The sequence below is a fragment of the Lontra canadensis genome, unplaced genomic scaffold (assembly GCF_010015895.1).
Source record: "Lontra canadensis isolate GAN:19392208 unplaced genomic scaffold, GSC_riverotter_1.0 scaffold15, whole genome shotgun sequence".
NCBI classification, from domain to species: Eukaryota; Metazoa; Chordata; class Mammalia; order Carnivora; family Mustelidae; genus Lontra; species Lontra canadensis.
Window position 1 is genome coordinate 19,714,043 of NW_022631009.1, and position 71,499 is coordinate 19,785,541.

The window sequence follows — 71,499 nt, forward strand, 5'->3', positions numbered from 1 at the left end:
TTTTTTTAAGATTTTATTTATTTACTTGACAGAGAGAGATCACAAGTAGGCAGAGAGGCAGGCAGAGAGAGAGAGAGAGAGGGAAGCAGGCTCCCTGCTGAGCAGAGAGCCCGATGCGGGACTCGATCCCAGGACCCTGAGATCATGACCTGAGCCGAAGGCAGTGGCTTAACCCACTGAGCCACCCAGGCACCCTCTTTCCTGGATTCTTAAAGGAGCCTCAAAACTAATCTCCTTCTTCCACTCTTGTTCTGCCACAATCTGATCCCCAGAGCAACCAGAGTGATCCTTCCCAGAGATAAGTAAGGTGTCACTCCACTTAAAAATCTGTTGTCTAGCCACACATCATACCAATAATTTAGAATTCTCTTTATCATGATCTCAGAATGTCTTAAATAATCTGGCTTCCTCATACCTCTGTAACCCCATGTGGTATATTCCCTCTTACTCACTATGCTTCAGCCTCTAGCTACCTTGAACTTGGGAAGTTTGTCTTGCAAGGGCATTTGCACCTGCTGTTCCCTGTACCTTCCCCACCCCTTAACTTGTTTGCCTCCTTCTTGTCTTGTTGAACCCAGCTTAAATGTCAGAGGAGGTAGACTTTAGTTTGAGACTTTTAGTTTGAGGTAGACTTTAGTTTGAGACCTTAGTATAAACTAAGGTAATGGTCTCCCTGGTTTCTGTATGTCATGAAGGTAAATTTACTTCCTTTATTTGTTGTTTTTTTCTGCCTTTTCCAACTGTGCCACCCCACTCCCCTACACCATAAGCTCTATGAGACCGGATACAAGGGCTGTCTTTTTCATTGTTGTATTCCCAGTTTCTGGGAAACTCTAACCCCTTCCCCCTCACGCGCACACACACACACACACACACACACACACACACATACTAAGGCACTCAATTAATATTTATTGAATTGATTCTGAATGAATTAGAAGAGAGTAGGGAAAGAAAGGAGAATGCTGCCAAAAATCAAGGCACCTGGGGCCAATTATGCTCTTCCAGCAATCTGGTGAGAAATGATGAGGCCCTAGCAGTGGTTTTCAACCATGGCTATGCATTAGAATCACCTGGAGAGGGTTTTTGTTTTGTTTTGTTTTGTTTTTTGTTGATTTTTTGTTGTTGTTGTTGTTGTTGTTGTTTTGTTTGTTTTAAATTTTGAATCCTCAGAGATTCTGACTTGATTGATGGAGGCAGCCCGGGCATCAGATTTTTTTCAAAGCTCCTCAGGGGATCCTGATGTGCAAAGTGGGAATCACTGTCCGAAAGGCAGGAGGAAGGGGATATAAAAGAGAAAGTACAGGGATATTTAACAGAACTTAAGGTTGATTATGAATTGGAAGTGACTGAACCAGGGGTACTTGGGAAGAATCCTAGATTTCTGGCTTGGGCCTGGGTGAATGAGAGACACAAGTTTTGAGGAAAAGAGAAGTTGTGTCTTGGGCAGGCTGAGTTTGATGCACCTGTGGGAATCCAAGTGGAGATGTTCAACAGATATTTGTTGTTGTTGTTTTTAATAGATCTATGTTGCCTCAGTGAAGAATAGGAAATCCCTCTAGTTTTCAAGAGGACAGCAGGAAAAGGAATCTCTGGAAAAGATGACAATTGTACAGAGTACAAGACCCGTTTCCACTTCGCATAGCCTCTTTCCTCAAAACCTCCTTCCAAGCCAATGTCCCATCTGTTCTGCAATGTTCAACATGTTGAAATATTCTTAAGGATTATATTATGTATGAGCATGTTCCATAAATCCATTTAACTTATACTATTTTTGTACTATTTGTACAAAGTACCCCATTTATTAAATTGTAGGCAGCTTTCAAGTAGGATTTAAAGGAGTGCATAACAGCTTTAAAATTTCCAATAAAATGAAACTAAACATACCCATAATGATTTCCTTTAAGATTTGTGGTTAAAAAAACAAAACAAAAAAAGCAAAAAAACAAAACAAAACAAAAACAAAAAAACTTGGACCTAAACTGCTTAGCTTGTTTAGTTTTCTAATTGGTAAACATTTACTGGGTTACCAAAGATACCAAGTACTGTCTGGAAGACCATGGCTCCTTGGTTTGTTTCTAATTTAAATTAGACGCTCTAAAACAAGGATTGATAGGATGATATATTTAGTTAAGTAACAGATGGCAAATGGACATTCTGTCCAGCATCCATCACATTCCGTTTCTCAGTATTCCAGGGAAGAGTGACTCTAAATCTTGAAATCAACTATGAAGGGATTGACCCGGTCTGCACTGAATGTTTATTCCACTAAAAAGAACTGATACTAAACCAGACGCAGGTTAAAAAATTCAAAGGGGAGGTACGACTGGCTTAAAGGATAAGAGGGGCTGGAACACATAAAGCTGGATTCAAGTAATTCAGAATGTATCAGTAAGTACTAAAGTATGAATTCTGAATACTTAAGCGACTTTGTGAAATTAAGAGATGCGGAGAAAGAGAAGAGGCGAGGGGCAGATATTCTCTGCACGCTCACACAGGGTGTTAAACGGTGGTGAAGTGCTGCTGCTAGCAGCCCCTGCGGAAGAATGGGGTCTCTTAAAACTAAGACCGAAAGGGTGAGAGCGCCGTCACCCTGGGGGAAGACATTTCCACGCGGAGAGAAGAAACTCGCAGCAACATACCGGCTTTGCCCTCCCTGGGGATGCCAACCTAACAGGTGAACCGTGAGAACACAAAGAAACGAGTCATAAATGGTGTGCGGGATGCCAAGAGCCAGGGTCCTCAAGTCCAGCATCTACCACCACGTCCGGAGCAGCTCCGGCCACCCCACCCATTCTCGGAGGCGACACCTGCTCCACAGCCCCGACCGCTCGAGGCGAAGTGCTGCTTGCCGAGGGGCAGAAACGGCGGCTGACTTGACCGCGTAAGGGACGAGCGGGGCGCTGTCCTCCCACCCACCCGGTCGCAGGCGGGACACACCAAGACCTGCCAGGCCGAACGTGCGCGAGCGAACGACAGCGTCCCAGAGCCGCCCGCGGCGGACCCGCTGGGCGTGACGCCATGACGCACGGCACGCGGCGGCGCGCCGGGGCGGGGCGGGGCGGGCCGGGGGCGGGAGGAAGGAGTGGGAGGAGGAGGCGGAGACAGCGGGGGCTGAAGGAGGGGGAGAATGGCAGTTGGGGCGCTGGTTCCCGGGAACAGCCGTCAAGACAGAACTGCGGAGGAGGAGTTCGGGAAAGCGGCGGTCGGGACCCCTCCTCTGCGTTCCCCCCGCCCCAGCTGAGAGGCGTCTCGGCGGGTCTGAGGAGCCCTCCTCCGTACTTCCTTCGGCTTCTGCCGCCGCCGCCGAGAGATGGGTCTCCTCACCCGCACTCCGGCACCCGCCGCCGCTCTGAGGAGTTGAAGGTACGGTCGGCGCGGGTGGAGGTTGCGCCTGGGTGAGGGAGGACAGGGGCGGCTCCCGTTTCCGACTCGAGGCGCTCCGGCACGGCCGCTGCCCTCGCGCCCCTCCCCGGGACGGAAATGCATTCAGAAATCCCACGGGAAAGGCGCCCCCTCTCGGGCCGGGCCCTGGAGTAAAGGCCGGGGCGGGGGTCGGTCCTGGTCCTGGGGGTCAGGCCGCTGGCTGGTTCCGCGTCCACAGCCCGGACCCGGCGCTGGCGCCCCCTGGGCCGCTCAGGCTGAGCCTGAGCGTGGGATCCGCCCCGAGCTCTGCCCTCCCGGCCGGGGCAGTCTGTGGAGTCGGCGGCCAACCCAGCAGTGTTTTGACGGGCCGAGGCGGCGCTCCCCGGCAGCACTTCCCAGGCCGCCGAAGCAGCCGACACCGAGGGCGGCCGCCGCGGGGAGGCGGCGGGGGTGGAGCGCATTCCTGATGGGTGAAATCGGCTCTAACGGGACCGATTCCCGGGCCTCGCTGCAAATTCAGACCTGGAGCGAGAGCCCCATCCCCTGCTGCAGGGGGCTCTAGGGAATGGGTGGCATGCACCCGGGAAGATTCTTCGGGGAGAACTGCCATCCGCTTCAAAAGCAGAAATTAAACAGACGAAAAATGGTGTTGCTTTAGGGTTAAAGGGTGCTTTAATAGGGGTATACCCAGGATTGTCTCTCTTGCTAAACCTTCAGGGTGTTCCTAGCCTTCACCCAGCAAGAAACGCCACGATTTTTAATTTCGTTTTCCCTGTCATTTGGGTTTCCCTCTCTCGTTGCTCTTTCTCCCCATTGCCATTAATGGAAAAAAGAAAAAGAAGTTTAGGGTTCATTAGCCCCGCGACAAGGGCAATAAATAAAAGAGGGGAGAGAGGGGCGCCAAGGCTATATATGGGAGAAAAAAAGGTCTTAATTTTTTCCCATTGGTCCTTAAAGGTGGAAATACGCGAACGATGCTTTATTCTGGTTAATGTTTACTATTCAGAACGTTGCAGAATGTTCTGTTGGGTTTACGTTGGAAAAGACAATGTTTCCGTGCTATTTTCAAACCCAGGTGTTGACTAGAAATGCTAGTTTTAAATGTTAGTAAACAGTGGAGGCGTAAAGCAATCTTTCCCCATGGTTGCCTTAAAATGTTTGTGATCTTTTCTTTCCGTTCTACTTTTTTTTCTTTTTGTGAGAACATGGCTGTCTTATTCATTTTTTATTATTTTAACCTAGATTCCTTGACTCTTGGTTACACGAAGTATGACGGTATGCCTTGTTTTCATTTTCAGTTTTGCCATTAACCATCTTAATAGGCAGCCTTCCACGTCTGTTTACAATTCAAGCTATTACCGTATTTGCCTTTTTATGCTTCCTTAACACCCAACTGACTGGACTGAATTAAAATGTAAATACTTCTCTCTGTGTCGAAAATGGCGATGATCTATTGTTAACTCTTATTTTCAAATGTTCTTTTCTTGCTATTTGGAGTTCCATAGTAAAGATTTGGAATTAAGTCTTGGGACTTAATTACATTATGCAACAACAACAACAGCAAAAAGCCCTTTTTCTTTGTTTAATTTTCTTTTTTATTGTATACAATATAGCAAGTTTAAATTTCATGCCTCCATGGAAACTATTTTAATGTCACCACAAGGTGTCTTTCTGAGGGGGAAAAAATTACACTTAGCAACTAATGTTAAACTATTTTTTTCAATATTGTTGACTTCCAGGAGGAGTCCAGTAAGATTAACTTTTTTAAAAACTGCTGTGTGTTTTAAGAGTTGAAACACAACCCAAGTCTCCAGATAGTGGCTACTTAAAATATTGTTTCATTTTGGGGAGGGAGGGCCTCAGTTGATCATTAGCTTAAATAAAAAACAGTCCATTTTACTATCTAACCAGTGTTGAAATTTCTTTTTAAAATTTTCATGGCAATTTGTAGAATTTGGGGTGCCTTTTTACTTTACTAAATGAAACCATTTTTTTTTCCTACCTAATGTATGGAAGGTACTAGATTAGTATCTGTTTTTAAAGATACCTCAGCATCTTAGTGGAAAATAAATGCATTTCATAAATTTGAAGTAGGGAAGGTCATAAAGTAATATTTTTGCAGTTGTGAATGTAAGACCCTTGGAGCCCCCTCTCTTTAGTGAGATCAGATTGAAAGATACTATTTGTTCTCATAGGGTTATTAGATAGAATTAAATATAGGTAATTTGAAGCAAACTTTTTTAGCATGTGAAAGACTCTTGTATATTATGGCAGGTTCTGATTTTAACCTTAAACATTTAGGTTTATCACAGAAATGCTTTGGTTTGTAATCATCTCCCACCCTCCCAGCTTTGTTTGGCTTTTTTAATCTGAAGGGCACTGAGGATTGAAAAATGTAGTTTTCTGAATTTATCAAGGAGGGAGGGGGTTGGACAAATATTTGAGATAACATGTTAAAAGACCCTGGTCTAGTGCTGGGCACAGAGTAAGGGGGGGAGCAGATAAATTTTGTTACATTTACATCTGAATTGTCTCCTTATATTCTCTCTTCAGGTTATAAAGGAAATTTTAGGGAATTGTTATTTGTTTTCCTGATGCTACTAACAAGTGACAATCGATTATCAAATGCAGACTGATTTTGCACTAAGCTTTATGCTCTTTTGTTTGAGGCCCATATGAAAAATAGGCCATTTTGGGTTGAAGACCAAAGAAAAGTTGAATTTGTCAACTTATATTTAATTGCATTGTATTTGGCATGTTAGCACTAGTAGTTTAATGATTGAAAGGACCCATGATCCTGTATGAATTACTTTCATTTAAAGATTTTGGTTTGACTCCTTTTTAGCAAAATGCTAATTTGATTATTTATGGAAAATAGCTCTATTTTCCTTAGGCATTTTTTTCCCAATGAGTAATTATTATTTTCTTTAGCTTTTTTAAAAAAAGAAAAAGTCATAATAGTTTTTTGTTTGCTTGTAGAAGATGGGTAACATTGAAACAACTACGTATGTAACCACACCTGCACAGCAATAGACTGAGGGATAATAATTCCTTTGCTCACCACATCTGTATTTCAGATGGTGGTAGACTTCAACCAAAAAAGGCAGTGAGATCACTTTGGGTGTTTGAAACTTGGGTACTTCATTTGTTTGTCAATAGCTATCATATGTCCGTAACACTTTATTAAAGTGGGAAAAATTACCACCTTTTGATAAAGTAGGTTTGTTTTTCTTGCTTTCTTTGTAGCTGCCAATAAACTTGAACATTTAGTTTATTGGTAATAGTTTCTTGAAAGCAATGCCATTAGCCTTAAAAACATACATATTCTTGTCCTATTGTTGTTACCTAGTATTTTATTTTGAAAATCATTTGCTAGATAAAATATCATTAGTTAATTCATTTTAGAAGTCCTATTTGAAAAAGTTTTCTTATGTGAAAACCTCAGTGGGACAAAACTAATGAGTTGTTTTAGCTCTCAAGTAAATTTGTGCTTTTAATTATGAAGTAAAATCCTACAGAAATCACCCAAGTTTTAAAGCCAAAAGAAACTTCAGATCTCAGTCTTGGGTCCAAAAAACAGGAGTTGGCTGCCTAAAATTATGTATACTTTACATTTTCAACCTCTTTCCTTCTTTGTAGACCCCTGAAAGTATAAATAACCCTGCTGTAATATGAATAGCAGGCAGGTTGCCAGTTGAAGAGATAGTCTGGGAGAGGTGAGCCATAAAGAGGGAGCAAACTAGTTAGAGGGAATCATCAAGAAACTGGAAGAAGCCTTTGGAATGTGATAGTATTAGGCTTCCAGATAAACATTATATAGCATGTATCACAAAAATAGACAGCCATTAGTGTGAGTCTTCATGTTTTATATTCTGTCATTTCTAAGTCAAGTATTGGCATTTGCTCCCCCATATGGTAAAGTATTCTAAAATTAAATTATCCTTATGCATTATCACAAATGTGATAATATATGTGAGATGTGCATTAGAAGTGTAGTAGATAATTTAAAAATTATGGCAGGGACCATTTTCTTTGTTCGCTGTTAAGGTCTCAGCATTTAGCATAAAGCTTGACAATAATAGATGTTGAATAAATATGTACTAACTGAATATGTGTACTGTAAGGTATCTATTTCATAACTTTCTCTACAGCAGGGCTGTCATTATTAATAAAGTGTAATGTGAGTCATAAGTAATTTAAGATTTTTCTATTAGCTAAATTAAAAGTAAAAAGAAGCAGATGAAACTAATTTTCGTAATATATTTTATTTAACCTAGTGTATCCAAAATATTACCATTTCAACATATATTAAGTGATTATACATTCTTTTATTCATACTAAGTTTTTGATCCAGTACATATTTATACTGAACAGCATACATCTAGGGGCATTTTGCATGAAATGTTTGTTCCTTTCCACAGAAGTTCTATTAAATTAGATTCATTAGATATTTAACCATAGACTCCTAGGAAACATCAACCTAAAGACCAATTTGAAAAATCACTAATCAGAAGACAGAGGGCATCTCTTAAATTAATTATAGAGATACAAAGAGTGAAATGACAAGGTTACAAACATGGAATTGCTCTAGTTATGTTCAGGTGCATCTACTCAAATACTCATTTATTTTTTTCTTGGAATGTGGCACCAACTTGATTTGGCTGTGGAACTTACCCTAGTGATACTAGTGTTCTAATTTAACCTCTCCATTTTATAAGTGAGAGAACTATAGTGTAGAGCTACTCGGTCCAATGTATCATCACTAGCCACATGAGGCTATTTAAGTTTAAATTAGTTAACATTTTAAAAAATTTAAATTTCAGTTCCTCAGTTGTACCAGTCATGTCTCAGATACTCTATAGCCATATGCGGCTACTGGCTACCATATTGGACAGTGCAGGTCTAGAATATTTCTATCATTTCAGGAAGTGCTGTTGGATTGTGCTGGTCTAAAGATTTATCCACACAGCTAATGTGGTACAGCCAAAGTTTCAGACCACTTTCTCTTATCTTCCCAGACTGAAATTTCATTAATCACCTGGTTTCTGAATGATCACATAAGTCTTTTTGTTTACAAATCTTCATTTGCTTCTCACAGATAAATTTCAAATTGTCATGGTATTCAAAACCTTCCACAATCTAACCTTATTCTCTCACCATTCTTGGGGGGGGACCCCAACATTGAAGCCAGTTGATCTCTTTGGTAAATATGTTAATAAAACATCCATAGTTTCACCCCCATGACTTTTCATAGGCCTTTATCTCTGCCTGGAAAAACCTTTTCCATTTTCCCTACTTATCTAAGGTCCTGCTCTTTCAAGGCCTGACTCCTGTCTTATCTCCACAAATCATTCCAGGTTGGTGATTCTAAGTTAACTACTAAAAACTTTTCTGAGATATTATTAACAGGTTCCAGACATGAATGGGAACATATCTTTTGAGGACCACCAATCTACTACGTGGTGTCACAGGTTTTTGCTAAAGACATTAGTAAAGTATATTATGTTTATGTAAAAAGCCAAAGGATAGTCATCCATAATAAAAATTTTGTTTTGTTTTGTTTTTTGAATGGTATTGCTTGCCATAAGGAGACATCTGTTTGATTTGGCTGTGTGTAACTGCTTACCAGGTAACCTGATTTGGATGAAAGAATTAGTCGTTGTGCTATACATAATCTATCTTGTGATGATAGGCTTTTCTAAATGGTGGTTTTATTTCCCCCTTTCACACCCACTAATCAGTCCCTAACCCTCTTTCCGAAGGACTTTCACTATTTTAAGAATGCCTATTTAAGAGGTGTTGGTTATTCATATAAACAAAAACTGCAGGATAGATTAGTTTAGGCAATATTTATTAGATCAGAGATTTAAAATCTGGTGCTGCAGTGGACCTACTCACCTTTCCAGATTCTTCTTATTACAGTAGCATCTTGTATTGATTTATTCATTGTAACTGATTCCGGTGTGGGCGGTAACAGGACCTTCATATGCAGTAGTCTCATGGGAACTTCTTTCTTTTGTTTTTATACTTAGATTTGCTATGACAAGTTACCAATGGAAAAAAAATCTCTTGTCTGAGTTCAGGATGTTTCAAAAATATACTTTAATACTAATCCAGTGAAATAGATGATAGCACATTTTCCCTTATTTGATAGGGAAAAAGAGTGAAGCACAGTCATTCTGGGAGAGTTGTAAAGCCAAGAAAAGGCTTATATCCTGACTTTCAGTTCAACTTAGTAATTCCGGATCAGTGACATATGTGCTTCTGTATTTGGACTCAGAAGAAGACTACCAAAAAGGCAAAGATTATACTCATTCCACTGGATTTACAAAAGAGTATACTAACATTTTAGAGAATTTGGAGATTTTTTAAAACAAAATTATCTCAGAAAAATCTTAATTATCCACTTTTAACTCTAAAGTATGCTGTATATTAAAACTATGCATTTATAATTTGAATTTTAGTCTTTTTTTAAAGATTTTATTTATTTATTAGAGAATGAGAGCAAGTAAGCATGAGGGGGAAGGTCAGAGGGAGAAGCAGACCCCCTGCTCAGCAGGAAGCCTGATGCAGGACTTATCCGGGGACTCAAAGATTATGACCTGAGCTGAAGGCAGTCGCTCAACCAACTGAGCCAGCCAGACGCCCTGAATTTTAGTCTTTTAGAATTAAGGGACCTTTGACATCATCTGGTTCAGTCATTTCAACTTGTAAATAAGGAAACTGAAATTCAAAAAAGTAGATAGATGTGGCTAAGATTTCAGATGAGGTTAGTATAACCCTTCTGTTAATCTGTAGCAATAAATATTTTAACCAGTTCAAAAATTTTGGGCAACTAGATATCTTTTTTAAAACCTATTTAAAAACCTTTGAATGTCTCTAGGCATTCCATCATGTGTGGCATTTTGAATGTTTCTGTGTACTCTGTCATGCCCAGGATTTTGCATTATGCTTTCCTATTTACCTGTTGGTTTGCCCTTCTGAACAAAGAGGCCTGGCGTGAGGGAGCCAAAATGTTTTTAATCTTTCTCTTTTTGGAAAAATGGAATGAATAATGCTTTTACTTTCTGCAGCAGCTTTCTTTTTGTAATAGATTAAGTAAATAGTAGTTTTAATGAGTATTATTAAAACCACAAAGTACCATTCTGTTCTATATCCCAATCAAGAATAGGCTTCAGGAGGTAAATGTGGCAGGTATATGTTTGTGAGGCTGTTTAAGAACCCTCTTTGGAGAGGGTTATGGAATATGGGAATAGTATGCTCTGAACTTTGTTACTTTTTCTGTGAAACTGTAGAAACTATTTAAAGGACAGAGCTCAAAATAGTATATTTGAATCATTCTTAAAAACTTGCTGGATGGGGCACCTGGGTGGCTCAGTGGGTTAAGCCTCTGCCTTCGGCTCAGGTCATGATCTCAGGGTCCTCGGATCGAGTCCCGCATCGGGAGTCCCGCATCGGGAGTCCCGCATCGGGCTCTCTGCTTGGCAGGGAGCCTGCTTCCTCCTCTCTCTCCCTCTTTGCCTGCCTCTCTGCCTGCTTGGTCTATCTCTGTCAAATAAATAAATAAAATCTTAAAAAAAAAAAAAAAAAACTTGCTGGAAACTGATACTTGCCTATGCTAATGATCTGTTTGAATTACCCTCACCTCATACAGTTATAAGTAGTTGAATCAAAATTTTTAATCCATTTTTTTAAATATTTTATTTATTTATTTAACACAGAGAGATCACAAGTAGGCAGAGAGGCAGGCAGAGAGAGAGAGGGAAGCAGGCTCCCTGCTGAGCAGAGAGCGATACGGGGCTTGATCCCAGGATCCTGGGATCATGACCTGAGCCAAAGGCAGAGGCTTTAACCCACTGAGCCACCCAAGCGCCCCTAATCCATTTTTAATATTGGAAAGACCACGGGATGCCTGGGTGGCTCAGTCAGTTAAGTGTCTGCCTTTGGCTCAGGTCATGATCCGAGTCCTAGGATAGACTCCCGCATTGGGCTCCCTGCATGGGCTGCTTGCTTACAGGGAATTTGCTTCTCCAGCTGCCTGGTGGGCTTGTGCACGTGCACGCGCTCTGTCTCTCTGACAAATAAATAAATAAAATCTTTAAAATATATGTTAGACCACTTGAGGTAGGTTTGTAGCTGTATAAACATAAGACTAAAAACATTTATATTTACCTTAGAGAAATTAATGTACTATAATGATGTATTCCAAACTTCCACATGACTAATTTTTCTGATTACATTAGAAAAGCCCTCTCAGAACCAACAATTTGTTTTATTACTAACCTCAAATATGATAATCTTTCCAACAGTTTTATCCAGTAGGTGGTTTAGTTACATTTGTGCCATCTTCTTAGATATTTTTAATAGTTTGGCTAGTATTTGTAAAGTAGTTAATATGTGCCATACCCTATCCTGCATTCTTTGTATACTTTATTTCGCTTAATCCTAATAATAATCTGGTGGGCTGTAGATATTATTATTATTACTCCTATTTTGTAGTTGAAAAAACTGTATTATTAATTTAACTCAATGTCACATAGCATAGTAAGTGTCAGAGGCTGAGCTTGAACTCAGACTTGTGAGTCCAAAGTCCATGCCTTAGTTTCTGGATAAAAAGTTCTTGTCAGTACCCCACATATGTATAGTATTTAAAAATCCCTGACCCCCCCCATCCCCCAAGCTACTCTAAATTTTTTACCTCATTTTATTTCCCCCCACTAAGGTAGGTTAAGATAATTGTATCTGAAACAGAGAACCCCAAAATCTCACGGTGGAGCACAGTAAAAGTTTATTTCTCACATAGAGAACCATGTGTATGACTCCAGTATCCACATTCCTTCCATCTTGTGACTCAGTTGCCCCTGTGGCCTGCATGGAGTCAACACTAGGATTACTACATTCAACAAGCCAGTGATGGAAGAGTGAGAGCTCAAAGGATGTGTGAAAGAATGATTTAGGGACCAGTCCTGGAAGGAGCATACATCATTGCATTGGTCAGGACTAGATCCATGGCTGCATGTAGCAGCAAGTGGAATGGAAAATGTGGTCTTCCTATGTGCTTGGGAGAAAAATGAAACAGGTGAGTACATAACCTCATTACTGCTACAGTTGTGTATTCCCTGTTTTACAGGTGGTACAGAGAGGTGGTTACTGAACCAAAGCCACAAAACCACTTGGTAGCAATAAATAGAATCCAGATTTCCTTAGAGCTGCATATAATATGCTCATGTTTCTGAGGAGACATTCAAATAATTGAAAGGCATTTAGATTGTATTTCTAGCACTATTGCTGATTCTTTCTTATTGGACAGCAAATATTTTACCTCTGTGTCCATTACATTTTAAATAGAGATATTGTCATTGATTTACTTTACGAGGAATGATAAAAACAATTTCCAGTGGTAATTGCCATTTTAAGTGAAGAAGACATAGTAGCATTATAATACCTTTATATACATATTAATAATCAGTTGTCCTTTTATTTTACAATATTAATTAGCCTTTATTTGTATAATTTTATATAAAACATGGGATAGATTATTCTACGCCATATACATACCTCATGTTTATTCTTCTACTATGAACCTGAGACATTTGTTTTAGGGATGAGAGTTGTTTTTTAACCTTCCCCAAAACTTTTTTTTTTTTAGCGTTCTGAGATTCATTGTTTATGTACCACACCCAGTGCTCCATGCAATATGTGCTCTCCTTAATACCCAGATCACCCAAGCCCCCACTCCCTCCCCTCCAAAACCCTCAGCATGTTTTTCAGTGTTCACGGACTCTCATGGTTTGTCTCCCCCTCCAGTTTCCCCCAACTCACTCCTCCCTCTCCTTCTCCCAATATCCTTTGTGTTATTCCTTATGCTCCACAAGTAAGTGAAACCATATGATAATTGACTCTCTCTGCTTGACTTATGTCACTCAGCATAATCTCCTCTAGTCCCATCCATAATGATGCAAAAGGGGTATTCATCCTTTCTGATGCCTGAGTAATATTCCATTGTGTTTATGGACCACATATTCTTTATCCACTCATCTGTTGAACGGCATCTTGGCTCTTTCCACAGTTTGGCTATTGTGGACAGTGCTGCTATGAACACTGGGGTCATATGACCCTTCTTTTTACTACATCTGTATCTTTGGGATAAATACCCAGTAGTGCAATTGCCGGGTCATAGAGTAGTTCTATTTTTAATTTCCTAAGGAATATCCACACTGTTTTCCAAAGTGACTGCACCAACTTGCATTCCCACCAACAGTGTAAGAGGGTTCCCCTTTCTCCACATCTTCTCCTTTACGTGTTTACTGTCTTTTTGATTTTGGCCATTCTAACTGGTGTAAGGTGGTATCTCAACATGGTCTTGATTTGAAGCTCCCTGATGGCTAATGATGGTGAATATTTTTTCATGTGTTTGTTAGCCATTTGTGTGTCTTCTTTAGAGAAGTGTCTGTTCATGTCTCCTGCCCACTTTTTGACATGATTATCTGTTCTGTATGCATTGAGTTTGAGGAGTTCTTTATAGATCCTGGATATCAGCCCTTTGTCTGTAGTGTCATTTGTGAATATTTTCTCCCACTCCGTGGGTTGCCTCTTTGTTTTGTTGACTATTTCCTTTGCTGTGCAGAAGCTTTTAATCTTGATGAAGTCCCAAAAGTTCATTTTCTCTTTTGTTTCCTTTGCCTTTGGAGACATGTCTTGAAAGAAGTTGCTGTTAACCTTCTCCAAAACTTAACTCTTTTGGAAAGAACTGCAGCTTCAAACCTTAACGGGATACAAGTGCATTCTAACTGAGTTAACAATTAGTATAGATAAGAATATCATTCTGATACGCATTACTGAGAGCAGAAAATTTACAGAAACTGATGTTAACATCTACAGCAGTAGATGTTAAATTAAATTCCAACATCTCAGCAGTAACTGTTAACCTTTTGTTTAGACTCCTCGGAGAATCTCTTGAAAGTTATGGATTCTGTCCATAGAATGTACAGTTACGCACTATTTAGTATACCATTTTAGAGATTTCATGGATTTTTTTGAAGCTTGTCCCTGTATTAGCTGTTATTCTTAAGCATTTTTATTCTTCTCCAAAAATGTATTGTGGTGCCTATTACATTTTTACTTTAACACATAGTATAAAGAGATGTTTAATAATTCAGAGTTTTTATAAGCGTGTGCCTCAATATTATTTGGGCAGCAAGAATTAGGCCCAGAACCTGCACTGCTCTGATAGCTGAATTTGGCAGCTATATTGGGGGATAGATTTATTAGAGGAAAATATGGCATTTTCAAATTTGACATTGGCAAAGTGAGTGCCATAACTTAGAAAAAAAAACTTTAGACATTTAAATAATCTTTTTGAGTAACAGCAAATGTTGTTATAATGAACTTTAGTAGTTTATCTTTGTTTAGAGAAAGCCATATATGAAAATCCAAGAAAATTTAAATGCCTCAGACTTCTCTTAATGAGATGGTTCAGGTTTACAAAAGCACTGTTTACTTTGGGCCAAAATCAGCTTATGTATGGACACATTATTTTTAATACATCACTTCCAGTTGTGGTTCAATCAAAAGATGGCTTATGATAATTCTGGGTTTTTGTTTTTGTTTTTGTTTTTTAATTCTGGTTTTTGGTAGTCAGTTACTACATTAAATTGTACCTTGCCATGTTTAAATTTGATAGGTTGTTATTTGCAGCTCTCCCTGTAGGAGATAGTATGGAAAGATAGATACTTCTTTTCTCACTGCCTTAGGAGCCTTTATTTAACACTAGAGGAAGGGTAGAACCAAAGATAGGAGTCAAGTTTTGAAGATTTCCCCCACTATTTATTTATGGGTTATGGGTATGGGTTCCTGAAATTAGGCACAGTGATCTAAATGAATGTTCTCTATACTATGTTGTATGGTCAAATAACCAGTGATTCCTTTTTGTATAACTTAAATTGTCAGCTAATTATGGGGTCAGAAAACCATTGTTACGATGAAAAGCAGAGTTGCTGTCAGGGTATATGTAGTTTTTTAAAAGAAAGCTTCAAAATGGATTTTGATAAGTATTTGATAAGTAAATGGATTTTGATGAGTATTTATTTAGATTATGGGACTACCATATATGTCCAAATATAAAATCAATTTTTCTTTCAAAATTATGCATATAAAAAAGGGCATCACTTTATTATAATGTGGGTCCTGGCAAAATCACCCATATTATTGTTTGGGGAAGACATAGTCTGAAATGTCTTTTTTCAGTTTTTTGGATGCACTGGGATGAAAATTCCACAGAACAGAGGCCTTGCCTATTTCTATCTTGGTATTGTATATCTACCACCTAGGAGAATGTCTGGCACACAATAGACATTGGACATATTTATTGAAAGACTAAATGAATCAATACTTACACAGGTTACTTACAGTAAAAAGTCAAAAAGTTTAATAAATTCAGGTATTCCTTGAAGCCATTGCAATTGCAAGTATTATAAATGCAAGAACACCTTTTAAAGATCAGTTTTTAAAAGCTGTGCAGTATGAATTTATATTTTAGAGATAATGTATACTTAATGTTAGGCTAAGATTTCTTATGACAGCATCATATACAGGTTGAACAATACTGTATCTCAGAACCTAGTTGAAGATATACTTTGGAAAACTGCCAGATGTTTTAAAAAAAAAAATTTATACAGCTTTACTCTTGAGCAAAAGACCATGCAGCACAGGGCAGCTGGAAATCAGGCAGAAAGTCAGAGTCTTACTAGTTTTAGGTGTCAAGGAATGAAGTTTCAGAGTGCCAGAATTGCTGGAAATTGACGAATTCCAGAAAGGAGGGAGTTATAGTAGGATAGCCTTAAAATCTATGAATAACCCCCCCCACCCCAAGACTTAGGTGACCCCTGAATTGTGAATGGAAGATCCTGCTGAGCTCAATGGAAAACAACAGCTCTAAGACTGAAAATGCTGACTAGAGATATTGCAGCTATCCTCAGCAGGGGGGACAGAATTTGGTTTTTGATTCCCACCAAATTAAAGGGTCTTGGTAAACATGTTCTTAAGACCCATTCTTAAAAAAGTGTAAACCAGGCATCCACAAGTCTAACTTGATTAGCCATTGATTTAACTGCCAGGTATCATACAAATCCTCATTCTTCAGGAGATCATAAGAGACTCCTAAAGTCTCTACAACATATCTTCCACAATATCCAGCTTATAATACACTGTTACTAGAATCAGGAAAATATGACTTTATGCCAACATCATCTACCCCAAATGGTAGCAGACGCTAATATTAGCAGGATTAGCAGACTTTAAAAAGCAACTGTAGTATTTTCAATGACTTAAAGGGAGAAGCATGATAATGACTGAACAGATGGGTAATGTCAGTGGAGAAGTGGAAACTATAAAAAGGAATAGACATTCTGGAACTAAAAAGTCCCATGTCTGAGATGAAAATTTCACTGAATGGATTTAACAACAGGTTGGGGATGCCAGAGGTAGAATTGGTGAACTTGAAGATAAGTAAAAATTTGTCAATCTAAGAAATGCAGAAGCATTACAAAAAATGAACAGAGCCTCGATGGCCAATGGGACAGTATTAAACTGTCTAACATATGAATGGCAGAAGGAGAGATTAAACAGATAGGATAAAGGGGTGCCTGGGCTCCGTGGGTTAAGCCTCTGCCTTCGGCTCAGGTCATGATCTCAGGGTCCTGGGATCTAGCTCTGCATTGGGCTCTCTGCTCTTCAGGGAGCCTGCTTCACCCACCCCCTCTGCCTCTCTCTCTACCTACTTGTGATCTCTCTCTCTCGCTCTCGCTCTGTCAAATAAATAAAAATAAAAATCTTAAAAAAAAAATTTGAAGAAGTAATTGCCATCACTTACTCAGATTAAAATCAATCTCAAATCCAAGAAGTTAAGTGAATCCCAAGCAGGATAAACACAGGGAAAACCACATCTAGGCACATCTTAAACTACTGAATATCACAGGTTGAAAGAAAATATGGAATGTAGCCAAAGGGTGGAGGGCGGGGGGACACATTAGGAACATAGGAGTTAAAATATCAAAAAAGGATGACTTAACCAGGAATGATGGAGGTTAGAAGACAATGGAATGACCTGTTTAAAGTTCTAAAAGGATAAAGCTGTCAACCTGGAATTCTGAATTCAGCAAAAATATCCATAAAACATGAAGGTGAAATAAGGACATTTTTCAGATAAACAAAAGTTGAGAGAATTCGTTGCAAGGAGGCCTGCATACCAAAAAATGCTATAGGATGCTCTTCAGACTGAAAGGAAATGACCTCAGGTGAAACTTGAATCTTCGAGAAGGAATGATTACAAAATAATGGTAGTTGTATTGGTAAATAGATTCCATCCTCTGAGAAGATTTTATAAGCATATGAAACAAAGAATTTACAGAAGAGCTTGATAGATGTGACTAAATAAAAATTTTAAACACCTTCAAAGTGTTACACAATTAAAGGACAAATGTTAGGAAGTAAATATTGTATGTTTAAAATCAAAGAGCATTAAGGTTCCAGTGTAAAAATGGACAAAAAAAAAATCATGGTCCATTTGAACAAATAAATCATTGAAGAAATAAAGAAGATTGTTGAATTTGTTTAGTAATCAAATAAATGGAAATTGAAGTACTTTTTTGTCACTCTGAAAATGCTATTTAAAAAACATAGAATGGGGGCGCCTGGGTGGCTCAGTGGGTTAAAGCCTCTGCCTTCGGCTTGGGTCATGATCCCAGGGTCCTGGGATCGAGCCCCGCATTGGGCTCTCTGCTCAGCAGGGAGCCTGCTTCCTCCTCTCTCTCTGCCTGCCTCTCTGCCTACTTGTAATCTCTGTCTGTCAAATAAAATAAATAAAATCTTTAAAAAAAAATGGAATGTTAGTAAGAATTCAGGATCTAAGCACCTTTCTGACTGGTGGGAGTACAGATTGGAACAAAACAGTTTGGTAGTTTATTTCAAGAGCTTATTTTAGAAGTCCATACCACCTAGATAGCAAAAATTCATACTAAGATGTAGCTTATTAAATAGGTGGGAGTTGTGGATGAGAAAGAGGTTAACTGGCTAGCCATTTAGAAAACATCAAATTTTGATCTCACTTATTCCTAACATTTAAAATGAATTGAAGTGAATGAAAGATTTAAGCCAGAAGATAAGCTGTAGAAGTACCAGAAGGAAACATGAGAGCATTTTAAAAATACACTCTTGGAATAAGCCAAGACTTGTCCAAGACAGGTATAGAAGCCAAAAGTCATAAAGAGAAAGATATGTGAATTTGAAATACCTGCATTGGAAAATTGCCATAAAATCAAGTATAATTTAAAAAAAATTTTTTTGACACATAAAAGCAAGTGTTTTTTACATATAAATAAGTTTTACACATTAGTAAGGAAAAGTCCAATATTTGGATATGAGCATATGGTTAGGCCATACATAGCAAGTGAAATACAAATGACTTGTAAACACGTGAGAAATGCTATAGGTATCTTGCCCACCAAAGCAAATGTCTCTCTTTGTCTCCTGGTCTCACATATAATAGCAAATATATAGCCATTGAAATGAATAAGTATTTTATTCCTCATCTTCTCCCAACTTCGCAACACAAGTGTATATTGCTGAAGTTTAATAGCCTGTTATGCTTTTTAATACATAATACAACATCCAAAATAGAAAGTCTTGTTTATCCTCTTTCTTGATTCTTTCTCTTGAATATAAGAGCTCAGGCTTCACTAGTAACCAAAATTAGTGAGCTATATAAACTCTGGTGGGGATTTCTGTGCCTATTTCCTCCTCACTTAAAAACAAGAAAATGACTTTATACTTAGCTGTTCTCTTCAACAGTGCTAATAATGTTGTTCCATGCTAATAAATGTTATTCCTTCTTCTATGCAGGTTTTTAGAGGTGTAGAACATCTGGGTGTCAGACATCTAAAAAAATTGAAATTAGAAGTTGTAGGTACTTTTTGTTCTTATGCTCAATATTTAGACCATGAACACAAAATTTTTGGATTTTCTCTGTATTTTAACTTTTTCGAGAAGTAACAGAAGAAACCTAATTTTAGCTGAATAACAAGCAAAAACAGATCAAGAGTATAAAGGAATTTCCTCTCGGGAAGTGATTTATTGTCTGTAAACTTTTTTGCACAGCCCTCTACTTTCCAGAATACCTTCTCATTGGTTTTAAATAATTTGGCATGTGGGTAGCTATTAGATGCTATTGAAGTATTTATGATTAGGAGATGTTTCTTAGGAGAAATCCTAAATCTTTTTTTTTTCCCCAAAATTTATTTGACAGAGAGAGAGAGATCACAAGTAGGCAGAGAAGCAGGCAGAGAGAGGGGAAGAAGCCAGCTCCCCGCTGAGCAGAGAGCGAGATGCGGGGCTCGATCCCAGGACCCTGAGATCATGACCCGAGCCAAAGGCAGAGGCCCTAACCCACCGAGCCACCCAGGCGCCCCCTGAATCTATAATTCTTGAAGTGACATAGTGTCAAGATACTTAACATGTTTTATTTCTCCTGTAGCACTCTTGGGATAAAGTTTCTTATTTTTTCACAATGTAAAAAGCTGGATATAGTAAGATTGTATCCCTTGATAAGGATGGTACATTGATAGCAAACCAGAAGTAAAGATATGGATAGAATCCTCAGTTCCTCTTTCCACTTATGTGTATTTTGCATCATAATTTATTTAGCCAGAGTTTATTAGGCATCTGCTGTAAGTTACACATTGTGTTAGGCACTAGAGATACAAAGCTTGTGTTACATTTCATTTCAGCTAACATTTAGTATAATGACAGATTCTGTTAGGTACTTTCAGCACTGGTCAACCTCACTTTATTTGCCTCACATCTGTTTGAAGTGAGTGGCATCATTCATGTTTTGTAGTGGAGATCACAGACACGGTATTATACTTTACACATGGATTATATATCTAAAAGTAGCTAAATCAGGTCTTAACTCCCAAATTCTCTTTTATACATCCAGTACCGGATTTTTTTTTTTTTTTTAATTTGCCCCTCCAGATCCACTCTTAACCCATCTGTGCCTTGCTCTGTGTCCCAGAGGGAGTTGACTTCTAAGAACTGCCTCATGTGGACTCATTTGTTGGATTTAGCCAATGTGAGGCATTGGCAGGATATTGGAAAGCCACAGAGAGAAGCTGGGTATTATTCTTCCAATTACTATGGCACAGCTCCTCTTCAGTAATTGTTCCTCCTGCCTCTTCATTCCACAGGGTGGCAGTGGTTCCTGAGTGCTTTGCCATCCCTGTTTGGTTCCTTTAACCCTGCCCACACTTTCTTCAATGTGCCCTTCAGTTATCTCTTTGATAGTGCTTTGTGTTTTGCCAGGACCCTGAAAGCTTTTCTTAAACCATGGGCTACTATTTGTATGGATTTGAACCTTTTTTCCTGTTCTTGTCTATCCTGTGTTTATAAATTGAGTGTTTAAAATCTGGTACGTATTTTCATTTAAAAGAATATTTTAGGGGCGTGTGGGTGGCTCAGTGGGTTAAGCCTCTGCCTTTGGCTCAGGTCGTGATCTCAGGGTCCTGGGATCCAGCCTGGCATCAGGCTCTCTGCTCAGCGGGGAGCTTGCTTCCCCCTCTCTCTGCCTGCTGCTCTGCCTACTTGTGATCTCTCTCTCTCTCAAATAAATAAAAATCTCTCAAATAAAAATATTTAAAAAAACAATATTTTAATCGTTGATTAGATGCTTCAGTTGGAATGCTTGATTTCTGTAATGTTTACAAATATAAAAAATAGTGTGATTTCAAATTAGATGTATTTTATGAGTCAGTACAAAGTTATCAGCACTTTTACTAAATCTTAATTCTACAGAGTTTTGACACATGTTGGTAGAAATACCTTTGTTTTTGAATATTCCTATTTCATAATCCCTCACGTATTCTCAAGAGGAAAAAAGTAGGGGCACCGGTGGGGGCGGGGCTGAGTCATCTAAGCATCTGACGATTTTGGCTCAGGTGACGATCTCAGGGTTTTGAGACTGAGTCCGCGTGTTGGGTTCCGCATTGGGCTTTTGAAGACTGCTTTAAGATTCTTTCTCTCCTCTCCCTCTGCTCCTCCCCACCCACCCCGCAAAAGTAGAAAAAGGTAAGAATCAAGAGACCTTGACTTTAAAGGGGTATAAACCCTGAACGAGAGAAAGTTAGATGAGGAGGTACGGGTCTCTGTCCTTCTACATACCAGTCTTAGGTTCTGTTTTTCAGTTCAAGTCCATTAAAAAAAAAAAAAAAAAGGTCAGAAGTGGGGCCCTTCTGCCAGCAATAAAACTAATTCCCCAACCATTCTTTTTAAACATTTTATTTATTTGTGAGAGAGAAAGAGCGAGCACAAGCACAAGCAGGGGGAGCAGCAGGCAGAGGGAGAATCGGGCTCTCTGCTGAGCAAGGAGCCCAATGCAGGATTCAATCCTGGGATCATGACCTGAGTTGAAGGCAGATGCTTAACCAACTAAGCCACTGGGGTGTCCCTCTCCAGCCATTTTCTTTAGGAGCATGAGTGTGTAGCAGCAATTGGTAGTCTTGGTTACTTGTTGGAGTTACGCTATAGTGAGAACAAGGGAAAGGAGAGACCTTTCTCATAGTTTAATTAACAGGTGACTAGAATTCCTTGTGACATTGGTGTAACAATAATTAGGATTGTAGATACTTAGTTGAAAATGCATACTTTAGGATCTTTTTGTGTTTTATTATTCTTTTCTGTTTCAGTAACTAAACTCTTCTAATGTCTTTAATTAAAGATCCCTGCTTTTATTTTGGGTATTCCCACTAAGCCAATAACCGTATGGAGCCCAACTTGAGTTATCTTTTCCCCCCAACTATTTTATGTTATCAGTGCATTATAGCCTGACAAATCCTTGTGCTAGTACATCAATTTAAAGAGCTTCCAAGTTTGGGGATTTTTAGGAGTTGGGGGTATTTCAGATTATGTCATTAGTACATTTACTGCCTTTCATCATCTCCTGCTCTGAAGTTGTGTGAACTATTCTATTACACCATGCAAATGTTTATGTTTTTATATATAATTATTCTGTATTTAATATAGTAGACCTGATATTTCTCTTTGTAGACCTAGTATGAACTAATTGGACTATTTAAAAAAAAACAGAACAGGGGTGCCTGGGTGGCTCAGTGGGTTAAAGCCTCTGCCTTCGGCTTAGGTCAGGATCCCAGGGTCCTGAAATCAAGCCCCGCATCGGGCTCTCTGCTCGGCGGGGAGCCTGCTTCCCTTCCTCTCTCTCTGCCTACTTGTGATCTCTGTCTGTCAAATAAATAAGTAAATAAATAAATAAAATCTTAAAAAAAATAGAACACATATGTGCTTAGGAAGTGTGACAGTGAACTAACAGACTGATATTTTCTTCTGGTTATGGAATAGTATCATCACTTCAGTGACATTTTGTCATTTTAAGAAATACTCATTGGGCATTTGTTCATGATGTTTCTGTTTATGACACCATCTTGGCTCTGTTGTATTAAAGAAATCACAAATATTCAAGTTCTACTTTAACCTTATTAAAAATTTAAATATAATCAGGAAAAAAGTGGACAAAATGAAGTCATCGGAATTTTAAATAAAGTTGAGTACAGGGGTGCCTGGGTGGCTCAGTGGGTTAAGCCTCTGCCTTAGGCTGAGGTCATGATCTCAGGGTCCTGGGATTGAGCCCCACATCAAGCTCTCTGCTCAGCCTCTCGGCCTACTTGTGGTACTCTCTGTCAAATAAAATCTTAAAAAAAAAAAGTTGAGTACAGTTTGGTTAGGAGGAGAGAAAGAAAGTGACATTTCAGACAGGAGGAATGGTTTGAGTGAGACATGGAGTTTAAGGATCATTAAGATGAGCCCCAGATGATGTATAAGATGTAATTGTCTTTTATTTTCTGAGGTAATTTTTGATATCCTGGTAGTGACTAGAGAAGTTTTCATGAAGACAGCTGCAAGCAGATAATGGTACTGAGGGCGAGGTTATCAGAACACCTGAATTTCCCTTAACCCTATCCTTTACTTACCTTGCAGTATTTACTCTCTGAACTTCAGTTTTCCTGTCAAATAAGTTTAATAAAACTTTTCTTTCGAGCAATGAGGCTTGAATTAAGACACAGATAAAAAGGACTTTTAAACTCTATAATGGTATTATTATATACAACATAATTTCCCTTCTTTTTCCAACCTGCAACCCAGCCATTTGTTTTAGAACTCAAGTAATATTTTTGTCTTAATGGTGTGTGCATTTGAGAGGCAGAACATAATGCAGAATCATATAGTTGATAGTTACTTCAAAAAAAAATTGAGTTCAAAAAGAATAGTACTATATTAAATGACGCAAATAATAGGTTTTTATTTTTCACTGGAGAATGAAGTCAGCTTTTTCTAAAAATAAGTTCCTGAATCACTGAAAGTTTTTTTAATTTCACACATTTTGTTATGTTTACAAATTGGCAGAAGTTCTGTAGTGCTTTTTTTTTTTTCCTTAGTGGTTTAGGGTATAGTCTTAAAAATCCCAAGTTAGCCAAAGTTTCCTTGATTGAGGCATTCCCAATACTCTTCAGTTACATGCTTATAGACACTTCTATAGATTATTTCTGCAGAAAAATAGTAATTAAAGTATGTGGATTTTTAAATAAGTCTCATCATCTCTATGCCATAGGTTAAGGGGTACTTCACCATAACCCTTTTGACTGATGATGACTAATAAACTGGGTTGTTTGTTGTTGTTTTTGTTTGATTATTTATTTATGTATGTATTTGATAGAGCAAGCGTGCAAGCAGGGGGAGCTGCAGAGGAGAGGGAGAAGCTGGGGCTGGATCCAACGGGCTAGATTCCAGTACCTTGGGATCACAGCCTGAACTGAAGGTAGACCCTTAACTGACTGAGCCACGCAGGTGCCCCCTGAGTTGTTGTTTTTAACAGAACTTTTATTTTTTGTACCTGACGTAATGAAAAGCAAGGAACTTTGTTTCGGAGGCAAAGCCCATGGAGTTTTGTTTTTTAAGTGAGTGTTATAAGTCTCCTTAGTTTAGTGGTTCTTAATCAGAGTGTGCCACTAAATTATTGACCTAAATATAAAACACACAAACTCTGGACCCCATCCTTATTATTATTGGTTAGCTTAGGGAAATATAATTGTTACTGCTTGTGGGGTTCAGTTTTTTGTTTTTTGTTTTTTTTTTTAAACTCTGATAAGAGTTTTAAACTCTGCAGGAGGCAGAAAGTCAGTACTAGATTGCACTAAACCATAGTGAGATACCACGTCACATCAGTCAGAATGGCTAAAATTAACCAGTCAGGAAACGACAGGTGTGGGCGAGGATGCAGAGAAAAGGGAACCCTCCTACGTTTTTGCGAATGCAAGCTGATGCAGCCACTCTGGAAAACGGTTTGGGGGTTCCTTAAAAAGTTGAAAATAGAGCTACCCTGTGACCCAGCAATTGCACTGCTGGGTATTTACCCTAAAGATACAAATGTAGCGTCTGAAGGGGCATGTGCATCTGAGTGTTTATAGCAGCAATGTCTGCAATAGCTGGACTGTGGAAAGAGCATACATGTCCATCAACAGCTGAATGGATAAAGATGATGTGGTGTGTATATATACACAATGGAATACTATGCACCCATCAAAAAATAAAATCTTGCCATTTGCAACAACATGGATGGAACTAGAGGGTATTATGCTGAGTGAAATAAATCAATCAGAGAAAGGCAATTATCATATGATCTTTCTGATATGAGGAATTTGAGAGGCAGGGCAGGAGGTCATGAGGGGAAGGGAGGGCAAAATGAAACAAAATGGGACCGGGGAGGGGAACGATCCATGAGATACTCTTAACCTCAGGAAACAAACTGAGGGTTGCTGGAGAGGAGGAGGAGGGTGGTATAGGGTGGCTGGGTGATGGACATTGGGGAGGGTATGTCCTGTGTTGGGTGCTAAGAATTGTGTAAGACTGGTGATTCACAGACCTGTAGCCCTGAAACAAATAATACTTCTATGTTAATTAAAAAAATACTAGATTTTACTTCCCTTAGTAACTATTGTCAGTGGTTTCTTAATATTTTTCCAAAAATTGTATAAGTATATGTAAGTCTGTGTGGGTATGTTTTTTCCACAAATGCATTACTCATATTATACACACTATTTTGAAGTTATTTACTTAGCATTATATAGAGAGTGCTTTCCATATCGTTGCACATAAATCGTGGCTGGTTCATTTATTTTTATCAATCCCCTGTCAGACACATAAGTTACTTTCAGGTTTTATGTGGTTTTTTGTTTGTTTGTTTGTTTGTTTGTTTTGTCTTGTTTTGTTTGTTTCTATCAACTAGGCTACAGTGAATTTCCTTGCACATTATCTTTGCACATCTGTGTCCTTACATTTTCTGAAGGATAAATTTTACATGTGGGATTGCTGGTCAAAGAATACTTCCATTTTGACGTTTAATAGATAAGGCTAAATTGGTTTCCCCAAATTGTGCTGATTTGCACTCCTCCCAGCAGTATATGAGTTTGTTTGGGTTTTTTTTTTTTAAGATTTTATTTATTTATTTGACGGAGAGACAGTGAGAAAGGGAACACAAGCAGGGGGAATGGGAGAGGGAGAAGCAGGCTTCCCACTGAGCAGGGAGCCCCATGTGGGGTTTGATCCCAGGACCCTGGGATCATGACCTGAGCCGAAGGCAGACACTTAACAACTAAGCCACCCAGGTGCCCCAGTATATGAGACGTTAACAGTACATGCTTACCAACTTTTTACAACTTTTGTCAATCTAATGTGCACAAAGAGGGTATCTAAGGTTTGAATTTTTGCTGCTTTAGTTTTGGTTATTATTAAAAACTGTGTCCAATCTTTCTAATTTTTAGAATTCTTCAAACATCCTCCTTGTATCTTTGTTATCAGGTTGTACATCTTTTTCTCATTAATGTGTAAAAGCTGTTTGTATAGTAGGGAAATTTTTTCATTGTTATACACATTTTTCTAATTTATCGCTGTCTTTCTGCATTATAACATTTTTTACCATGTAGAAATATTAAAGTTTTAGTATTCAGATTTATTTATTTTTCCTTTGAGCCATATTTGTGTATTTGCATAATATTTTAGGATTTCCTAAATAGGATGAACACATGTTCTAATTTGCTTATTATCCTAGTTTAAATATTAAGAGTACTTCTAACAGCACCTGAATGGCTCAGTTGGTTGAGCATCCAACTCTTTCTTTGGCTCAGGTAATGATCTGAGGGTTGTGGGATCAAGCCCCATGTCTGGCTCTGCACGCAGCTGAGAGTCTGCTTGAAATCTCTCTCCCTGTTACCCGCCACCTCTGTACATTTCTCCCCCTGCCTCGCCCCGCCTCAAACTAATAAATCTTAAAAAAAAAAAACAAAACAAAACCTACAGGGTTCTCTTTTGGAGAAAAAAAATGACATGGCTATCAAGTGTCTTAAAATGTATATATTTTTTAAAAGATTTTATTTATTTATTTGACAGAGAGCACAAGTAGGCAGAGAGGCAGGCAGAGAGAGAGAGAAGGAAGCAGGCTCCCCGCTGAGCAGAGAGCCTGATGCGGGACTCGATCCCAGGACCCTGAGATCATGACCTGAGCCGAAGGCAGCGGCTTAACCCACTGAGCCACCCAGGTGCCCCTTAAAATGTATATTTTGAAAAATTTCCCAGGTAATACTGATAAGTACCATTGGTTTACTATTTTAAGTGACAGATTCTGATAAGTTCCCCAAAGTTGATTCCCTCTGTAGTTCTCTTCTATGATAAATATATTTCACTGTGGAGTACAGAAGACATTTTGAAATGCAAGTTAAAATAAAAACATGGAAGAAAATAATGCAGAAAATTTTAGTAAAACCTACCATTACACCCTATATTTTCCTCAGAATTAGCAGAGAATGCTGCAAATAATGAGAAAATATAAACTGATGGACAAGAATAATGTTTGCCTGAGTGAAATGTTTTTCTAGATTTTGTGTTGGGAAATCAATATGACTTTGTCAAGGATATGTGTAGATACCAGCTCAGGAAGCTTTTTTTTTTTTTTTTAAACTCTGTGATATAACAATCATTCAGTAAAGTGTATAAACATGAGTTTGTAGGTCAGTGATTTATCACAAAGTGAACATAACTTTGTAACTACTACATATGTCAAAGTTCCCTTTGTGCCTCCCCACAAAAGGTATCTATACTCCTGATTTCAGTCATCATAGATTAGTTCTACCTGGTTTTAAACTTTCTTTAAATAGAATTATACATACAGTATGCCATCTTTTGTGTGAGATTCATTCTTGTTTTGTGTAAAGCAGTATTTTGTTCATTGTCATTCATTTCTAGTATGCTAGAAAGTGAATATAATTCTGTCGTTGGAAGAAGTGTGGGTTGCATCTAGTATTTTGGCTTGTTATAAATAATGCTGCTATTAATATTGTTATGTATCTCTTGATGCATGTAGCCATTCATTTCCCTTGTGCAGTTATTTCTAGTAGTGTAATTGGGTAATAAAGTGTCTATATGTTCAAGTTTGGTAGATACCATTAAACAGTTATCCAAAGTAGTTGCACCATTTTACACTCCCACCAGCAATCCACATCTTTGGTAATACTTGGAAATGTCAGTCTGAATTTTAGCCATTCTGCTAGATGTGTATCTCTCTGTGGCTTTAATCTGTATCTCCCTGATGACAGATGTTGTTGAGCACTTTTTCATATCCTTTTGTTAAATGCCTGTTAAATCCCTTGCCCATTACCTTTTTGTCTGTTTTGTCTTAATATGTAAGTGTTACCCACACTCTAGGTACTTGGTCCTTTATTAGTTATATGTGGCAACTGTCTTGTCCCACTCTCTTGAATACCGTCTCTTGAGTTTATTGTATTCCAATTTGTCAGTCTTTTCTTTTATGGTTAGTACTTTTGTATGTTTAAGAAGTCTTTTCACAGAAATAGTCTCTGTTGACTTCTAGAAGCTTTATGATTTTACTTTTCATACTTAGATCTGCGAACCAACTGGAATTGATTTTTATGCACCTGGTGAGCTATAGGTTAAGTTCCTCTTCTCAGATGGTAACCAGTAAAACAATAGTATGTTTGTTTTTGAAAAGGCTATTGTTGCCTTTGACGTAACTCTAGTATCCACATATACTTGGGACCTTTTCTGGACTGTGTTATGCTCCATTGGTCTTTGTATCCAGCCTTGTGATGTACCACCATGTTGTCTTAATTCCTTCAACTTTCTAAGTCATTGCATTTGGCAGGGTAAGAGCACACACACACTTCACTTTTCTTCAAGATTGTATAAGCTATACTTAGTAATCCTTTGTATCTGCATGTGTATTTTACAGTCAATTAAACTCTGAAAAGCAGTGGGGAATCATTGAAGTCTCAGTGAAAATGATCAAAAATTTTTATGAGATTTTAATAATGGTAAGGTCAGCTCAAATCTAGTTTTTTTATTAAGATTAAAGAATATACTTGTTTTAGTGCTAACTATATATTTTTACATTCTCATGTAGACTACTCAGTAAATTGGTGTTATTAAAAAAACCCTAATGACTAAAGAACATACTGGTTTGAAGTTTCATAGTAAGGTTGTAAGTTTATTTAAAAATCATGCACACTAAGAATATAAATAAAATTTTCTTGGTGTCCTGTTTTGTTTTTCAGACCATCTATGATAACAGTCTTCTGTATGTCAAGCTTTTTCAAGAATTCGCTGAAGGAACCAAGTAGGATTTTCTTACATCATGACTTAATCTGAATGCAAGAACAAGAAATAGGTTTCATTTCTAAATATAATGAAGGGCTGTGTGTAAACACAGACCCTGAGTCAATTCTAATGAACATTTTAGACATGAGTTTACATCGGCAAATGGGTTCAGATCGTGATCTTCAGTCTTCTGCTTCATCTGTGAGCTTGCCTTCAGTGAAAAAGGCACCCAAAAAAAGAAGAATTTCAATAGGCTCTCTGTTTCGGAGAAAAAAGGATAACAAACGTAAATCCAGGGAGCTAAATGGCGGGGTGGATGGAATTGCAAGCATTGAAAGTATACATTCTGAAATGTGTACTGATAAGAACTCCATTTTCTCTACAAATACCTCCTCTGACAATGGATTAACTTCTATCAGCAAACAAATTGGAGACTTTATAGAGTGCCCTTTGTGCCTTCTGCGGCATTCTAAGGACAGATTTCCTGAGATCATGACTTGTCATCATAGATCTTGTGTGGATTGCTTACGACAATATCTAAGGATAGAAATTTCTGAAAGTAGAGTTAATATCAGTTGCCCAGAATGTACTGAACGGTTTAATCCCCATGATATTCGCTTGATATTAAGTGATGATGTCTTGATGGAAAAATATGAAGAATTTATGCTTAGACGGTGGCTTGTTGCAGATCCTGATTGTAGGTGGTGTCCAGCTCCAGACTGTGGGTAAGATTTTGTTTGGTTTTTCCTGAGTTAATATTTTTTTCTGTGGATAAAATAAGAATTAGCTGTTACTCAAAAGAAAAATCTTAACATGTCAGGTGTGATTCATTATTCAGTAGACAAATGTACATTGAGTGCATACCGTGTGCCAGGCACAATGTTAGATGCTAATGGCAGGAATAGTATCTTACTCATTTTTATATTGTGTCTCATCGCATACTCATTTGAACATTTTCGGAAGAAAGGGATAAGTTGGTAGAGTACAGGATCTAGTTGTGTGCAAAATTGATTATCCCTCTAATTTGGAAAATTGTTATTTTAGTGTAGTAGATGAAATGATCAGGGGTTTTGTTTGGTTTTGGTCGTATAAACTCAAATGACCCTTTCAGAAGACACCTTAATGTGTGCACAATGTCATGTGTTCATGTTGGTATGACATAGTATTGCTAATATCAAGATTTAAAATATTTTTTCTTATACATTTGATTATGTTAACATACCTTCTGTTTATAGAGCATTTCCTATGTAGGGTTGTCATAACTAGGAATAAATAGTCTTATGCTTTTCAAGAATAACAAAGGCTGTAAACATTGGATGTTACCATTAGTGAGCTAGAGATTATGTATAAGTAAGAGTTGGGGAAAACCCAGAGCTTTCAAGATTATCTGGGTATAATCAGAAATAAGGGTAGAATGTGAGTTCAGTTTCTCAGATGAAGTTTCAGTATTCATCATCTGAATCAAATCTATTATTAAAAGCTTGTTGAGTAGTAACTTTTCAGATTGCGTCTAGCCTATATCTCTCATTCCAAATGAGAAAATTAATAGTATGTTACCAGCCTTTGCAAATCCCAACCAGTTTTCCCAGGTATAACTAAACTTTAACTATCTACCAGGGATTTCAGTGGAAATAACATATTAAAAATATTACCTGATTCTTTGACATTTTATGAATTCATTAGTTGTGTGAAGTACTTAAAAATAAAATTCATTATCACATTTGAACTGTGCTCTCCTCTAATTCAGGGAGCTTGTACTAGAACATAAATAATAAAATAATATGTTAAAGATACTTTCTAAACTGGGCCAAGGTTGACTGTGCTTACAGGTGTATGACAGAAGCAAACTCTGGGAGCCCTGAAGAGATAAACTCTCAAGAAAAAGATTGGAAGAAATCTTGATAATGAACAGTACCTTTAAATAACTTGAGCAGGAGACAGTATCCTGTCAAAAGAATAGCTTGCATACAGTTGTATCACTCTTGGTCCCATGGACCTCTGCACAACATTTTCACTGGTGCAAGCGTGCATTCATTAGATTTCAATTTGGACAACAAAATTTAGGTCAACACACTTTTTGCAAATCATTATAGCAAATATTCCTTCAAGAGTTCAAATAGTGAGGAATATGCCTATATGGTGTGTTTTGTCTGGAGAAAGAGTGTCGTTTTCTGTCTCTCATGGAACCCCAGGGTAAAAAGTACTTCCCAAGTTCTTCAAGCATTTAATGGTTTGGTTGCCTTTTTTTTTTTTTTTTTAAGATTCATTTATTTATTTGTCAGAGAGAGAGTATGCGCACAAGCAGGGGGACAGTAGGCAGAGGGAGAAGCAGGCTCCCCACTGATCAAGGATCCCGATATGGGACTGAATTCCAGGGCCCTGGGATCATGATGTGAGCCAAAGGCAGACACCTAACTGACTGAGCCACCCAGGCATCCCCATTTAATAGTTTTAAAAGAAAAAGTTTGAAAATGATGGCATGAATTAAAAGGCTTAAGTGTCAGAAGCTATGCCCCCCGGAGATTGAGGCAGTTAATCCTGGGCACAACTTTTCTGGTCACTAAATAGATATATTCTCTTGAGCTGTGTTGACTGATCCTGTGTTCCTAATGGATATCAATTGTATTAACTTAATAGAACACAATAGATACAGCTGACATAGATTCTTATTTATATAAGAATTTGATTTTAGGGGAAACATGCTAAACCAACTGGGAAAGGATTGATTTTTTTCAACATACAGAGCTGTGAAAGTAGATGTTTGAGGGGGGGAAAATGAGATCATCACCACACATAACACACCAAAGCAAAATCAAAACAGATTATAAAGGAAAGTTTTATAAATAAAAGGGAAAATTTTAAATGAAAAGAAAATATAGGTGGAAGATTAGCTCACCTGCTGCCATATTACTATTAAAATTGAACACCTGTTTACCCTGTAACCTAGAAGAGCCACTCCTAGTGAAATACCGTGAAGAAATTCTTGTGTGCCAGGAGACATCTAGTTAGGAGATATGTTTAAGAATGTTCATAATAGGGCACCTGGGTGGCTCAGTGGGTTAAGCTGCTGCCTTCGGCTCAGGTCATGATCTTGGGGTCCTGGGATCGAGTTCCGCATCGGGCTCTCTGCTCAGCAGGAAGCCTGCTTCCCTCTCTCTCTCTCTCTTTCTCTGCCTGCCTCTCCGTCTACATGTGATCTCTCTCTGCCAAATAAATAAATAAAATCTTAAAAAAAAAAAAGAATGTTCATAATAAAAAAGGGAACTGTTTTCAAAAAAAAAAAAAAAGAATGTTCATAATAGGCGCGCCTGGGTGGTACATCCAACCCTTGGTTTCAGCTCAGGTAGTGATCTCAAGGTGGTGAGATCAAGCCCTGCCTCCACTCTGCACTTAGCGGGGAGTCTGCTTGAGATTCTCCCTCTGCCCCTCCTCCTCATGCACTCTCTAAAATAAATCTTAAAAAAAAATGTTCATGATAGCAAACAAGAAAAAAGGTGTTCATTAACAGTAAAATGGATGAATATATTTAGTTTCATGGTTACCTATTGAAAGGAGGTTGTGAACTTGAAGGAGCAATCAAGAGGCTTCTAAAGCCACTGATAAATGTGGTAAAACCATAGGTTCTGACTTGCCAGAAATAGTTCAGTTTATGCTTTTGCTGTAATTTTGATCGCATTCCTCTTCTCAAGTGTTTTAGTTTAGATTATTTATATGATCACCTTACTGATACTTTTCTTAGTTTGCATGGTAGATACGGGGTATTTGTTTTTATTTATAAATCATTTTTGTATGGGTGACATTTTTCAGTAAAATTTAAAGATGTTTCATAAACTCATACTTTGTGTTATTTTTGCCCACTTTCTTCTTATTGAGACTTCATTGTCAGAGAGTAAAATGGCTTAGGGGCACGTAGGTGATTCAGTTGGTTAAGTGTCTAACTCTTGATTTTGGCTAAAGTCATAATCTCAAAGATGTGGAATTGAGCCCTGTATTGGGCTCAGGTTCAGTCTGCTTGTCTGTTTCCCTCTGCTCCTCCCCCAGCTCTCTCTCTCTCTCTTTCTCTCAAATAAATGAATAAAGTCTTTAAAAAAAAAAAAAAGCAAAATGGCTTAATATTTTAAATATTTTGGAGAAGATAAATGTTAAGTATAAAATATAAAATAATAGAAACAGCTACTTTAATAAATTCTGTTATTATGAACACAACTACTTGATTGCTATGTAAATTTAACAAAGAATTAGCCTTGGTTAATTTGACTATAAATTAACTCTTGGTTTCGTGGTTGTCAATAGTCTTACCCACAAGGGACAAAGAAAACATGTCAGCATTACTTTGTAATGTATTGTCATTTGTATTTGATTTATATTGTCTCTAGATTAAGAGCATATTTTATATACTTGATTACATTGTAGGTTTTATGGTTGCGTTACATAGAAACAGTCATCCAGTAACAGAAAATGTATATATGTACTTTGAGAATGGAATGCTACGTAAGCCTTGATTAAAGGTTTCAGTTTTACTTAGCATGAGCATTTAGACCTGATTTTAAATGTCTGTCCTATCATGTTGTTATAAGGCTTGGGGTAGACCTCTAATTTTATGACTAACATAATTCCGGGCACACAGCAAGTTTTTTGTAGCTCTTATTTATAATTCCTTGTGTCCATTTCTTAAGTTTTGCCTTAATTTTTAAAAATCAGACAGTTATTCAAAAATTTATGTACCTGTGTGCCAGGTACTTGGAAACTTAATAATGAATAAAAGACAAAAATCCCTTCCCCCTGCAACATATTAAAATCTTTGGATCCACAGAGGGACATATTTTATTTAGAATCCATTTATTATTTAAATCTGGCATAAAGAATACTGGTAAATAAATGCCTGATTATCTGGCAGTGAGTAATGGAAATACTTAGCTAGCTAGGACCGTTGACATGTATATAGTATTTAACCCCTTCTATTGTACAACACACTTGAAAGACTTTTTTCTAGAAATGCTGTATGTAAAATTGTGAATTTTTTTTTGCATATGATATTTATTAATCTGACCATTTTCTGCATCTGACATTAATTTTACTTAAACATGTAGTTTAACACACTTTGAGAAATATTGCCCTTAGCTTAGAGGAGAAAGAAAAGCTGACCTGGTTTCTATTTGAGATCCCTCAGGTTTTCTGACCTAATATTCTTTCTACTATTCTGAGGGCCAGGACAAATTGAACTTGTTTTAAAAGACAGTATTTTGGAAAAGTCCTCTTGAGAAGGAGCCAAACCTGTGTGCTTTGATTTAACCAGGGTGAAGTTTGCAAAACTGCTGCTATAACATGCAGTCTACACAGGTTCAGAAAAGAATCTGGCCATGGCTAGGGAGACGTGTTGGGGCGAGGTGAGGGGCACATAGGAAGGAATGCATAGAACTTGTTTTGAGTAAAAATACCTGATTACCTTCTGCCCAGGCAGCCTAGTTTATACATTGCAGGCAGACAGCAAAAAGTTGGCATTTTAGTTTTTGTCATCACGTGTTTCAGTTGGCCGCCCTTCTACCAGCACACATTATCCCTGTTGTCTCATGTGAGTGCTTCTGACTTTGCTGGGGAGCTTTGAATATACAAGAACATTTATAATACAAGAATATAGTTAATGATTTAATAATGTCTGTGAGCCTCTCAAGGACAAAAAAGAAAAAAGTATTTGATTTTTCTTTGTAATTGCTGGTTTAGCCATGCTCAATAAAGTGTTGTTGAATGAATCAATCTGACTATATGCCACTAATATAAATCATATATCATAGGAACTGTCAATAAGCCATTTTATTTTACTTTTTTTTCCAATAAGCCATTTTAAAGCAATGTGATCAACTGTAATCAGGTTTGTGTAGTGTCAAACTGGCTGACATTTAAATGATTCTGAATAATAATTTATTCTGGTGGAGGATACTGTTCATAATGGATTTAAAAAATGGTATCATCGGCTTAGGAACTAAACAATATATATTTTTAAATTCCAGTTAATCTTCATATAGCTCTTATTTCCACCCTCCAAAGAAGGGTTTTAGCCATAACTTGACCATCTTTTGACATGCTGAAAATGCTTTTGTAGGCTGACCTTTTAGAAATTTTATACCGAGAACAGATGCAACTTGTGATTTTCTCCAGAGGAAACAAATACATGTGACTTAGAAAACAGCAGGTTTTGTGTATAGGAAGCCATAATGAGTATAAACTGTGTTTCAGTGGAAGTTGTAATTCATAACTAATGACAAATTGTATCTGTTAGAATAGACATTCATAAAAGTATTCTAAGACTTTGAGCTTAGAGTTTAAAAATTCCTTGAGCTGAGAGTTTGCTCTTTCTAATTTATTCTTCCTAACCATAAAATTGGTCTAGATATATTTTAATGCTATGTAATTCAGTGTATACTGCTGCTACACCAGCCATTGTTAAATGATACTGGAATTTTTGGTGGTTTTAAGGGAATCAATAAAAATAACATTCCCTCAAACCCTCAATCAGAACCAAGTTGATATGCTAGGAGACATGTCAGCTCTCTCTTACTAATTAGTCTACTAAAGAATGTGGCTTTAGTTATGCAGCCAGAATGGCTTGCTGACACCACCCTTAAATTAGACTGACTTCTCCAAATAGACTGGGCAGTTCTTGACAATTCCCCTGTAGCATATAGTGGAAAGCACAACAGAAGGCATCCTCTAGAGGAAGCAGCTCATGAAAGAGGGAACCAGGAGATGAGCCTCACTTTATCTAGACCTTCTCCCAAACATTTTGAACAAGTCACTCCTCTATCGAGTAATAGTAACTTCTAGCAAGTAGAAACACGAGCCTGTTGATTTTGATGCAAAACTTGACTTTCCCCCCTAACTGGATCAAACAGTATTTGTGATTATATTTTCTTTGTTCTCTAAAGGTTTTGTTAAAGCTTTACTTTTGGGGGGCAGGGGTCTTTGATGCCTAGATAATCTTTCTTCATTCTTTTTCCTCATTTTTTAATTAAAGTTTTTGTTGGGGAGTGTTATGTTTATCTTAGGATTAGATTTTGTTTTAGGTATAGTTTGTTCTTTTTACTTGTTCCTTCATAAGGAATTTAGTATAGACACAATACAGTACCCTAACTGGTATCCCTACTTGCTCTGTTATCAATGATGTAATTTGTAGAACTCTAATACTGTGAGACTCTCCCAGGAAATAGACGCCATGGTGAAATAAATTCTGGAAATAGTGCACACTATATACTGATCACTGGCATGTTAGAAATTCTTTTAGCGGGGTGCCTGGGTGGCTCAGTGGGTTAAGCCTCTGCCTTCGGCTCAGGTCATGATCCCAGGGTCCTGGGATCAAGTCCCACATCTGGCTCTCTGCTCGGCAGGGGGCCTGCTTCCTCCTGTCTCTCTCTACCTACTTGTGATCTCTGTCAAATAAATAAATAAAATCTTTTTAAAAAAAATTCTTTTAGCAAATCCTATAGTTAAGAAAGAAAAAAATGAAAAAGTGCTTTAATTTTGCTTAGCATTTTTCTAACTTGACCACTGAGTACTTTCTTAGTATAGACCTCCTGTTGCCGCTCCGGTGAACAGAAAATATTTCTAGAAAGATTGTCCTATTTCAGTCCCTGTTTCTCTTTTCCCCCACTTTCTTCTTGTCCCTCCACTCCTGCTAAATAGGAAGATTTAAACATTTTTTGAGTAGATAGACATGGAAGAATAGAGATGGAAAGTAAGACTTAGTTAAATAATGAATCGTAGAAGGACATGGAGCCATCTTTTAAACCAAGATTTGGATACTGTTTAAGCCAAAGATCTTAGGTATTGCTCAGTTATCCCTGGCATTCTGCTGAGGGTGTTCTTTTCCCATATAACACTTAATGCACCAGAACAGAGATACTCCTGACATTTTTCTTTAAAGGAAGCATTTTTTTTAAAGATTTTATTTATTTATTTGACAGAGATCACAAGTAGGCAGAGAGGCAGGCAGAGACAGAGGAAGGGAAGCAGGCTCCCTGCTGAGCAGAGAGCCTGATGTGGGGCTGGATCCCAGGACCCTGGGACCATGACCCAGGCCACAGAGGCTTTAATCCACTGAGCCACCCAGGCGCCGAAGGAAGCATTTTATATTTAATTTAGTTTTACCATTTGCTTCCATTGTAATTTGACAGCTGTTTTCCAGTGGAAAATAAGTTTGACTCCCACACAATGAAAATCATCAAGAGGCCTAACATTCTGTTTTCAAAATACGTGAATGCTAGTTACATTTAATTCTTGCTATATTATAAAATATGCCTAACAAAGTTATTATTAAGATTGAATGTTTATGAACATTTACATAGTAAGCACTCAATAACTGTTAATAAGAAAAAACTGATAGACTCTTAACTTTTAGTTATCAAAATATACATTCATGAAAAATAGGATTATTAAAGATAAACCTATTTTTCTTTATAACTTGTACAGATTGAATGGGACTTGAATGTTTAATTCTAGGGTAGGATCTCTCAGCTTTTCCTTTAAAAAGGAGATACTGGGAAGTAGCATAAACAAGTTCGAGGTACTTTATCTCTGATATTTGAGTACATAATGATGATGTCCCATGAATGAATTCTCTTTCTCCTTCCCCCGGCTTTCCCCCCTGTTCTCTCCACAACACACAGTTTTATTTAAAGATCACAAATCTTTTTTTTTTTTTTAAGATTTTATTCATCTATTTCACAGAGAGATCACAAGTAGGCAGAGCATCAGACAGATGCTCTCTGCTGAGCAGAGAGCCCGATGCAGGGTTCCATCCCAGGACCCTGGGATCATGACCTGAGCCGAAGGCAGAGGCTTAACTCACTGAGCCACCCAGGTACCCCTAAATATCACAACTCTTTTTTATTATGATATCCTAATTTCTGAGATGCATCAAACCTACATTTATTTTCAACAAATGCCAAATGACCAGACAATTAATACTTCTCCAGGGCCAATTTCAAATATCACTAATTAAGGTGTGATGAACTTATGGGATACGAAAGTAAGTGTAAAATTTTATTTTAAAAAATAATCAAATGTTAAATACTTGACATCATGCAGAAATGCTAGTCTACTTGTCAGCTCTTTAGTTTTCTCCAGATAATTATACTGCATATATTTAAAAAATCTAAACAGGTATTCACTCTTTATAAACAGTTATTCTCAACAAGTTTAGGTCACTGTAGGGAATTTTTATCTTAAAGCAACTTATAATGCTGTTTTGAAGCTTGATTATTGAGAATAAAATGTTTTGAGACCTCAGTTTTCACACCATACCCTTTCATGTTTTCATGGATTATGTGCCAGATGTGGAAATTATCTTGTCATGAAAGTTTAAAAAGCTGACATTCTGCTTTTTTTTTTTTTTTTTTTAAGAGAGAGGGAGAGAATGAGAGCATGAAAGGAGAGAGGTCAGCAGGAGAAGCAGACTCCCTGCTGATCAGGGAGCCCGATGTGGGACTCAATCCTGGGACTCCACAATCATGACCCAAGCCAAAGGCAGTCATCTAACCAACTGAGCCACCCAGGCACCCTCTGCTTTTAATTCTTGTCAAAATGTGAAGAATTCCCTAATAGGACTTTTTCTTAAAAGACCCATAGCTTGGGCGCCTGGGTGGCTCAGTCATTGGGCATATGCCTTAGGCTCAGGTCATGATCCCAAGGTCCTGGGATTAAGCCCCACATTGGGCTCCCTGCTTCGTGGGAAGCCTCCTTCTTCCTCTCCCACTTCCCCTGCTTGTGTTCCCTCTCTTCTTGTGTCTCTCTCTGCCAAATAAAAATCTTAAAAAAAAAAAAAAGACTAATAGCTTAAATCATTGATTAAAAATTAAGTCAGTTCTTAAGTTTTGTTTAGTGATATGGTGGTATACTGAACAACCTATAAAGGTTAGAATTATATAACTGGGTTCCTGGGTGGCTCAGTTGGTTAAGCTTCTGCCTTCAGCTCAGGTCATGATCTCAGGGTCCTGGGATCGAGCCCTGCATCGGGCTCCCAGGTTGGCGGAGAGCCTGTTTCCCCCTCTTCCTCTGCCTGCCTCTCTGCCTACTTGTGATCTCTCTCTCTCTGCCAAATAAATAAAATCTTAAAAAAAAAAAAAAAAGAATTATGATATAACCTATTTCTGTTAATCTGCCTTGTGTATTTTTATATTTATTTACTCAGAAAGACTATATTCTTCCTAAATTTAGTTCTGGCACTCCAGTGTTCATATTAACTACAAATCTATATCCCTGTTTAATGAATTGAAAGTTAAGTTTATATCTAAACTTGGCTTTCACAGTTCTTACTAATAATTACTGTATTTTATTCTTAAACACAATGTGCATTTATACTTAAGTTGTCCAGTAAAATTTCACCATATGAAGCAGTAAGATTTTTTATTCTGTATCTAGAATGCCTACCAATGTTTATTTATTTTTTTGAAGAATTATTTCAGAGAGTGAAAGAGCACAGAGGGGAGGGACAGAGGGAGGGGAGAGAGTCTCATGCAGACTCCACACTGAGCCCAGAGCCCAGCAAGCCCAACACAGGGCTTGATCTCCCAACTCTGAGATCATGATGTGAGCCAAAACCAAGAGTCAGACACTTAACCAACTGCTCCATCCAGGCGCCTTCCATACATTATTTCTATTGATATAGAAAGGATAATAACTGTGGATCACATGGTTATTAATCAAGTACAGATGCAGAGGTACTGGAACTGTCATTGAAATGGTGAATTGCTTTTTGGCATTCTCAAGATCAAGGCTAAAGCTAAAGCTGACTTTGACTGAATGCTGAAGTGTTTGAATCCTGTTTTATGTTTTGGGAAGACTTAGTTGTAGGGAGGTTATGTGATTTAATGAGACTATACAGATAATAAGTGGTGGAAATGGTATTTTGACCAGGTAACCTAAACTTCTCTTCTGCCTTTATATATTGTGACTGACCTTAACAAACAGTTGGTCTTAGCGTCATCGTCCCTTGCACACACACAGATTTCCCCATGTCCCTGTCCTTCCCTCCTTCCTTCAAGAAAAGCTAGGATAGAAAAGAGTTACAGGAGAGAGCGTCATTTCCTTTTCAGTGAAATTACTATTTTAAAGACTGCTTAGCATTATAATTTGATAGAAAATAAAGTGTTGAGTCTTTGAGGACTTTTTTCTTTTTATGAGTAACTGCAATGAACTACTTTCCCTCAGGGAAGGTAAACTTTGCTAAATTACCCCATGTTGATAAATAAGTTGTCTTTAATTTAATCATGCTTGAACACATTTATGATTATGTTGGTAACTGGAGAATTGATCTATCAAAAATAAAATGGAATTTAAGATGTAAAATTTAAGTTTAAAAAGTAAGATACTAAAGGGAGCAACAGGTCCCAAAAGTGGAGGAACTTCCTGACTCTTAAAATTTTATAATTTTACACGTTATCTGGAAATTTAATAAAAATATCAGTTACAGTTACTATTTAAATTTTATTGCCAATAGCAAGAGGAACCCTGAAAACTCCCTTAAATTTCCAGCCAAAAGGAAATATTTGCTATTTTAAAAAGCTTTTTATACATAGATAAGACTTGTTTGTCTTTCAGAGAGAACCAGAACACCAGACATTTTTTATTGTAAGTTTTATTGAGATAATTATAGATTCATGTGTAGTTGTAAGAAACAATAAAGAGAAATCCTGATCCCAGGGGTGCCTGGGTGGCTCAGTGGGTTAAGCCTCTGCCTTCGGTTCAGGTCGTGATCTTAGGGTCCTGGGATCGAGCCCCGCATCGGACTCTCTTCTCAGTGGGGAGCCAGCTTCCCCCTCTCTCTCTTCCTGCCTCTCTGCCTACTTGTGATCTCTGTCAAATAAATAAATAAAATCTAAAAAAAAAAAGAAATCCCGTTCCTTCAGTTTGTCCCAGTGGTACCATTCTTCAGTGCTATAAAGCAACATCACAAAACAAAACAGCAACAAAAAACATCACAAGCAGGATATTGGCATTGATATAATCTACCAATCTTACTTAAATTTCCCCAGTTTTACTTGTGTGTGCATGTATATTTAGTTATATGCCATTTTATCACCTTACATAAGTGTATTCACCACCATGGGGGTGGTGAATATGCCATGGTGGTGAACCTATTGTTCTTTTATAAATCCTCTCTCGCCTTCCCAACCCCATCCCTAATCCCTGGCCACCTCTAATCTGTTTCCATTTCTAAAATTTTGTCATTTCAAAAATGGTCTGTAAATGGAATCATAGAGTATATAACTTTTAAATTGACTTTTTTCACTCAGCATAATTCCTTAGAGATTTATCAGAGTGAAGTGTATTGGTAGTTTCTTTTTGTTGTTGAGTAGTAGTCCATATATATGCACCATAGTTTAACCATTCACCTAGTGAAAAAGACATCTAGACTGTTTCTGATTTTTGGCTCTTACAAAAAAATCTCCTACAAGCATTTGTGTACATGTTTGTACATAAGTTTTCATTACTCTGGGATAAATGTCCAAGTGTGCCCAGAATTTATTTTAAGTAAGAAATTGTTGAAGTGCCAAAATATTAATACAGAGAGTATGTCTCAGGGCTAGTCATGAGTCTGTTTTCAGTTTTTTAATCTGAAGTGAAAAAACAAATTTTCTAATTGGGAAAATCGAGTTCACGTACTTTTTGGAGGAGATTGGCACCAAAGAGCACTTTTACTATGTATTTTAGAAACATTAATGTAAGAATTTATGCATAAATACAAGATAATCACAAAATTTATGAATTATCACAGTTTGCCATTAACTGATAGCTGTAGCTGATTCAGTCATCATCGCATTTTTAAATAGGTGATATTTTAATTTTCTGATTTTAAAAGTAGCAGGTAATTATAAAAATCAGAAATATATAAGTGTATAAAGAAGAGAACTAGAACTCTAGTACCAGCAAAACTACTGTTAAGATTTTTGGTATATTTCCTTCTAGTGTGCATACAATACTAATTTAATATAATTTTTATAAAATTGGAATTAGACTATACAGTTTGGCATTTTAGATAAAATTGAAAGTTAAAAGTTAAAAATTGAACTTTAAAAATGTTTTTAGCCATTTATATGTATTCATTTGTGAATCGTTCATTTTTTTCCCCATTTTTATGTTGATGAAATAGTGTTAGGGTTTATGACTTAATTTGCTCATGTATATATAAATAGAAAACTTTTTCAGTTGGATAATTGTTTTACTTAGTATCTCTTCTTTTATGTCCCATTTTAAATCATTTTTCTTATTCTTTGAAGATATGCTGTGATAGCATTTGGATGTGCTAGCTGTCCAAAATTAACTTGTGGGCGAGAAGGCTGTGGAACAGAGTTTTGCTACCACTGTAAACAGATCTGGCACCCCAATCAGACCTGTGATGCTGCTCGGCAAGAGAGAGCCCAGAGTTTACGTCTGAGAACTATACGTTCTTCATCCATTAGTTATAGTCAGGAGTCTGGAGCAGCAGGTATTTATGTCTCACTTTTTCTAATAAAATATTTGACACAAACAGCACTATAGTTATCTTAATAAAAAATGCAGTATTCAAATAGTTCCTGTTATTACCTTTCCTCCCTTCAGTTTTCAGAAATGTTCTTTGTGTTGTTAGTATTTCTGTTCCAGAAGCACTCATTCCTTACTGTGGGAAAAATGGTATTGAGGTTGGGAAGATTTTATTGTAAAAAGAGAAAAAAGGAAGTGCTGTGGTGATGTATATAACTGATAACTGAGGATGGTCTGAAACTGTTGTTCATAAAAGTATATTATGCAAAGCTTAGCAAAGATGTTTAAAAATCATCTTTCATTTACAGATGTGTCATCTAATTCCAGGATCAAGGATTCAAAATCATACTTTATGGGACACAGAATTTTGTCTTTGGCTAGGAATTTTTAAATTACCTGGGGATCTATTTGAACAATGTATCCATCTCCTAAATCTCAAAAATTAAGAAAAATTATGATCCTCTTAATGTTCTTCAGATAAAAATTGAAAAAATTAATATTTCTCATTTATAGAATGTCATTGTTTATTGGACTTTCAGTCATTTTTAGAAAAATATTTTTCTCACTGATTATAAAATGGAAAAACTTGGAAAATACAGAAATTTGTCAAGAAAATAATTTACATTCCTGCTAGCACTGTGTTGAGATAGTATTTATGCTGTTAAAGTCAAATTTAAAATTAAACTTTAAATTCAACATTTAATACTTCTACAGTGTACACAGATTTTCATGGTTGTTTGCTCATTGACTTGTTTCTCTTTACTTTCCTGAAGATTTGGGGTGGAATTCAAAGGTATTAATAATTTACAGGTATGGGTCCAGAAGGAATTCAAAGGAGACTGGATAAACCTAAACTGTATCCTCTAGGGTCAGCTGTAGACATGGAGTGATCCACTTGGAAATGCTATCTCTCTTCTCTGTGTGTGGACATGGGTATTTATTGATTGGTTACAGGACATACATATTGAGTTAAGAGCCTGGACTCTGGAATCAATCTGTCTAGATTTGAATCCTAGCTTTTCCACATTCTGTGTGACCCAATCAAGTTTTCTCATCTGTAAAATGAAGACACTAATAATACTTATGTCTGAAAGATTCAAACATTTCCTGACACAAAGTAGGTGCTCTAGCTGTTTGAGGTAGAGAAACTAGAGAAACCAGTCACCAGCTAGAGATTTGTGTTTGTTATTAATTTTAAAATAAACATCATGATTTAGTCATGCAAATGAATGTTGATTTTTCTCACTGTATTCACTGTGAAAGATTTTATGTTTATTTCAGCAGTGCTACCCTGGAATGCCTTATTGGTCATAACCTTTAGATCCCAGTACAGCCACTTAAATTATCTTCTTAATGTCAGTGTGATTTCTGGAAGTAACGAGAAGTTCTTTTGGAACTAAGTCTAACAACTAGAATAACCAAGTTGAATCACTGGTTTGGGGTGGATCCAAACTAAGATGTGACTATATGATCATGAGAGTGATTTTTTTTTATATTAAGTAGTTTTGAAAATAATTATGAAAGAAAAACTTCCCAAGTGATTTGAGCCAAATAGTAACATTGTTGGAACAAATATAACCTCCCAAGGTGATTATTTTAAAAACTTCTTTTGGAGTTTTTCCATGTTCAAAAACCTTATAATTCTGAAAATTTAAAGTACATGCATTTTTACCTCCAGTGCTCTTAAAAAAAATCAAAGCTCTCAGAACAAATGTTCATGTGATAGTTTCTTTTAACGAATCTATAAAAAACTTGAACTTAGCTACTCATTGACTTGTGGGGGAGAAAAAAGAGGAAAGCGAACTGCCATCTAAAATGGTTTTATTGGGGCGCCTGGGTGGCTCAGTGGGTTGGGCCACTGCCTTTGGCTCAGGTCATGATCTCGGGGTCCTGGGATCGAGTCCCGCGTTGGGCTCTCTGCTCAGCAGGGAGCCTGCTTCCCTCTCTCTCTCTCTCTCTCTCTGCCTGCCTCTCTGTCTACTTGTGATCTCTCTCTGTCAGGTAAATAAGTAAAATCTTCAAAAAAATAAAAAATAAAATAAAATGGTTTTATTAATTCCGTTATTCCAGATATCTTGATTTTTTTTGTCTCCTGTTACCATGATACATTGAAAAATTGGCTGCACTTTTAATAATTGCTTGACAGAATGATAATTAATTGGCTCTTTCTGATCAGTCAGCTGAATAAGTATGCTTAATCATCTGGTACATTAAGTAATTTGTATTATGATAAAATTATCTTTAAACTGTAAGTATTATATCTACATAAGACACTTTATTATAGCTACTAGGGAGTTTATGCACTTGGAGTTAACATTTTACATGAATTACATGTTTTTCATTTTTTTACTATATTTCCCCTTTATTAAAAATATATTAAATTGGCTTTCAACCTTCATCTGTGTCTCCTACTGCTATCACCCCAAGAGATAACCACTATTAACACTTTGTTTTAAGTCCTTATAGGTAATCTGGTGGAGGTAGGAAAGTTCTTTGAACAAATTTTGAGAACTGTATATTGTTTTGTAACCTGTTGTGTTTTTTTCCCCCTAACATGACAATCACCCATATTTTAACAGTAAATAGAAATGTAATGATTAAAAAAAAAAAAACTTTGCCAAATGTACCTTAAATAGAAATGGGAAGCTTTTTTTTTTTTTTTTTCCCCCCAATATAAAGCTGCTATGGATTAATTGATGTTCAGGGAAGGGGGCATCAATTGACTATCCAGTCAGTAAAACAACTCTATTTAGGAGTTTTGCATTTGAGAATATTTTGAGAGAGATATATAATGTGCACAGTAAATTTCTAATTTAAGAGACAAAGACAAAACAGCCTTTTGTATAGACCTATAATTACACAGTAGAAACATGCAGATACAGATCTATAAAGAGACATCAAAAATACATTGCTATGGCGTTCGTTTCTAACGTACAATCTTAGCATATTAAAAGGCTGTTTTGTGTTTTAGAACCATAAAAATGGGGATATCACCTTTCATTTTGTTCTGAAGATTGCATTTATTACAGTGAATGTCAAATCTCTTTACTCCCACCACTAATTAATATAGTTACTAGTTGAGGAAACTCAGGAATGAGGAAGTTTATCAATTAATATGCCACTTAAGCAGATAGTTTTAGCATTTCTTTAATTTGATGTACAGGCATTATATCTGCTATAAAAGCCAGCTTTTTTAAATTCATGCTCCAGTGTTAAAAAATTTTTAATGCAGACTTCTATGTTCTTTGGATCATTTAAATTGTGACATGAATATTTTTAATTTTTATATTCTAGTATTTATCATTTGTCTTGGTTTGGCTGCATAGAGTTATCAGTTTGCTCAAAATTGTTTGAAATTGTTAAAATACTAATTGTGAGCATTGACCGGTTCTTAAGTTAAAAAACAGCTTTGGCTCTAAAAGAAGCACTAAGGAAACCTGAATTCACTGATAAAGCACAGGTAAATTTGGCCATAAAACTTTTAGAAAGGAAAATATAATATAGTTTAATGCTTATCATGTAAGAAAATGGAACAAGTACTTGAATTCAGCAGCTAGTACTACACATACCTTTTCTTAACTGTGTGTAATTGGAAAATATAGCTGGCTACTAATAATAGTAAAATAATTTACCGGTTGCTATTAAGTAGATGCCAAGGTTCAAAGTAGTTGTATAATATAACTCTTACTTTATGTCAGTGATTCCAAAAGTTACGTACCATTTGATTTTAACTTGGCACCTTGGTGCCTTATAAGCATAGTATTTGACAGGGATACAGCAACAGCATTTGAATAAATGACTTTTAAAAAGACAAAGATAACTTCTGTAGTACAAAGAATATCTAAACTTTAATAAAGCAGAGATGGTTAGAAAAATTCTAGAATATGAAGTACCACTCAGAAAAGACAGCAGTGGGGTAGGAACAAATACAAACTTTATGTAGTTTGCAGTTTGCTTAGGGCTATCCTTAGTTCTCCTTTCTCTTTTTATTATTTTGTTGCTCTTTGTTCTCATTGTTCTGTTGTGTTTGAAAATGTTTACAATTTGAAAATTTAATGTAAAACATGTTCCTTTTCTCAGAAAGAAAAATACTTTAAAAAAAAGTTAAATAGATGTTCTCTGTAGCATTTCTTTTGAAAAAATAGTTTATGTACTAAAAATAGCTGGCTAAAGCGATCAGTTAACAAACTATATATGTTAAGATTTTTTGGCATTGCTATAATTATCTATTAGAAATTGGTTTTTTTGGACCAGTTTTATGTAATAAACAGGTCTCTCTATTTTCCTAATAGCTGATGATATAAAGCCATGTCCACGATGTGCTGCTTATATAATAAAAATGAATGATGGGAGCTGTAATCACATGACATGTGCTGTCTGTGGTTGTGAGTTTTGTTGGTTATGTATGAAAGAAATCTCAGATTTACATTATCTAAGGTAAGTTTATAGACGGAGCCATTTAATTTATGTCATCCCATCCTGAATGTGCCCAATCTTGTCTGATACTGGAAGCTAAGCAGGGTTGGCCTGGTTAGTAGTTGGAGGGGGAGGGAGAAAGAGCTATTTATATCTAAATATTTTATATTGTAAGATAATTGGGAGACCGTATTATCTTAGGAATTTTTAAACTTGATGCTTATACTAAGAGGAATGTGTTTTATTCTAGTTGCATACATCAGGTAATGTGAGACATAAATTCGTGATGTATCTTTGAGTGGAAAAAACATTTTTAAACAAAAATAAAATTTTTATTTTATTTAAAAAAATTTAAAAGGAGCCGAATAATTGTGCTAGCCACTTGGGATTAATTAGTCAAAAATAGGAAGCATATAGATGTCTTTTTTTGTTTGTTTTGTTAAACTAGAAGCTAGTATTTTATATCCCCATGTAATTATGCTAGGTCATAACTATTTCCATTTAATTTTCTTAAATATAAATTCCCTCATTTAGTCCACAAAGTGAGTTTGATATAATCAGGTAATTGTATGCCTAAAAATAAGCATGTTTTGCATTAATTTACTCTTTAGAAACTAACCTAACATTTTCAAGATAATGACTAGGGATAAATACTTAACCTGAATTCTGGTTGTCAGTTTCCTTTGAAAATAACTGATGGTCATTCTTATATTGATTTTTTGGGGGGAGCTTTTTAGTGAACTCTGAATTTAAAAAACCTCATTTCTGAGTATAAGAATTCTTTTAGAGTCATTGTTTTAATGTATTATAAGTCATTTGCTGATACTATGTTTTATAGCAGTTATAGTTACAATGTTTTCCCTTAGTCCATCAGGATGTACTTTTTGGGGGAAGAAACCCTGGAGCCGAAAGAAGAAGATACTGTGGCAGCTTGGAACACTTGTTGGTGCTCCTGTAGGAATTGCTTTAATAGCTGGCATTGCTATCCCTGCAATGATTATTGGCATTCCTGTGTATGTGGGCCGTAAGGTAAAATGCTTAATTCTGTATTAGTTCATTATCTTATTCTAAACCTTCAGGTTTAGGACTGATGATCTTAGGGGTTTGTTTTGTTTTGTTTGTCTTGAAAGATCATTTTTCATATCTCAGTATAAAACTTTTATTTTTTCATAAGATAATTTTCAGTGTTTGGCAAACTTGTACGTACCCATAAAAAGTAGAGTTGCTTTTTTTTTTTTTAATTTGACAGAGATCACAAGGCAGAGAGGCAGGCAGAGAGAGAGGAGAAAGCAGGCTCCCCGTGGAGCAGAGAGCCAGATGTGGGGCTCGATTCCAGGACCCTGGGATCATGACCTGAGCTGAAGGCAGAGGCTTTAATCCACTGAGCCACCCAGGTGCCCCAAAAGTAGAGTTGCTTTTAAAATTACCTGAATCTGGGGTGCCTTGGTGGCTTAGTGGCTTAAGCCTCTGCCTTTGGCTCAGGTCATGATCTCGGGGTCCTGGGATCAAGCCCCACGTCAGGCTCTCTGTTCAGCGGGGAGCCTGCTTACCACCCCCCATCTCTGCCTGCTGCGCTGCCTACTTGTGATCTCTCTCTGTCAAATGAATAAATAAAATCTTTAAAAAATAAAATAAAATTACTTGAATCTGAAAACTTCCGTACATTTCCTTTCTAACTTTCAAGTATTGAAGGACACCTGATATTTTTCTCATGGATATATCCTTTTAAAGTTAAGTCTATAACAAGTTAATAGTTAAATAACACATGCCCTCAAGGCAAAGAATAATTAGCCAGTTCCTGAATTATTTTGAACTTCGGTTCAAAGGTTTTATTTTCTTAGATTACTGCTATTTGTAAATACGCTATTCTGTAGATTATAACTGTCTTGTGTAAGTCCAGACACCAATAATTACCACTGGCCTATGAGTGATGAATTATACTTCATTAGCCAGGCAATAATTCTTTTTTGAAAGGTTAAAGGGATAATTTATGAAGTGGCTAAGAAGTCTGCTGCTGTCTACATTAATGGAATCTCAGAATTGAGAAGGTACTTTAGAAATTATCTAAAGGGTGGCTGGGTGGCTCAGTTGGTTGGGCATCCAACTCTTAGTTTTGTTTCAGGTCATGATCTCATGAGTCCTCAGAGCCAGCAGCAGACTCCAAACTCAGTGGGGAGTCTGCTCGATTCCCTCCCTCTGCCTCTCCCCCAACTCACACCATGTACTCTCTCACTCTCTCTAAAATAAATCTTCAAAAAAAAAAGAAAGAAATTATCTAATCATAACCTTGCACTCAAGCAGAATAAAGTATAGGAATTAAAAAGAAATAACATGGGGTGAACCCTTACTGTGGGGTAGTTGTTTTAATTTGACTCATTTTAACCTTAAAGAAATTTATGTATTTGAATATTGAGGTTTGGGAAAGTTTATGTAGTTTAAGTTACACAGAAAGAAACAGAGCTAGGATTTAAACCTAGATACACACATTTTTATGTAAGATCCCTGATCGGTTTCTCTAGCTATTTGGGCACTTCAGTGTTGGGGACATCACCAACTCCTGCAGCGGCCCATTCTGTTGCCAGCTGTCTGTAATTGTTAGGTTGAGTCAGAATCTGTTTTCCTTTCAATTGTTTCATTAAATTCTGGTTATGACTTTTGGAACTAAACTCAAGTGGAAGCTGATCCTCTTCCATATTCAATATATGTTGAATATTTTTCAATATTCAACATATATTACTTTATAATCAGAAAAATAGCAATATATACTATTTTTGAAAAATTACCAAGGATAAATAAACATGGATACTTATGAGCCAAATTTTTATTTCAGAAGGTTTTAATTAATTAAATTTGTTTAAGATCCCCAACATAGTAGATGATTATTTAACCTTTTATGCAGTTATCCAAAGCAAGGCTTTGCTAAAAACAAAACTGTTTATTCACATACCTAGAAGTAGAAGAGAAGAGGAGACTGTTGTACCGCACATACCTACAAATAATTTATAGAGGAGAGATTATTTATCTCATTGTTCATGTCTTGGGAGCAGTTAAAAGGTTAAAAGTCTCCTTTTTCCAGACACATACCCAGAGGGTTGCCAGTTGATAAATTAGTTTTCCATTGAAACAATGTTCTCTATGGTGTTTAGGGTTACAGACCAGCCCAGGAAAACCTGTTAAGCTGATAAAGCACCTAAAAGCTTAGTCTTTATTTATAGTAACAAATAGAAATGTTGCACAAAACAGTAGAGCAGAAAAAAATTAAGCTGAACCAGGAATAGAATGTTGTGATCACTGTAATTAAAGATTGGTGCTTAAGGATGCAAAATTTTCTGAAGATTCCTGTCTAGTCAGTTTTTTAGCTCTGGCTTTTCTCTGCTTCATTCCTAAGTTTTTCAGGAATGGTCATGAGGAGAGGAGCAAGAATTAGCTGCAGTGCTGAAGGATAATGAAAGATGCCTTGGGAGGTCCTGCCATCTCTGCCTGCATAGACTATTTAGGGAGGTAGAGAGGCTCATTCCCTAGGGATGTATAGTCAATGCTGGCAGGACACTGACTAGGAAAGATGAATGCTTCTTGTCCCATGCATGCTTCACCTACCTCTCCACCCCAGTTTTGTCACTGTTTCATATATTCCACAAGACTCATTGTACTTTATAGCCTTCAAGATAACCACATAATAATAATAATAATTTTATTAAACCTCACCTGTAACATTGTTCATAAGTCAAGTATTTATTTTAGAGACTACCTGTACAGTTTTGAGGGCTATTTTGAATATGTCTTGAAACAGAAAGGAAATGTACTTTATGAGCTTTAGCCTTTGCAAACCATGAGACCAAAGATACTGGGCTGTTTCTTGAAGTTGATCTATTTCACAGGCCACTTCCAATGTGGTATTAAATTCTGTTTATTAACACCTATACTATACAAAGTTGCTAAGTAGATCTAGTTCCTGTCCTCTGGCTGCATTCTTCTCTTTTTTTTTTTTCCCTCTTTGTACCTTTGACTTTGAGCTATAAATGAGACCCCAGGATTCTGAGTCATTTGATGATAATTTTCTTTATAAAAAAGGATCCAAGAAAAAATTAACTTATTTATGATGTTTGCTTATTAGTACCGCTTGTTAATGTCTATTAAAAAAAAAAGTGTGGCAGTCTCCCCTAGAAGCCAACTTTTACCATTTTAGGATATTTGCTTATTTACTTATTTATTTTAATGATTTTACTTAGTTGAGAGAGACAGAAAGTACAGACAGGGAGGAGAAGGGAGCACAAGAGGGGAAAAGAGGGAGGGACAGGTTCCCCACTGAGCAAGGAGCCCAGTGCAGGGCTCAAACCCAAGACCCTGAGAACATGACCTGAGCCAAAGGGAGAGGCTTAACCGACTGAGCCACCCAGGTGCCCCTAAGGGATGCTTACTTAGAAAGAAACCTGTGGAATGCTAAATTTCTTAGAAGTAATTCAAACATCCAGTCCATGACTATGTTAAAAATAATATTCTTTTTTTTTTTTTAAGATTTTATTTATTTGTTAGAGAGAGGAAGAACACAAGCAGGCAGAGTGGCAGGCAGAGACAGAGAGAGAAGCTGGCTCCCCACTGAGCAAGGAGCCTGATGTGGGACTCGATCCCAGGACCGTGGGACTCTATCCCAGGACCCTGGGATCGTGACCTGAGCCAAAGACAGCGGCTTAACCAACTGAGCCACCCAGGCGTCCCTAAAAATAATATTCTTAATTCCTTCTTTGCTCAAAACATGATTTTATTATTCCTGAATAAGATTATACATCTACTCAAAACTGTTTTTTAAAAGCAAGCACAAAGTAAAGTCTATTAAATTACTGTCTTATTTAAGCAAATTATTAATAAGGACTAAATTATGGGTAAAAATATGGTTTAAGAACAATAGAACAATCATCTTGAATTAGGACACTTGAATGAAATTATAAAAAATCACTTTGCTAGCAACTGTAGGTCTGTTTCATTTAAATTAAATATGTAATGTGTTTTTTCTTTAACCCCCAACCCCATTTTTATTTTTAATTCAAGATTCACAATCGATATGAAGGCAAAGACGTTTCAAAGCACAAACGGAATTTGGCTATAACAGGTGGTGTGACATTGTCTGTAATAGTATCTCCAGTTGTAGCTGCAGTAACTGTAGGTAAGAAAATGCTTAAAAATACTGATCACCTCAGATTTTGTAGAATTTAAGTTTTGTGGAAGGATTTAAGACAGAGCATTATATCGTGGACGATAAGAGAGTTACTTTTTTACTTATTTAAGGACAGTTTAAGCTGAGCCTACAGAAAGCCTCTCATTGAGTAACTGTATTGGTTAAAAGCACTGTAGACTGAAGGGCCTAGGGTTAGGATAATTGGTAAATTCTATTGACTGATACCCATCCTCACCTCCTATGGTTTAGAGCCTTGGGACTTAAAAACAAAAAGGTTTACATCTTTTTTTCTCATGTGTGTCACCGGAAAGTTTAGAAGTTTTGAATTTGTGTCCCTTAACAGGTAAATCTACTTTGAGCAAGGGTTGGAGAACAGTAGCACTTTTCTCCTATACAGTTTCTTTTGAAAAGCCTTTCTAAGAACTCATGTTTCTGTGATTTACTTTTTAACTTATAATGACTAATTTAATTCTTCTTTAGGTATTGGTGTTCCTATTATGTTAGCCTATGTCTATGGCGTTGTTCCAATTTCTCTCTGTCGAAGTGGAGGTTGTGGAGTCTCAGCAGGCAATGGAAAAGGAGTTAGGATTGAATTTGATGACGAAAATGATATAAATGTTGGTGGAACTAACACAGCTGTAGGTAAGTTTTTTAAGCAAAGGAAGAAGATATACTTATTAATAGTTTAAGTTGGAGAAATAGATAACATGCAAATTTCCATTGCCCACCTTTTGCTAGGGCCTAACAACATTCATCCCGATGTACATCAGTGACATGAACTGCCCGGGAAAGGTGAATGGATGAAAGAGGGTGAAAGAGTTCTGGATAATCTACTAGATAATCTACTAGAAATGTAATGTCTTAGAAACATCCAGACTTTCATCCTAAATTTTGCCTTAAATGATACAAATTGGTAAGAACAAGATTTGAAGAGAAAGGTAGTTCATAAAAGAAGAAATACAGATGGCCAGTGAATAGAGAGTATCTTTAACCCAGGGTTATTCAGAGAAATATGAATTAGAACAATATCTGTAGGATGAAAAGGCCCTCATAAAAATTTATTATAGAAATTTGTCTTTAGGAAGTAATCAGGCAGATGTGCAAAGATAATGACCACTTTCTTACCTCCCATTCTCTCTTGAACCCACTCTAATCAGTTTTGGTCCCTGCCACTCTAGGGTTTTATCTCTACCACACCACCAAAGCAGAGCCATGAGTGACCTCCATCATACCAGATATAATGGTCAACTCTTGATTGTCATTTTAATATAACAATTCAATGAAAAGAAAAATAATAATACAACAATTCGCCTGACATGGTAGACCCTGCCCTCCTTCTTGAAACATTTTCTTGTCTTACCACCTGAGAAACCATTTCTCATCTCATTGTATTTCCTAGCCATTCGCTCTCAGTCTTCATCTATACTCATTCCCTGGATCATCTCTTAATATGGGTCGTATTAAATAATATGTAGACTGACCACTCATAAATTTGTATCTAGGCTAGAACTCTCCTCTCCACTTGAGATTTGTAGATCTAACTCTCCTCGTTAATCTACACTTAAATGTCTGACAAGAATTTCAAGTTGTCTGTAACCAAACTCTTCACTCTAAAACCTGTTCTCTCCAGTCATCGTCCTCACCTCATCAAATAGCCTCTCCATTCTAACTGTTGGTTGGACCAAAAACCTTCACTTACAGTGATTCCTCCTTTTCTGTTCTTACCTTCCATCTGATCTGACAGCTAATTCTGGTTCTTCCTTTAGTATTTAGCCATAATCCAACCATTTCTCACCCTCTCCACTGTTCTGTTAGTTCAAGCTACTGTCCTTTTTCTTGCACTATTATAATAGCCTCTTTAGATGATCCATCAGCTTCTCATCTACTGCTTACTATTCCACAGTGTATGTAGTGATACTTCTGAAACATAGATCAGATCATGTCTTTCTTATGTGCAGAACACTCCTTGTGCTTCCAGCTGTAGTGAAGGAAAACCCACAATCCTTATCTTAGCCCATACTCCCTCACATGATCTGTCCTGGGCTGCATCTCTCTCATCTCTTTATTCTATTTAATACCACTGCTCTGTGATGTTTTGAGGACGCCAAGTACACTTCCACTTTTAGGCTTTTAAACTTGCAGTTCCCTCTGCCTGGAATAGTCTTCCTTCTGATAATTTTATGGAATACAGTGGTATCAGATCTTTTAATAGCCTGTAGACAATTGGATCTGAAGAACATACCTGGAAATCAACTTTTGGCCCATTTTATTGACCTGAAAAATAATAAGCTCTTTAAATGAAACCCTTATTGAAAACTCACATATTTTCCTCCAGAGTCAGCTAAATCTTCCAGCTGTCAGATTTTTTAAAGAATTCCTAAATCTTGAAGTGGTGACCACTTTTTTTTGAGAATTTCAAGCCAATTTATTTTAGATTGAAGGTAAAAAGTTTGATTCTTTAAAAGCACTTATCACAGTCTGTAATATCTTGTTTCTTTGTTTACTTGGTTTCTTAGGGGTGAAGGCTATACCTGCATTCTTTGTTACTGTATTTTTAAAACCTGGAATATAGGGACTCCTGGGTGGCTCAGTGGGTTAAGCATCTGCCTTTGGCTCAGGCCATGATCCCAGGGTCCTGGGATTGAGCCCTGCATCGGGCTCCTGCTCAGCAGGGAACCTACTTCTCCCTCTGCCTGAGGCTTCCCTTGCTTGAGCTCTCTCTCTCTGACAAATAAATAAATACAATCTTTAAAAAAGAAAAAACCTGGAACATAGTAGGTACTTGATTTCATCATCTTTATTTAGCATATAAAAATCCCAATACCTTTAATCTTAACAAAAGGGGGAAACCACTTCTCTCCTCTTATTTCTTCTTGGTCCTCACTTCTTTTCTTCTTAATATAGTTGACACACAATGTTACCTTAATTTCAGTTGTTCAACATATGATTCAGCAAGTTTCTACATTATGATATGTTCACCACAAGTGTAGCTACCATCTCACCATACAATGCTATTACAGTAAAAAATGTTGTGACCATTTAATACCGAGAGCCAGTCCCTAATCCAATATTACACTCAGAGATAGTTCCCTTTCCTCTTACCCCATAGTTATGTGTTCCTGGTTCCAGATGTCTTTTCTGTTCCTGTGCATGTTATATATTATATAATAAAATGTCCTATCTGAAATTATGGAGGAATTCAAGAAGAGGGGAAATTAATAATCATTCTTACTTAATTTCTTTGAAATATTTGCATTTAGACACAACTTCAGTAGCAGAAGCAAGACACAACCCTAGCATAGGAGAGGGAAGTGTTGGTGGTCTGACTGGCAGTTTGAGCGCAAGTGGAAGCCACATGGATCGCATAGGAGCCATTCGAGACAACCTGAGCGAGACGGCTAGTACCATGGCCCTAGCCGGAGCCAGTATAACGGGGAGTCTGTCAGGAAGCGCCATGGTAAACTGTTTTAACAGGTAAGAAAAATGTGCTCTGTTTTCTTTTTGCCTTCTGTTAACTACAAATTATTAGATGAGAATTTTGAAGATTATTATAATTGTGTAATCATTCTGATTACAAACAGTCCTGTGTCAGGGCTGAAAACAGTAATGTTAGCAATGAAATTTAGTGGTAAACGGTGAAATTTTTACTTGTTTGAATTTTCTGTTGTAGTATTTTATACCCATGGTGTGGTAAAAACCAAGTCTAAGGCATGGTAAAAACCAAGTCTAAGGCATAGCATTCTGCTAATTTCTTCACTGCATTTGTCAGATTTGATGTTATGCATCAGTGCTGGAGCTGCTTTGGTGTACATGGTAAAGGCAGTGCTGAAGTCTGGAACCTCACCTCTGGAGGTGGCTGCAGCTAGATGTTAGAAAAGGGGACACTGGCTGAGGCCTGGGGGGAGCAGGTGGAGTCAGGACGTGTGGGAGTGTGTGAGCCGAGGCCAGGGTAGTCTAGTCCTCCGGAAACCTTGTATGTGTTAGCACTTACTTCGTTCTCACCAAGTCTCGTACCAGCAGCCATATCAATAAATAGGAGAAATTAAAGCATTTTTGTCTTCGTTTCTTCTCTAATTCTCTATTCTTTATTTCTGTTTATTAGCTTTGTTGTTGTTTTTAACATAGGAGAGTGTGCATGAATTAAAAGATAAGTTGGTTATATTTATCTTCTTTTTAGGTAGCTTACTTTTATTTATTATTTGTTTTTAGGTAGCTTGTTTTGATGCCTTTTTTTTTGCTTTTATGCTTTTAAACACAAATTCTCTTATAGTAGTGTTTATTATGTCTTTTTTAAAGAATTGGGTATTAAATTTAGAGGGTCAGTTTTAATATGTAGAGGTTCGGGATGTTTTGATCCACTGATCTGTCATGTAGACTAGTTTTTAATATATTCAGGTTTTGTTTCACACTCAAGACATGGCTAGCATATTTAATTAAAATCTTTTATGTCCTTTTTGTGTTACTCTTTTACTACCTTACTTGGCAGACAGCTAATATTTCCTATTTTATTTGGATGGCTGGCACTGTTCAGCTTGCTGCAGTAGAATTTGAGTAATCAAATAAAATGAAATTTTAAAAATGCTGATAGTTGTTTCTAAAATAGTTTCTTGTTACCAGGGGTGTTAACTGAATTATATAACTACTATATATTATAGTGGTCTGATATTATATGTAATTTCAGTTTTTATCTGCTCCCTGCTCTTTAAGGTTGGAAGTACAAGCAGATGTACAGAAAGAACGGTACAGTCTAAGTGGAGAATCTGGCACAGTCAGCTTGGGAACAGTTAGTGATAATGCCAGCACGAAAGCAATGGCAGGATCTATTCTGAATTCCTACATCCCATTGGACAAGTAAGGAAAGAACTGTTAAACAGTTCAAGTATTTTTTTTGTTGTTGTTGTTGTTGTTTTTTATTTTTTTTAAGATTTTATTTATTTATTTTAGAGGGAGAAAGAGAATCCCAAGCTGACTCCACGCTTAGCGCAGAGCCCCATCACAGGACTTGATCCCAGGACCCTGAGATCATGACCTGAGACAAAATCAAGAGTTGGACAATTAACTGACTGAGCCACTGAGGTGCTCCTTAAAATTAATTTTAAAATAATTATTCCTGTCATTAAGCAAAATTATAATAAATAATGGTTACCAACTATTAGGTTCTCCAGGAAAAGAAAATGATGAGATGTCCAGAGTAGGCAAATTCAGAGACAGGAAGTAGATTAGTGGTTACCAGGGACTGTGGGCAGGAAAGGGTGGCAACAGACTGCTAGTGGATATAGGGTTTCTTTTGGGAATGATGAAAGTGTTCTGCAGTTAGTTGGTAGTGACAGTTACACAACTCTGAATATATTATTAAAAACCGTAGAATTGTGCACTTTCAACAGGTGAGTTTTGTGATACATATATTTCAATAAAGCTGTTCTGGAAAAAAAAAAATGGAGAGGGTAACAGTACCTGGAACAGATAAGCAATCAGTGTAGCTACTTCTGTTTTTTTTAATTGAAACATTATTATAAATACTGTCCTTAGGGTGCCTGGGTGGCTCAGTCAGTTAAGCATCTGCCTTTGGCTCAGGTCATGATCCCAGGTCCTGGAATTGAATTGAGCCTTTTAGGCTCCCTGCTCAGTGGGAAGCCTACTTCTCCTCCTCCCTCCGCTGCTCCCCCTGCTTGTGTGCGTGCGTGCTCGCTTGTGCGCTCTGTCAAATAAATAAAATCTCTTAAAAGTCCTCTTATTTCAAGTAATATTTTAATAGAGCATATCCTGCATTAATTTGTTTTGATAGCTTTTATGTAGTCTTTGAATTTTTCACGCAGAAGTCCCTCTCCCTTTGATTTTACGTCAATAAAAATAAAAGGAAGTTAGAATTGTATTTATATTTGTTACTCTTATGTTCCAGAGAAGGCAACAGTATGGAGGTGCAAGTAGATATTGAATCAAAGCCATCCAAATTCAGGCACAACAGTGGAAGCAGCAGTGTGGAGGACGGCAGTGCCACCCGAGGTCATGCTGGTGCTTCATCCAGTGGCTTGCCTGAAGGTAAATCTGGTGCCACCAAGTGGTCCAAAGAAGCAACAGCAGGGAAGAAAGCAAAAGGTGGTAAATTGAGGAAAAAGAGTAACATGAAGATAAACGAGACCAGAGAGGACATGGATGCACAGTTGCTAGAACAACAAAGCACGAACTCAAGTGAATTTGAGGCTCCATCCCTCAGTGACAGTATGCCATCTGTAGCAGATTCCCACTCTAGTCATTTTTCTGAATTTAGTTGTTCTGACCTAGAAAGCATGAAAACTTCTTGTAGTCATGGTTCCAATGATTATCATGCCCGCTTTGCTACTGTTAACATTCTTCCTGAGGTAGAAAACGATCGTCTGGAAAATTCCCCACATCAGTGTAGCATTTCTTTGCTTACCAAAACTGCTTCATGTTCAGAAGTTCCACAGTTGAATCATATTGCTGAAGAACATGGTAACAATGGAGTAAAACCCAATGTTGATTTATATTTTGGTGATGCTCTGAAAGAAACAAATAACAACCACTCACATCAGACAATGGAATTAAAAGTTGCAATTCAGACTGAAATTTAGGCCTATAAATGCTGCAGATTAATTACCACTGAACAACCTTGTTTGGAGCTGGTTGAACTACATGTGACTACTTTAAGTTTCAGGTTGCCAGCAAATGCCCGGTTACATAATCTAATGCAGATACATTTTCTATGTTCAGCAAAGCATTGTGTTTCATGTGGATCTTAATTACCAAACTATGAAATGAAGGCTTTAAAAGTGCATTATTGTAAGGACAATAGTTCTTAAGAGAAGTATGTTTTGTGTGTTTGCCACAAAACATTGCTTGAAGCACATACTTGTGTATTTAGATAGGACTTTGGCTTAATTTATAATCAATATAAAATACTAATACAGTTAGAAACATTCTTATGAAGAAAACTTGAGGCTTAGGGGTAAGTGGTTAGTGACATTTTATTGAAACCACTAAGGGATATTGTTTAAAGAACCTTGCAGGTTACTCTCAGTATATGATACTCTTTGTAACATTTCTATTCATAACTGGGCATAAATTTCATTTTTTTCTTCATATGCAATGTGGAATTGTAAAGCTTAATGCAGCCCATTTGCTACCATTTGGATACTTAGACACTTTGAGCAAGATTGTGGCAGTTTTTGCACAACTTTGAAATAGAAATACCTGGTACTCTATATATCTTGTATATTGTTGATGTCATCTTAGAAGCAAAATGTAAAGGTAGGTAATTAAGTGTACTGACAGCACCAAATAAGATATATAAAACTACAAAATAAAATTCCATTAGTTTGTAAGTATTACAAAAAAAAAAAGTCACCTTCCACCAAGGGGAAGTTTGCACCCCATTGATTCTTGGTGCCTTTGGGATAGACTGGATTTTAAGGGCCTAGTTGTTTGAGGATTTTGCTGTATTGTTTTCCATTAGTCCTCTCTAGCCACCTTGGATTATATAGACAAATACAAGATAGATAAACATAAATATGAATAATAATAACTGCTGAAAAAGTATTAGCCTACCAAAGACACACTCAGGCTTTAGTGAATACATAACCTCAGTTTTAACACACGCGTATCTTCTCCATTCATGAAATCAAAGCACGGTGCAGAGTTTGTACCAAGTGCTAAGGAGGGATCCACGTATGGCTGGCTTTATTTCCCTTTGCTTTTGTCTATGGAAGGTGTTCAGCTGACATAAACAGAAGTCGACCCAAATAACTGCCTATACTGTTAATTTCCTGTATAATTCACTTAAATAAAACAGGTTAACCTCAAAGATAGTAGTTGAAATGTTCCATCTTCTGTGTTTCTGTTAAGTATTACCATTATGGTGCTACTGAGCGTTTTCTTTTGATAAAAAGAAAAATGCCGTGGGCTGCAGTCTTCTTCCACCACTTTTTCTCACCAGGTCCATTAATATGCTTATAACACTAGTGCCAGTTATTTTATTTGATAATGCTTATTATGGTATTTGTATATTTGTTTGCATTCCAATTTTGTTCAATAGTGAGTGTGTAAACTGCATACATTAAATAAATGTAAATACTAATGTATTGCTGCCTTATGGTTTGTGTGCAGGTATTTTTATAAGAAGAAGAATTCTCATTTGTCACATGGTAGTTACTTACAAATATTGCAAGCCATTGAGTTGATTCTGTATACTGGTCTCAGCCCAAAAGGAAGCATTTGCTGAACTTCCTCAGCAAACAGTGTTGACACACAGTGAATCCTTTCTTCATGTTTAATACCTGCCTTTCTTCCAGAAATAAGCTGCTTTATTCATCAACATATTTTACTTTTTAAAGTGAATTGGTTGGAAAGTAAATAGATCTATCATTTAATTGTGAAGAGATAAATACTATAAATGCTCATCATAATAGAAAAATAAAAAGATCTTAAAAGACTATTCTAAGAGATTCTACTCTGGCAACATTAGATCATGAAATTAGAGCTGTTTAAATTTAAGCTAGTAATTATAATTAAATGCTTTCTATCCTCATAGTCTCTATAAAATGGTGATTTTTCTGATTTCCTGTTACATAGTACTTAATGAAATAATATGTATGAATATGTGGGCTGTTTCTTGACATTTCTGTAAAAGGCCAAAGATTAAATGGAAAGCTAAATGATTCTCAGAGGAATCCAGCAAAAGTGGTGCTATGTAGAAGGTTAGTGCCTTCAGTTTACCCATTCCTCTTCTGGTTGTACCCTCAACCAGTACCCCCCAGTGTCACTTGATAAAATGGTCTAAACCTTTCAGCTGGCTTCAGAAGTTCCTTCATCTCCCAGGAGTCATTCAAACTTGAATTAATTTAGGGCCAAGCCAAATTCCCTTGGAGCTCAACTCTAGTACTAGACTAAAACAAGAGAATACTCCAGGGTTCAAGACAGGCCTTAACTCCCCAAAATCTTTGAAAGTCCCTTTGTACTTTGTTTTCTTTAAGGTCTATGAGGGGAAAAAAATCACGAGATTGTGAGAGAGAATACAAAGATTAAAATGGCATACCCCACTGTTCATTATATTGACCACCATTTTAACTGCATTCTCTTGAATGTACAAATTTATATCTCCAGAGCACTGGATTAGTTGGCTTCTATGTTAAATTAACACAATCCTTCACTCTTATTTTCACCAAAAATTGGGTTAATTTGTAAATATGTAAGACTTCCCATAGCATATTGTCTAGTTAAATACAACTTTGATCACCAAAGGATAAACGCATGTTGGAAACCATCATAGCTATTAATTCCTATGTGAGCAAAATACCTAAACTCCTATTCTTCTGATCACTTTGCCTTTCTAATCAGAGTCTTCAGGATTCTCAGGGCTATGTTTTATGTGGTTCCTTTTTATGGACTTGTTTCATTTCTTCCCCTTATTAAAATATGAGATACCATTGCTAACAGCCAGTGTTTACATACTGGTCGGTTTTGAATGCTCAAAGTAGTATTTTAAACTTGGGGAGAGTCACAGTGTTTTGGTAGCCTTCATTTAATAGATGAATAGTGAAAGGGAGTTTGCAATTTTTAAATTTAGTTCAAATTTAATCACTATACTTCATATGCCAATCAGAATTTTTGTCATTTCTGCCAATTTATTCATTCAACAAAATAATAGTGGATTTGGGGATGCATAGCATTGTATCAAACAGACACCCTGGCTTCACTGGACTTATAGTTGGGGGAGAGAGGCATAAAAAACACATACACATAGCTTAAAATGATGTCAGATGACGGGTGACAAGAAAAACACAGTGTGTGGAATAAAGTGACTAGAGTATTGGGTAGTGCTATTTCATATAGAGCAAATCACAGAGAGGTCTCTATCCTAGATAACATTAATGCAAAGATCTAAAAGAAGTGAGAGAGGAACTGGGTAGACTTACCAAATGGATGAGGATTGCAGAAAGAGATCTTCTCCCAGGTGAGTTAACAGCCTACTTAGATACCTGTCTTGGAATTTGATAACTAGTAAGACAAATCTGCCACCTTGTTTTTCTTGGGAGAATGTCTTGACTGTTCTTCACACTTTATATTTTCATAACTGTTTTGGAGTAACCTTGTTGAATTCTACCAGTTTGTTGAGATAGTACTGAGTCTGTAATTATCCTTGTAGAGAGAGCTTTCATGTTTTTTACTAAGTTTATTCCCGGGTACTTGGTACTTTTTGGATGCCATTTTCTTTTTGTTACTAATAGTATATAGAAATACAACTAATTTTCATGAAATGATTTCATGTCTTGGAGAATATTATTTCTCTTTTAATTCCAGTAGTTTAGCTTCTTTGAGATTTCTGTGTACACAGTAATCCTCCGTGAATAATGTATTTTTTATTTAACACTTGAAGTGTCAAACAGTTTCTGTGTACTTTCAAAATATTAACTTATTTACTCTTCAGAACAACTCTGTGAAGAAGGTATTCATTATCCCATTTTATAAATGAAACAGAGGCAAAGAGTTAAGTCCTTTGTCCAGAGTTGCATGGCTGGTAAGTGGCAAAGCCAGGATTCAGACTGTTTTGTTTCTTCCTCTTCGAGCTTTTGATCATGTATTTCTTTTTCTGGCCAATTTGCAGTGGCTGGGACTTCAAGTGCAAAGTGCTAAACAGCAGTGGCAGTAGGGGCATTGTTTACTTGTTAAACAAGTAAACCTTTCAGTGTTTCAGCTGTTAAGTGTGATATTTGTGCAGATATATTTGTAGATGCCCTTTATCAAATTTATCAAATTGTCTTCTAACTCTTCGTTTGCCAAGAGTTTTTAAAACCTCAGGAAATACGTTGAATTTTATTGGGTGCTATTGAGGAGGTACATCTGTCACATAATTGTGATTTATTCCTTTCATGTAATTATGCAATGTGAATGTGATTTATTCCTTTAACCAGGGTTAATATGGTTATGGTTAAAATAAGAATTTGATTTTTCAAATATTAAACCAACCTCCTGGGATAAACTCCAGTATCAGCGCATAAGATTGGAAATAACATCTTTTATGAATGCTTAGTAGAAATTGCTGTTAAGGCTGTGTGGGCCTTCTGAATTGTTTGTTTTTTAATATTACAGAAAGCCAGGTTTTCAGGGTTGAGAAGCAGTTCATCTTCCTGGATATAATATGAGCAGTAAGGAATGACAGCCCCTTTGCTCTGTAAGTTTCCTAATCCTAGAACGTGTAAATTCTCCTAGGTCTATGGTGAAAACATAGTTTTCCTCTTACTGTTTTTCTGTCCAGCATTTTGCCTATAATTGGAACACCTATTTCTACTACCTTTTATCCAGCATAGAGGAGGTTTAAACTTAGATATTACGTGCCATGTGCACCAGGTGCCTCCAAATTAAGAATTCAGGATACTGGGAAAAAGAAATCTTAAAAAGAAAGAAACTTAAGGCTCTTAGGGCAAGGACCTTGTCTTTTCTTTCTATAAGTATGTACTAATACGTATATACCAAGAGGAGATGGAGGATGTCCTTGCTATGATGGGACAGAATAACTGAGCCACAGGAATAATGCTTGTGGATTCAGGCCTCAGATTTGGTGCCTAGTCTCTTCATTACACTGTGCACTAGAATAAGCTTTTTGAAACAAGACAGTGACTAAAACAGTCCCTTATAATAAGGTTTAATGCCACATATGTTAGGTTATAAATATTGTAGAATGTGTGACAGCCACCGGCACATCATTTTTCAGAGTTGATTTAGCTAAGGCATTTTAATTTTGGTTTTGGGGGGCTTTTTGTTGCATGTTCATTTCAAGGAAATGTGGTACTTTAAGATAGTAAAGAAATTTGCTTTAGAGCGGTAACATGCAAACATGTTTTAGAGACAATTACTATTGACAGTTTATAAATAAATAGAATATAAACAAAAGAATTTACTCCCTTCCCCCTTTTTCCCTTTCCCTTTTTTCTATGCTCCACCTTTTCTTAGCCCCTCCTTCCCACCTTAACTTCCTCCATAACTGATGCAAATGAGTATGTACGTATGCTAGCATAGTTTTCTCTGTGTTACTTAGTGACACACGGTGCACATACACATGAATCATTTTCTCAGTTTTTTCAGTATCTTACAGAAATTAATCCAAGTCAAGCGGTATAGCTCCAAATCATTCTTTTTAATGACTGCATATAATGGGCATTCTCTTGGTGTCACTTTGCGTTTCTTTCCCCCTACTACAAAACAGTGCAGGAAACTTCCTCATATATAAGTCCTATTTTCTGGTAGTTTTCATTATGGGAAATAGTTTCATGGATATCAAATGGCTAGGTTGCAAAGTATATATAGTTTTAAATTGAATAAGGTTATCAGATTGCCTTTTGAAAAAGGCTTGTCAACATTTAGAGTTCCACTAATAATACATGAGTCCCCTTTCCCTTGCATCCAGCCAAGAGTAAATATTAGAGCTGTACCGTTTTTACAAGACTGGTATAAAGTAATATGTATCACCTGATTTTGTATTTATGCATCCCTGACCATTAGTGAATTTGTACATCTTTTTGTGTGGTTTTCTTTTTTAGAGGAGGAGGGGAATTGGTATTTGATTTGCTGTTTTCTAAACGGAGTATTACATCTTTTGCTTATTTTGCAGGGGGGATTCTCCTTGTGCAGTTTGAAAGAGATCTTTATTGTAGCTATTATATATTACAACTATTACATTTTTTAAGGTTTATTTTTAGAGAGAGGGACAGGCAGGAGAGACAAGAGGGTGAGGGAAAGAGAATCCCAAGCAGACTCCATGCTGAGCCTGACACAGGATTCAGCCTCAGGACCCTGAGATCACTCACTACCTGTGCCAAAACCAATGCTTAACCAACTGTGCCACCCAGGTGCCCCATTTTGTAGCTATTATCATAGCTATGCATTGTATATATCATAGTACATGTGCTGCCGAAGCGAGCACAGTTACTATTAGTTGTTTTTTCTTATATTTTTGTTCAAATCTATTATTTGACCATTGACTTTATTAATTTGTTCTGCATTTTATTCTAAACTTTATTTGAAATATTTTTAGACTACAAAGTTGCAAAGATAGTTCAGAAGCTTCCCGAATACACTTCACTCACACACACACACACACACACACACACACACACACACATTTTGCTATATGAAAATTTTTTTGTCAAATGTATCTGATTTTGTATTTCAGACCTTCTAGTCATAGTTAAGGTCTGTTTTGCTCCTAAATTATACTTACAGTCTCGTAGTTTTCTTGTGAGATTTTTATTTAATTTTTTACATTTGCCTTAATCTGTCTTGAATTTGTTTACTACAATGTAGAGGTCCAATCTTACTTCTTCCAGATGGTAAGCTGTTTGTGATGGTACATTATTTTAAAAATAATCTATCCTTTTCCACTGATCTGAATGCTGCCCTTATACTGGAATTTCTAGATTTCTGTCAGAAAGCCCACTGGGATTTTTATTGTGATTCCATCGAATCTACAGTAGATCTATTTGGGGGAAATTGGCATTTTAACAATAATGAGCCTTCTGATCCATGAACATGGTGTATGTATAAATGCATACATTTATTGGGTTTTTTAATTTCATAAGTGCTTTATAGTTTTTAGTATACAGATATTTTTAAAATCTCAATTTCTGATTATATATAGAAATACAGTTGATTTTTATAGATCTTGAGTCCTAGAAACTTGTCATTTATTAACTCTAATAGATTTTTAGTAAATCTATAGGATTTTTCTACATAGACAATCATGTTTCTGAAAATAGTTTAATTTTCTTCTTTCCAATCTGGATGCCTTTAGGAACTTTGGGAGTGGGGTCTCCTTTTGTACTGACTTTGGACTTTGATACAATCTTAAATAGAGATGATAAAAGAGACAAGCTTACCTTGTTTCCAATCATGGTGTGTAAGGATATAGTCTTTTATCCTCAGCTTTTTTTTTTTATTTATTTTTTTATAAACGTATATTTTTTCCCCAGAGGTACAGGTCTGTGAATCGCCAGGTTTACACACTTCACCGCACTCACCATAGCACATACCCTCCCCAATGTCCATAATAACCCCACCCCCCCTCTCCCAACCCCCCTCCCCCCAGCAACCCTCAGTTTGTTTTGTGAGATTAAGAGTCACTTATGGTTTGTCTCCCTCCCAATCCCATCTTGCTTCATTTACTCTTCTCCTATCCCCTTAACCCCCATGTTGCATCTCCTCTCCCTCATATCAGGGAGATCATATGATAGTTGTCTTTCTCTGATTGACTTATTTCGCTAAGCATGATACCCTCTAGTTCCATCCACCTCGTCGCAAATGGCAAGATTTCATTTCTTTTGATGGCTGCATAGTATTCCTTTGTGTATATATACCACATCTTCTTTATCCATTCGTCTGTTGATGGACATCTAGGTTCTTTCCATAGTTTGGCTATTGTAGACATTGCTGCTATAAACATTCGGGTGCATGTGCCCCTTCCGATCACTACGTTTGTATCTTTAGGGTAAATACCCAGCAGTGCAATTGCTGGGTCATAGGGTAGTTCTATTTTCAACATTTTGAGGAACCTCCATGCTGTTTTCCAGAGTGGTTGCACCAGCTTGCATTCCCACCAACAGTGTAGGAGGGTTCCCCTTTCTCCGCATCCTCGCCAGCATCTGTCATTTCCGGACTTGTTAATTTTAGCCATTCTGACTGGTGTGAGGTGGTATCTCATTGTGGTTTTGATTTGTATTTCCCTGATGCCGAGTGATATGGAGCACTTTTTCATGTGTCTGTTGGCCATCTGGATGTCTTCTTTGCAGAAATGTCTGTTCATGTCTTCTGCCCATTTCTTGATTGGATTATTTGTTCTTTGGGTGTTGAGTTTGCTAAGTTCTTTATAGATTCTGGACACTAGCCCTTTATCTGATATGTCGTTTGCAAAATATCTTCTCCCATTCTGTCAGTTGTCTTTTGGTTTTGTTAACTGTTTCCTTTGCTGTGCAAAAGCTTTTGATCTTGATAAAATCCCAATAGTTCATTTTTGCCCTTGCTTCCCTTGCCTTTGGCGATGTTCCTAGGAAGATGTTGCTGCGGCTGAGGTCAAAAAGGTTGCTGCCTGTGTTCTCCTCAAGGATTTTGATGGATTCCTTTCTCACATTGAGGTCCTTCATCCATTTTGAGTCTATTTTCATGTGTGGTGTAAGGAAATGATCCAATTTCATTTTTCTGCATGTGGCTGTCCAATTTTCCCAACACCATTTATTGAAGAGGCTGTCTTTTTTCCATTGGACATTCTTTCCTGCTTTGTCGAAGATTAGTTGACCATAGAGTTGAGGGTCTATTTCTGGGCTCTCTATTCTGTTCCATTGATCTATCTGTCTGTTTTTGTGCCAGTACCATGCTGTCTTGATGATGACAGCTTTGTAGTAGAGCTTGAAGTCCGGAATTGTGATGCCACCAACTTTGGCTTTCTTTTTCAATATTCCTTTGGCTATTCGAGGTCTTTTCTGGTTCCATATAAATTTTAGGATTATTTGTTCCATTTATTTGAAAAAAATGGATGGTACTTTGATAGGAATTGCATTAAATGTGTAGATTGCTTTAGGTAGCATAGACATTTTCACAATATTTATTCTTCCAATCCAGGAGCATGGAACATTTTTCCATTTCTTTGTGTCTTCCTCAATTTCTTTCATGAGTACTTTATAGTTTTCTGTGTATAGATTCTTAGTCTCTTTGGTTAGGTTTATTCCTAGGTATCTTATAGTTTTGGGTGCAATTGTAAATGGGATTGACTCCTTAATTTCTCTTTCTTCTGTCTTGTTGGTGTAGAGAAATGCGACTGATTTCTGTGCATTGATTTTATATCCTGACACTTTATTGAATTCCTGTTCAAGTTCTAGCAGTTTTGGAGTGGAGTCTTTTGGGTTTTCCACATATAGTATCATATCATCTGCGAAGAGTGATAGTTTGACTTCTTCTTTGCCGATTTGGATGCCTTTAATTTCTTTTTGTTGTCTGATTGCTGAGGCTAGGACTTCTAGTACTATGTTGAATAGCAGTGGTGATAACGGACATCCCTGCCGTGTTCCTGACCTTAGAGGAAAAGCTTTCAGTTTTTCTCCATTGAGAATGATATTTGCGATGGGTTTTTCATAGATGGCTTTGATAATATTGAGGTATGTGCCCTCTATCCCTACACTTTGAAGAGTTTTGATCAGGAAGGGATGCTGTACTTTGTCAAATGCTTTTTCAGCATCTATGGAGAGTATCATATGGTTCTTGTTCTTTCTTTTATTAATGTGTTGTATCACATTGATTTGCGGATGTTGAACCAACCTTGCAGCCCTGGAATAAATCCCACTTGGTCGTGGTGAATAATCCTTTTAATATACTGTTGAATCCTATTGGCTAGTATTTTGGTGAGAATTTTTGCATCTGTGTTCATCAAGGATATTGGTCTGTAGTTCTCTTTTTTGATGGGATCCTTGTCTGGTTTTGGGATCAAGGTGATGCTGGCCTCATAAAATGAGTTTGGAAGTTTTCCTTCCATTTCTATTTTTTGGAACAGTTTCAGGAAAATAGGAATTAGTTCTTCTTTAAATGTTTGGTAGAATTCCCCCGGGAAGCCGTCTGGCCCTGGGCTTTTGTTTGTTTGGAGATTTTTGATGACTGTTTCAATCTCCTTACTGGTTATGGGTCTGTTCAGGCTTTCTATTTCTTCCTGGTTCAGTTGTGGTAGTTTATATGTCTCTAGGAATGCATCCATTTCTTCCAGATTGTCAAATTTGTTGGCATAGAATTGCTCATAATATGTTCTTATGATTGTCTGTATTTCTTTGGTGTTTGTTGTGATCTCTCCTCTTTCATTCATGATTTTATTTACTTGGGTCCTTTCTCTTTTCTTTTTGATAAGTCTGGCCAGGGGTTTATCAATCTTATTAATTCTTTCAAAGAACCAGCTCCTAGTTTCGTTGATTTGTTCTATTGTTTTTTTGGTTTCTATTTCATTGATTTCTGCTCTGATCTTTATGATTTCTCTTCTCCTGCTGGGTTTAGGGTTTCTTTCTTGTTCTTTCTCCAGCTCCTTTAGGTGTAGGGTTAGGTTGTGTACCTGAGACCTTTCTTGTTTCTTGAGAAAGGCTTGTACCGCTATATATTTTCCTCTCATGACTGCCTTTGTTGTGTCCCACAGATTTTGAACTGTTGTATTTTCATTATCATTTGTTTCCATGAATTTTTTCAATTCTTCTTTAATTTCCTGGTTGACCCATTCATTCTTTAGAAGGATGCTGTTTAGTCTCCATGTATTTGGGTTCTTTCCAAATTTCCTCTTGTGATTGAGTTCTAGCTTCAGAGCATTGTGGTCTGAAAATATGCAGGGAATGATCCCAGTCTTTTGATACCGGTTGAGACCCGATTTAGGACCAAGGATGTGGTCTATTCTGGAGAATGTTCCATGGGCACTAGAGAAGAATGTGTATTCTGTTGCTTTGGGATGAAATGTTCTGAATAGATCTGTGATATCCATCTGGTCCAGTGTGTCATTTAAGGCCTTTATTTCCTTGTTGATCTTTTGCTTGGATGATCTGTCCATTTCAGTGAGGGGAGTGTTAAAGTCCCCTACTATTATTGTATGATTGTTGATGTGTTTCTTTGATTTTGTTATTAATTGGTTTATATAGTTGGCTGCTCCCACGTTAGGGGCATAGATATTTAAAATTGTTAGATCTTCTTGTTGGACAGATCCTTTGAGTATGATATAGTGTCCTTCCTCATCTCTTATTATAGTCTTTGGCTTAAAATCTAATTGATCTGATATAAGGATTGCCACTCCTGCTTTCTTCTGATGTCCATTAGCATGGTAAATTCTTTTCCACCCCCTCACTTTAAATCTGAAAGTGTCTTCGGGTTTAAAATGAGTTTCTTGTAGGCAACATATAGATGGGTTTTGTTTTTTTATCCATTCTGATACCCTGTGTCTTTTGATTGGGGCATTTAGCCCATTAACATTCAGGGTAACTATTGAGAGATATGAATTTAGTGCCATTGTATTGCCTGTAAGGTGACTGTTATTGTATATTGTCTCTGTTCCTTTCTGATCTACTACTTTTAGGGTCTCTCTTTGCTTAGAGGACCCCTTTCAATATTTCCTGTAGAGCTGGTTTGGTGTTTGCAAATTCTTTCAGTTTTTGTTTGTCCTGGAAGCTTTTAATCTCTCCTTCTATTTTCAATGATAGCCTAGCTGGATATAGTATTCTTGGCTGCATGTTTTTCTCGTTTAGTACTCTGAATATATCATGCCAGCTCTTTCTGGCCTGCCAGGTCTCTGTGGATAAGTCTGCTGCCAATCTAATATTTTTACCATTGTATGTTACAGACTTCTTCTCCCGGGCTGCTTTCAGGATTTTCTCTTTGTCACTAAGACTTGTAAATTTTACTATTAGGTGACGGGGTGTGGACCTATTCTTATTGATTTTGAGGGGGGCTCTCTGAACCTCCTGGATTTTGATGCTTGTTCCCTTTGCCATATTGGGGAAATTCTCTCCAATAATTCTCTCCAATATACCTTCTGCTCCCCTCTCTCTTTCTTCTTCTTCTGGAATCCCAATTATTCTAATGTTGTTTCGTCTTATGGTGTCACTTATCTCTCGAATTCTGCCCTCGTGGTCCAGTTGCTGTTTGTCCCTCTTTTGCTCAGCTTCTTTATTCTCTGTCATTTGGTCTTCTATATCGCTAATTCTTTCTTCTGCCTCATTTATCCTAGCAGTGAGAGCCTCCATTTTTGATTGCACCTCATTAATAGCTTTTTTTATTTCAACTTGATTAGATTTTAGTTCTTTTATTTCTCCAGAAAGGGCTTTTATATCTCCCGAGAGGGTTTCTCTAATATCTTCCATGCCTTTTTCGAGCCCGGCTAGAACCTTGAGAATCGTCATTCTGAACTCTAGATCTGACATATTACCAGTGTCTGTATTGATTAGGTCCCTAGCCTTTGGTACTGCCTCTTGTTCTTTTTTTTGTGGTGAATTTTTCCGCCTTGTCATTTTGTCCAGATAAGAGTATACGAAGGAACAAGTAAAATACTAAAAGGGTGGCAACAACCCCAGGAAAATATGCTTTAGCCAAATCAGAAGAGATCCCAAATCGTGAGGGTGGGGGTAAAGGGGATATAAAGAGGTTCAGAAAGAAAGAAAAGAAAAAAAGAAAAGAGAAACAAAAGAAAACCAATAATGAAAAAATATAAAACGGAAATATATATATATATATATATATTAGATAAACTAGTTTAAAAAAGTTAAAAAAGAAAAGGGTAAAAGTTAAAAAAA

General features: G+C 36.9%; 1 protein-coding gene across 4 annotated transcripts; it reads left to right on the plus strand.

The window, feature by feature from the left end:
• Window positions 1–3,261: 3,261 nt before the first annotated feature.
• Window positions 3,262–60,291, plus strand: RNF19A (ring finger protein 19A, RBR E3 ubiquitin protein ligase). Of its 4 annotated transcripts, XM_032858585.1 has the most exons (11): window positions 12,248–12,445; window positions 24,143–24,273; window positions 29,049–29,816; window positions 42,363–42,571; window positions 46,899–47,043; window positions 47,889–48,051; window positions 52,069–52,183; window positions 52,676–52,837; window positions 55,456–55,669; window positions 56,903–57,046; window positions 58,095–60,291. In XM_032858585.1, exons 3-11 carry the CDS (start codon window positions 29,143–29,145, stop codon window positions 58,783–58,785), a joined length of 2,517 nt encoding a protein of 838 aa, XP_032714476.1. In that variant the 5' UTR covers window positions 12,248–12,445; window positions 24,143–24,273; window positions 29,049–29,142; the 3' UTR covers window positions 58,786–60,291. The 4 variants fall into 4 exon arrangements, with proteins under 4 accessions (XP_032714473.1, XP_032714477.1, XP_032714476.1 ...); XM_032858582.1 differs by lacking the exons at window positions 12,248–12,445; window positions 24,143–24,273 and adding an exon at window positions 3,262–3,366; XM_032858583.1 differs by lacking the exon at window positions 24,143–24,273.
• The last annotated feature ends 11,208 nt before the right edge of the window (window positions 60,292–71,499 follow it).

Bases quoted from the DNA above. Each gene is read 5' to 3' on its own strand.
- RNF19A (XM_032858582.1), top strand. From the start codon at position 29,143: ATGCAAGAACAAGAAATAGGTTTCATTTCTAAATATAATGAAGGGCTG. The intron at 52,184-52,675 runs GTAAGAAAATGC...ATTCTTCTTTAG, and splicing joins TGTAGCTGCAGTAACTGTAG to GTATTGGTGTTCCTATTATG. The intron at 55,670-56,902 runs GTAAGAAAAATG...CTGCTCTTTAAG, and splicing joins ATGGTAAACTGTTTTAACAG to GTTGGAAGTACAAGCAGATG.